This window comes from Salvia splendens, chromosome 19 (assembly GCF_004379255.2).
Source record: "Salvia splendens isolate huo1 chromosome 19, SspV2, whole genome shotgun sequence".
In the NCBI taxonomy this organism is placed as follows: domain Eukaryota; kingdom Viridiplantae; phylum Streptophyta; class Magnoliopsida; order Lamiales; family Lamiaceae; genus Salvia; species Salvia splendens.
In genome coordinates, this window is record NC_056050.1 from 5484375 (window position 1) to 5556463 (window position 72089).

Below are 72089 nucleotides of genomic sequence, written 5' to 3' on the forward strand. Positions count from 1 at the left end.
ATTTATAAAATGTAAAATATTTAATTATGATAAATTTGAGATATATGCTTAAATTCAAACATAAAAATGATCAAATACTAATATTTGAGATTTATGCAAAATAAAACATAAACATCAACAAATTTTAAAGCATGTTTAGAAATTTAAATATATATTTTTAGTGAATTTGAAGTTTCTAATTCATTTATCTATTATTATATTAATAAAAGCTTAATATATAATTTATATATTTAATATATAAAATGGAAAGTTATTTTTTCAGAAATCTATATTATAAAATAATCAATGAAGTGTCGAATTAGAGTAAAAAATAGAACAATAGAAATTTTATCGGGTTTCCGGGCCAGCCCATCGGATTTTCGTGTCTGACCCTAACGGGTTGCGGGTTAATCGGGTGCGGACTAATCGGGCTGTAATTTTATCGGGCTGAAAATTTTCAGCCCTAACCCTATAAATTTGGCGGGCTATTAGGGCTAGCCCACCGGGTTGCGGGCTAAATTGACATGCCTACTTAAAATGCTTCTCTTGTTTGATTTCTGCATAATGGGATGGTGCAAAAAAGAAAACTCTCTTCCAATTTCAGTGTGTAACATGGAAATTGGAGAAAGCATTGGATAATTTGCCTTCTGATGATTTAAATTTTATAGTGACAATTAAATAGATTTTTTGCACTCCTATTCTTAAAATTGAAGTTTAGTGAATCATAAATTTGATTTCTAAAAAATAGCGTTTTACACATGGCTAGTATTTGAAAAATGAAAATATCATTTTAGGTATTTCCATTTTTTACCTCTATTCCGCTCTATTTATACTTAAATACAAGAGGTAAAACACATCTATTTGGAAGAGTATAACTTGGTTTGTGAGAGTAAGAGAAAGAGAGGCTAATATGTCATGATGGAGAAAATAGAAAGTCAATTATGCCCTTTAGATTCAGGGACAAAAAAGAAAAAACATGGCGTTTTGCCATTTTTCAAAGACCTTTGATAATAAACTTCATAAATTCAAGATATTAATATACACAAACTAGGGCTGACAATTTTTGATCCGACATGATAATTCGACAATTACCTGAACACACACGTTCAGGATTCGGGTCCTTATAAGATCAACCCAATAAGAACCCAAAGATAACGGGTTGGGTTGGGTTGGGTTGGGTTGGGTTGGGTCGGGTTTGGGTTATCTGTTAAGAATTATTTTAATTATTTTAATTAATTAAAAAATTATTAAACTTTAATTTTGTTATTTTTATTAATTAAAAAATATTATATTTAATTCTATCAATTAAAAAAATAGTACTAGTAATTAATTTTTTATAAATTAAAAAAATATGATACATTATTTTTATAAAAAAATTTATTTTAATTATTTAATTTTGTTTAGATTTAATATTACTGTACTTCAATATTATACTTTAATTTTATTATTTTGATTTAAGAAAATAATTAATTTATTTTTGTAATATCTCATTCTATCGTGTAATATCATGTTTTAGCCGTTATTGTGTCGTGTCAAGATATATTGTATAGTAACTTACTATCATTAATAGAGAGTTGACTTTTTTTTAGATACACGATCATCCGCACGAATCCGAAACGAGCCCGTTGGATTAGGACTCGATAAGAACACGATGATTTCGGGCAACCCTACGCAAAACTTATTTTCTAGGAACTAAATTTATAATTAACTCATTTAAGTAAATACACGTATAATTGTACTGTAGAGAAATATAACTTATAAAGTAATTACTTAAATTATCGAAAGTTAAAAGCAATTCCCGCACGTTGGATATTATTTCGGGCTAATAAGTGCTCAATGTGTAATTTAATTGATTAATTACATTTCATATTATATAAAATATAAATTACTTGCCTATATGGTTAGACCATGAAAATATTACTCCCTTCGTCCCACAAGAATATGCACTCTTTCCCTTTTAATCCGTCCGACAAGAATATGCATTTTCTAATTTGGAAACTCTTCTCTCTAATGAAGTGGGACCCATTCTTCATTATTAATATTTTATTTACTTTTTCTCTCTATTATTCTATTACTTTGCCAATTTTGTATTAAAACTCATGCCGAACTCAAAGTGCGTATTCCTTTGGGACGGAGGAAGTATTAAGAATAATACTCTAAGGCCAGGTTTGGTTGCTGGGAAAGTAAAGTCGGCATGTAAAATGATTTCTAGGTTAATGAATCCATAAAATAAAATTCCTAACAGTTTTACTTTCTTGTGTTTGGAAAAATATCATATTTGATTTAATAATAATAAAATAATAATAATTCATATAATATATTATTAAGATTTTCTTAATAAATTATTAATTAAAAACAAAATAATATATTATTTTATTATTTATTATAATGATAATTTAAATAATTGGATTAAGATTTTCTTAATTTATTGGTTCATATTATTATAATAATAAATAAATGTATTTAATATTATAATTATTTATTGATATTATAATTGTATAAAATTTATAATTACAAAATTTAGTTAAGGTTGTGTTGATTAATTATTAATTTTAAAAATAGTAATAATATTTTAATATTAATAATAATATTATTTATTATATGATACATGATTTAAATAGTTATATTATAATTATTTAATAAGATAATAATTACAATAAAAATTATAAATATTATATTAATATAATTGTTATAATTATAATTATTTATTATAATGAAATTAAGTAGAGTATGATTCTTAATTTTAAATTCATTTTAAAAAATATGTATTCAATAATAATAATAATATAATAATAATAATAGTTTTATAAAATTATACACCACTATATTAAATTTCTAAATATATAACTATCCTAAAAATGAGAATCAGACTACCTAATAAAAGCTATGATTTAAAATCCTTGAAAGTGGTACTATTTTCCATGTTTTCAGGATTTTGATCGCTTTCCTGGTTTGGTTAAAGCTCAGAACAAACACAGGAATTTAAAAATTAAGCAATTAGATTACTTTTGCAAATATAATCCTAGCAGCTAAACATGGTCTAACCAGAATTGTATTAATGTAATTCGTGCAGTTAATTCCTGATTGTGAGGTGTTTGGTAACTAATTAATTACTACATTAATGAGCCCATTATGGGCTTCGGAAAATAAACTAGCTTGTTCCATTTGTTGGGACCATTTTAGTGTTCATGCTACATCAGAATTGTATCACAACTGTAGCAACCATTGGTACGGTAAATTCGTGTAGTTAATTCCTAATTGTCAAGTGAGGACCGGCAAACTCAGGATCCCCAGTATTACCCAAGCCAAGCTTGTCCTGATCAGAATTAATATCAATCTCATCCTCAGCGGGATTTTGGATCACCCTTAAATGTGAATCAAATTGCAAATTCTATAGAGGAGAAGATTGAGGGGTTGATTGCTTCACAACAGAATATGATGAGCTATGTTAGGTCAAATGATGAACTGGTGATGGGGATGCAGATGTCTCACGATGAGCATAAGTCCAGCATAGCCGAAATGATCAAGCAAGCGTCCCTATCAGCTGACACCATGAAGAAAATACAAGAGGACAAGGCAAAATCTTGTGCGAATGAGGATAGATTGGATGAGGAGAGTGAGAATGGACCTGAGGCCGAAGAATCATCGAGCCCCGAACAAGAGTTGGAAATGCCACCGGAAGAGCAGGAAGAGGTGAGAACTGTTGAGGTGGAACCAGCAGAGGAAGAGTTCCAAGCTGAAGTATAGTCGATCGCCACGAATCTTAATGATGAAATATTCCGTAAAGGTCCAGAGGGGATAAATGATGAACCTCAAGAGAAAGAAGAAGAGGTCATTGACAGTTGTGCGGGACTCGATGCTACATTATTTTATCTCCAAGCAAGCAAAGTGCGAGTACTGGATGAGAAAGTGGAGGTACTTACGTCTGAAGTGGAAAGAGAGAATGCACCAGCAGAGAGACCACCTCCAGTGATTGACAATCCTGAAGGGTGCTGCGGAAGAGAAGGACCGAAGCTGGATGATGAGAGGCCAAAGAGACGAGCTGCGAGATTAATCTACTGGGTACAACTAGAACCATGGCTTGAACGGCTTAAGGTCAAAGACCCTCCTGACCCTGGATTACGCCCCAAAGAAAAGAAGAAAGTTTAGGGGACTTACAAGAATCATAAGAAAAAGCGGGCGACGATGATACACTCGGATTTTGCACGGTTTTAAGGCCATTATTTGGTCCATTTTGAATGTCAAAGTTGCATTACATGTCCATTATTTGCATATTTTATACATATTGGTATTTTGACATGTTTTGTGAGAAATGTGCATATTTGAGCTTAAAAAGGGAGTCAAAATGCGAAGTAAAAAATCTGGAGTTTCAGGTAGCGTCCAGCGACCGCCGCAACATTGCCGGCGACCGCTGGCGCTCAGCGGCCGCCACTTCTGTAGCGGTCCGTTTCAGGAAATTTGTGTATGGAATGAAGACACGACCATCGACCGCCACCCAAGAGTCAGGAGCCTCGGATCAATACATAGCGACCGCCGGCCAAGGTGCGACGATCCTCCACAAAAGAGAGGCGAGCAGATTTGCCCTAATTTCTCTCCAAGATTTACCATATTTTGCAACCATTTTCCTTATTTGAGAAGGGGCGATTTCTCTCCTATATATAGCCCCTCAAGCTTCATCAAAAAGATCCTCTTTTTGTAACATATTTTCTAGAGATTAAAAGTTAGAGTGCTTCATGGTGCAAGGAGTTGAAGAAGGATTCAAGAACATCAAATCTACAAGGATTCTACCTTTGGGTTTTATTTGCTTTAGTTTTATGTTCCCAATTGTTTCCCTTCAATCTATGTGAAACTCTTCGCTTCGGAATACGTGTGTGCTTTTGTGCTAGGTCAAGCTTCCCAAATCCAGAGAATCCCCTAGATCACAAGGTCTAGGAACTCAAAGGATCCTGAAAGTCTCAGTCGTCGGACACACAAATCCCGCGTTCAAAAACCCTCAACCCGCTATACTATGAATTAGTACAGGGAAGCAGGGATCGATCCCACGAAGATGGACGCGTAGGACGGTATTCAAAAGACTTTGGAAAGGTGATTGGCTTCTGCCACGCAAATTTGGGTTGGGGAAAGCTGTTACTAGACTTAGGAATAAAATCTAACACTAGACCTAGGAAACCGAGAACAACATGCAAACATCGAACACACTTGTAACTTCAATTCCTCAAACAAACTTCCTTGACCTAGTACACGACTACCTAATTTAACTAAACGGAAAGTACGCAAGCAGTGGGGACCATCTTCCAAAAACAACAAAGTACGGATGAAAAGCTGCAAATAACAAACTATGAATTTAACTAACAACAACCTGCATCTCGTTACCTGATTTAAACGCGAACATGGAGAAAACAGAGTAAATAACTAGATTCAAATAGAATATAATAATTCAGACGTCGGAAACTGGCGATTAACCGGAAACAGAACAGATCTACGTACACTAGACGAAGGGAAACGAAAACACAGAAACAAGTCATCAAACTCATGCACAATTAACCAACTCTGCTTCAGATCCACACGCCGGACGCTTAATCTACTCCGGATCCAAGCAATCCGAACCCAACTATGACAAAAAACAACTCCATAAACTCCGATTCAACAAATCTGCTCCGATCAACGACAATCCAACCACGATTCTACTCCAATTCAACAGATCAAGTAAAGCATCCATTCAAGTTAATAACTATAAACTCAGAATCAAACAACATCCATACTCAAAATCAACATCATCATAGCGGAAAATAGAAATTGCATAGATAAGATCAACAATAATTCGACAGTCAATAAAGCCGAACTTCGAACAACGAAGCTCGGTGAAATTCGCAGCAACAAACGAAATGAAAGCATTAAATTATTTCTTCGCCCTACGTGAGGACGATGTTACGCAACAACCAACTGAAAGTAAACCCAGAACCCCTCGCCAATTTCCAGAAACCCCAAATGTGTAGAAGTGTGTGTGAGTGAGCTAAGAGCCAAAAAGCTAAAGGTCAAAAAGTCCCATTTTCGAATTGCATGCTCTCTCCCTTATATAGATGCGGATGTGATCTTCTAGAAGCCTTCGCATGAAATCTCTGTTCTGCCCTTCAGCTTTAGCGATCTCCTCCGTCTGGCTATTTCCCTTCATAACGCTCACTTTATCTTCAAATTTCCTTCGCCAAGCATTTGTCTTCCTTTCTTCCTAGGCCTGGCGATATCTTCTACACACCTGGCTTAAAAAATACGTTAGATCCCGTAAATGCATGAATTTAACCCCTTAACCAATGCACGAAATTAGCCTTATCACTATGTCTTTAGATTATTCTATCATGTGTAACTAAATTCATAGGATTCTAGGGATGTGTTAGTAACGACTTTGATTATACAATTCCGTTCCTATTTAATATCCGTTTTGTTCTTACTTTGTTTCTTCCTTAAGTTGGTAGATAATGTTCCACGTTTGAGTGACACATTCTGTGATGAATTAATATAACTTGCTACATAATCGTGAGAGGAGGTTGGCGAGTTAGATCCACTTAATAGACACTACAATTAGCTTCCTTTAAAACGACACTGTTAATTGAGAGTGAAGACTTTTCAAGGGTCTTAGGAGATTCTAGGAGTTACGTATTTAGGATTGACAACCCTAATGTTTGTAACCAACATTTGCATCGCATGAGCATAAACTGGGTGACCCGTTCTATCAAAGTAAGAACTATGCTAGGGTATTGTAGTTGGAACTTGTATAACCATAACTATGAACGCACATCCCTAGAATTCTCTTATCTCTATACTTTTATCTCTGTGATTTATTTGCAATCAGTTCTTTATTGCTTTCAAAAGTTCTTTTGTTTTAAAAAATTCTCAAAATCTTTCGGTTCTCCAAATAGTAATTGAGTTTTAGTAGAGGATAGCCAGTTTGTGTATGTTTTCCCCGTGATCGATATCCGGTACTAACCTTTAGCTATACTATTCCTACTATGTATACTTGTAGGTATTTATAGTGCTAATAAAAAGTGCATCAAGTTTTTGGCGTCGTTGCCGCGATTTAAACTGATATTGTAGAAAGGTTAATAATACTAATTTAGAGTGTAATATTATTTAATTTAATTTTAATTTTTTTTTATTTTCCGAGGTACTTGAGGAAAGCAAGGAGCACAACAATGACTTTGTCCTGTTTTAGTAGAATTCTGATGTGGGCAAGGACATGAGAATATGAGAGCCTTGAAGACTTGATGAGTGGGCTCTTAGAAAGAAGCAAGAGACATACAGAGGAGGTGTCTGAAAGCAAACATAAATTGGACACTGCTATGGAAGCTTTGACAACATCAATGGAACAGTGGGAGAAGAAGGAACACGATATAATACTCGAACTAAGTTCTCATATACTCGAAAAATTGGTGAATTCTTTCAAACCTTTTCTTTCTTTAATTTTAATTCCTTGTATTGGTGACGAAACTAATTGTGATGAAGATCTACAATTAAGTCATTCATGGGGGGAAAGTAGAAGCAAAGCTCAAAAACCCAAATTGAGAAATCAGTACAATTTGTGTGGGTTCAATCTTATGTGTCCTTTGTTAAATTCTGTGTTTGCACAATCTTCTGCTGCAACACTTGATAAGCTCCGCAGAGCGTGGGTGAGATATAAAGTTCTAAGTTGATTGTTTCCTTGTTTTCTAGTTTAGTTTTATTTTTATTTTTATTTTTTTTCCTTCGTAGAGCTAGTAGTTATGCTTTTTTTAATGTTCTTTTTAAAATTTTTGTTTAATAAATAATCGTTAATTTTTTTGTTGTTTTTCATTTTTCTTGAAAAAAAATCTTACTGGAGCTAGGTCAGCTGTTCGCTGAGTTATTTTTAGGGGCCCGCCGAGAGAAGAAAAGTGAGGATAGACCATCCACAACGGTCCGTTGAACTGCAGTCAGCGATCGCTGAAGCGTGTCAGACGCGAGATTTTCACATAAGGTATGTTTCCTCCTTCCTTCTTTCATTCTTTTTCTTTCTAACCCTGGCATCCACTTTCTCTCTCTCTTTAAATTCTATTTCTCCACATTATTCACACACCCACACTTTAAATTCACATCACACTATTAAATTCTTTGGATTCAACCATGTTCTTGTGCTCAACTGTCGATCAACACATGGTACGTTCTTCATGTAATTTCTGATCTTTGATCTTGAATTCTTTCATTGGATAACTTTGATGTTGGTATATATTTTGGTAGTTTAGTTTGGAGTTTGATGGAGGATGATATACTTTTGATAATTTGTTGGTGAATTTGTGAGTTGGATTTATTGGAATTAATTATTGTTGGGTGTGCTTGAATTAGCTTCTTGTTGTGGATGAAATTTGAATACCCCTTTGACTTGATTATTGATGCGCATAGTTCATGTTCATAGCAGTGTGAGGCTATTTTATCTTGCATGACTTGTGTATATTTTTAAGCTTATATTATTTTGCATGGTCATGATCTATTGTTGAAAATTCTTGCAAATTATTGGGGGATAAAGATCATGATGGGGGATGATTTTTGAATCAAGGTTTATTAATTGGTCTTGCATACGATTATTTTTACACCTTGATGTGGTTCGAGTTTGGGGGATTGCCATATATTATGTGTTGTATCCTACTACAATTTTCTTCATTGCGAAATTGTAGGTACAAAGGCATCCCAACGGAATTCCCACGATGGGGGATAAGTCATGAACTTCAAAGAACGTCAAGCTAAAGAAGAAAAATAAGCGTTTGTTGGGAGGCAACCCAACCATTTATTTCCAGTTTTTTTAAAGTAATTTTTAGTTTAATTTTTGTTTTTGTGTTGATTGGATTTTTCGCAGGTTCTTGACTCTCCCCAGCGACCGCTGTAGCTCGCACAGCGGCCCACTGGGCATTCACTCGAAACGATCTGACTCGCCGTAGCGACCGCTGGAGGGCCGCCAGCGACCGCCGCCAAATTGCAGTTTCCAGCGCGACTTTTTGAATTTCTTGAATTTTCGCCCTGTCCAACCTCTACGTGAAATTTTTCAAGGTATGTTTTCTTTTTAGTAGTTTACTCACGTCTATACTGACTCTACAAACTTATTTTACAATTTGTTGTAAATAAGTTTGGGGGGATGCAGTAGTGGACCGTGAGTTTAGGTTTTTGTCTTGTGTTTTTAGTTTAAGTTTTTGTTTTAAAAACCCGAAGGTGAATCCATGTCATGAACTTAACATGAAGAACTTAGAAACACGCATGCTTAGGGACACATTAGACCGAGTTGCCAATGATATGAAGTTCTTTTCATCTTTGATTAGGTATGGGTTGACGTTTTAATATGAAGTTTGGTGAAAATGTGCATAATTAGTGAATTGATTTTTCGCCTTGAATCATGCTTATACATTGTCAGATTTGAGCCTAATTTCTTTCTTGTGTGATTTATCTGCATTCATGTATATGTTTCTAGAACTTCCTCCTAGTCTGCCTAAGTCTACATAGTGTTTAAGTTGATTAAGGAGGATGTTAGGCCATTTTTTAGCTACTTTTATACCTAAAATTTTCAACCCTCTCAAATTGAAATTTTTTCCCCTTTGGAGCCAACTTTTGAGCCTTTAAGCCTATTCTTTGGAAGCCAAAATAAATAGGGACAATTCCTTGGGTTAGTATAGTTTTATTATCTTTTGTAAAGGAATTGGAGAGACAAGGAGGAAAGATTTTTAAAAAAGTAGCGTGCTTAAACATAGAAAAGTGCAAGTTGTGAAATAGTGAAAATTCAAAATGTGTGTTTGATCGAGAAAGGATGCTTATGAAAAAGAAAAAGAAAAAGAAAAGGAAAAAGAAAAGGAGGGTTGTGAAGAAAAATGAAAGGATTGGAAAGTGAGTTGAAGGGAAAAAAGTGTTAAAAGTGTCTTGGGTTATTAGAAAAGTTGAGTTATTTTTACTCTACTTGGGATATTTTTATTTTTAAGTCACTCTTTAGCCAAATATTCCTCACCTACCAAAGAGCCTACATTACAACCAAAAATAAAGAACTTTCGGACTTTTGATGCTTAATCACATCTAGTAGAGGAGTGATTAGACTTTGGGCAAGCCTATGGTAAACTTTGCATGATGCATTATTTGAGTGTTATACACTTTGCCATATACACTTTGAGAGTGAGAGATAAATACACTTCCCATCTTTGGAAGTTTTCCACATGTGAGTGCATGAATTCAAGGTATTCCACGAGTTAGTAATGAAAGTGCACTAATAAGCCTTGCTTGATTTAATTGCGTTAATTCATACTTAATCTATTCTTCCATCTTTTGAGGCAATTACGACGTCTAGTCCTTGTGCATTCCGTGCGTCTATTCTTGTGTCTTTATTGTTTTATTCGAGGACAAACAAAAATGTAAGTTTGGGGAGTTGATACGCTCGGATTTTGTATGGTTTTAAGGCCATTATTTGGTCCGTTTTGAATGTCAAAGTTGCATTACATGTCCATTATTTGCATATTTTATACATTTTGGTACTTTGACATGTTTTGTGAGAAATGTGCATATTTGAGATTAAAAAGGGAGTCAAAATGTGAGGTAACGTCCAGCGACCGCCGCAACATTGTCGGCGACCGCCGGTGCTCAGCGGTTGCCACTTCTGTAGTGGTCCATTTGGGAAATCTGTGCATGGAATGAAGACACCCGACGATCGCTGGGTAAGGCGTGGCAACCACCACCCAAGAGTCAGAAGCCTCGGATCAATACATAGCGACCGCCGTCCAAGGTGCGGCGGTCCACCACAAAAGAGCGGCGAGCAGATTTGCCCTAATTTCTCTCCAACATTTACCATATTTTGCAACCCTTTTCCTTAGTGGACTAAACTCCTTCTTTCAATCTTAGTATGTAAGAGGTTCCGCTTCAGTTGAGGAACGAGCCAGTCGAGCCTCTTCGATGGCACTAGCCTACGGGTCAGAGATTCCCGGATGCTCAGGAATTCGATGGTTCCTATTCGACAAAGGTAGAATGCCTGTTGGCCACTCTGCTATGTTGATGTTAGCCGCCTTCGCACAATCTACGAAACTCTTTTCCGGTGAAACTCTTTCATTTCATAGAAGTGTTCCTCTCCGTAAAAGGGTTTTACTTTTTCCGTCAATAGCCAAGTCGTACTGATCGTGACGTGCTATCTTCCCATTCCTCTAGCTCTCATTTTGCGCCTAGGCGCTCCCGCGGTTCGCGAGAAGGAAAAAGGACCCTCCCGTAAGGGCGTTGAGAATTGTTTTTGCTAGTCTTTACTCAGTTTTTGTACTCCTCCGACCGGATCAGAGTAAACAACAATGTCGAATTAGGCCGTACGAAATTCTGATTGTTCAGAGAATTAGATCGGTCCCTTACGGGAATCAGTGTGGAGCCAACGTCACAGTGGGAAGGTTGGATTCGGTCTATCCGAACAGGCCTGTAAAAGAAAGTAAGCAGCGAAAAACAAATAGAATTTGCTATAAAAGCCGGCTACCGGGGGAAAAAATGCGAAATACAGTGCCTGAAGACTCCTTTTCTTTTCTTTTTCTTTTTTGCCACTTCAGAATTGCTTGCGTGAAACATATAGTTAGATCCAGCCGTGAAAGGTAACTGATGCATCGAATGCCTTTGTTTGAGACGCTTTGAGAAGGGGCTATTTCTCCCATATAAATAGCCGCTCAAGCTTCATCAAAAAGATCCTCTTTTTGCAACATATTTTCTAGAGATTAAAAGTTAGAGTGCTTCATTGTGCAAGGAGTTGAAGAAGGATTCAAGAACATCAAAGCTACAAGGATTCTACCTTTGGGTTTTATTTGCTTTAATTTTATGTTCCAATTGTTTTCCATTCAATATATGTCTTTAGATTATTCTATCATGTGTAACCAAATTCATAGGATTCTAGGGATGTGTTAGTAACGACTTTGATTATACAATGCATTTTTTATTTAATATCCTTTTTGTTCTTACTTTGTTTCTTCCTTAAGTAACTGTGAACGAACATCCCTGGAACTCTCTTATCTATATACTTTTATCTCCGTGATTTATTTGCAATCAGTTGTTTATTACTTTCAAAAGTTCTTTTGTTTTCAAAAATTCTCAAAACCTTTTTGTTCTCCAAATAGTAATTGAGTTTTAGTAGAGGATAGCCAGTTTGTGTCAGTTTTCCCCGTGATCGGTATCTGGTACTAACCTTTAGCTATACTATTCCTACTCTTTATACTTGCAGGTATTTATAGTGCTAATAAAAAGTGCATCAGACGATGATGGTGATGTATCCTTACTAGAATGGGTGGACAGTAAGAACAACTAGAAGAAAAGTTATTTCAAGATTTCCAATTAAAAATCATTCTCATAACGGTCTGCCGACTTCTGAACTGATCAAGTTGAAAGGGAATTCAAGACCACTTGATCCAGTTAATTGCAAAGGTGGCAACGGAGACCGAAGGATGGATGACTATGAGGAGGAAATGAAGCTGCCAACCCATAAGCAAAGAGGTTCAGAGATGATCAACTGGGCAGAAAGTACTACTTCTCAAGTCTCGGTGGGAATCAAAGCGAATCAAGCTCACACAAGCAAGGAGCGACTGGTGACTCAATCGATCCACCACCTCCTGGGAATTGCAAAGTTTCAGGGAAGTATCTTGGTCTATAACTAAAGCGGCACTATACGTGGCGGGATGAACCCAACACCGCACACTTAGCTTGATCAAGTGAATAAATGGTCCTTGGCCAATTCTCGGAGATTCACTTACTCAACTCAATATACATGTATGAGCAAGACACTTGATCAAGTGGATTCTCAGAATTGCCTGCAACTTAGAATAAAATATTTATTTGCTCTATTTTAAGAAAATTTCCAAACAAAATAATTTCAGAAAAATGGCAAAAAAATATTTTTCAAAAATTTTGGATGTATTTGAGAGGGATTTCAATTTCAGCACAATATTTTCAAAATCTTGGAAATCTTCGACAAGTACTCCACAAATTCTTTTATTTTGTTAGTTCTAACTTATTTTAAAGCATGGATTTAGCTAAATAAGTGAAAGAGAAAGTTACTGTGTACTTTTGTCTTTAACCAGGAGAAGTAAAAAAAAAGAGGAAAAAAAGGATTTTCATAAGCTCTCGAAATTTGAAATTTGGCGCAGGAAGGCGAACAGTCGCTGATGTCATGGCAACCGTTTCCCCTTCCCTCTCCACTTTTATCTAAACATACATATCCCACATTTTCATATTCTAGCTGAATCTGACCAGTGAATCTCAAAACCCTCAAATCCATAATCCCTTTCTCTCAACCTTCGGCAACCGATCGCTTCAGCCAAAAATTGACAAACCCTCCACATCCGGTCAGCCACAGAAACCTTTCACCGGACGTCGAGTTTGGATGATTCCCTCAACTCCCAGACCAGAGGGCATAAAACTTTCCCCCTCACGACCTACGGTACTTCAAAAGGTCGGTACATCTCAGCCACCGGAGACGTTCGCGGGCAGTTTGTACTCGAGGATCATCAAAGAGGCGATGGCCAAGCTCAACCATGTCGGAATCGAGGAGGGAGAGACAAACTCTATCGAGAGTTTAAGTGAAGCCGCAACCCTATCAGACACCCAGACTACCTGCCCTACGTCATCTTCCTAACTCAGACTAAGCACAGACGACGAAAGCAAAGCAGAGGAGGACCAGGGGAAGAAGGGAACCGGTCGGACATTTGAAGAGGTCGCATGTGAGGTGATTCGGGAGTGATACGCTTGGATTTTGCACTGTTTTAAGGTCTTTATTTGGTCCGTTTTTAATGTCAAAACCATAATTCATGTCCACATTTTGCATATTTTCTCTATTTTGGTATTTTGACGTGTCTCGTGAGATTTGTGCAAATTTGAGCCTAACAGACAGCAAAAAGTCGAAGTTGGAAATCTGGAGCGTTCAAGATGCCCAGCGGTCTGCTGCAACATGCACAGTGACCGCTGGGGCCCAACGACCGCCGAACCTGTAGCGGTCCGCTCCGGAGAAAGTTGTGTTGAAACGAAGAACACGACCAGCGACCGCTCGAAGAGTTTCCAAAGCTACTGGAATATTCATAGCGATCGCTGCAACACAGTGTGGCGACCGCTATCCAAGAGGCAGACGCTACGGATCAGTGTGCAGCGACCACTGACCAAGGTGCAGCGGCCCCCTGCGAAAACGCGGCGCACGAAATTGACCTACTTTCTCTTCAAGATTTACCTAACTTAGCCACTCTTTGCCTTATTTAATGGAGCTTGATTTTCCCTCTATAAATCGCCCCTTAAACCTCTTCATTAGCATGTTCTTTTTGCCTTGTAATTCCAGAGCATAAAATTGAGAGAGTTCTTCAATTCTATGTTTTTAGCTTATTCAATTATGTGTAACTAAATTTATAGGATTCTAGGGATGTGTTAGTAACGACTTAGGTTATACAATTCCATTTTGCTATTAAATATCCATTTTGTTTTACTTCGTTTCTTCCCTAAGTCATTCTATAATACTTCATGTTTGAGCGACACATTCGATGATGATTTAATATAACTTGCTACATAATCGTGAGAGGAGGTTGGCGAGTTAGGACCACTTAGTGGACACTACAATTAGTTTCCCTTAAAACGGCACTGTTAATTGAGAGTGAGGACTTTATAAGAGTCTTAGAAGCTTTTAGGAGTTATGGATCTAGGATTGAACACCCTAGTGTTAGTAATCTACTCTTGTACCGCATGGGCAAAACTTATGTGACTCGTTCTATCGAAGTATAAACTGTGCTAGGGTATTGTAGTTGAAATTTGTATAACCATAACTGTGAACGCACATCCCTGGAATTCTCTTATCTCTCATACTTTTACCTCTTTACTTATTTGCATTTAGTTGTTTATTGCTTTCAAACTTTTTTTAGTTTTCAAAATCTCTAAAATTCTCGGTTTTCCAAATAGTGAACAAAGCTTAGTAAAAGGTAGCCAGTTTGTGACTTTATTCCACGTGTTCGATATCCGGTACTGACCTTTAGCCATACTATATATACTCTGTATACTTGCAGGTTTATTTAGTGCTAATAAAAAGTAGATCAGGGAGATGCATGAAATCGAGTGGAAGAGGAATAGAAAATCAATAGAAACATGAGCCACTGCAAGCTCCCACAGGAGTGGTCAAATGCAATTTGTCCGCTCTTTCATGTTAAACGGAACCTCTGTCCGCACCCCCTTCATGACCAGCAGGCAAATGCAATTTGTCCGCTCTTTCGACGGCTTCCAAGTTCTGAAGCTGTCTTACCAGCAAGGCAGCGACACGCGTAGATTCTCCATGTACATCTATCTTCCAGATGCCCAAGACGGCCTGCCATCTCTCACCGAGAGAATCTGCTCCGGGCTCGGGTTCATAGACAGCCATCTCCCTTCCAATGCAGTGACTCTTGATGAATTCCGCATACCTAGGTTTAAGATAGGTTTCAAGTTTGAGGCTTCTAGCGTTATGGAGAAATTGGGAGTGGTGGATGTTTTCAAAAGGGGTGGTCTGTCTGAGATGGTGGTGGAGAATGGAGAGGCTCTGGGGGTTAACAGAATACTGCACAAGGCGTTTGTGGAGGTGAACGAGGAGGGCACAGAGGCCGCGGCTGTGACAGTAGGCAAAGCATTGAAGTGTGCGAGGCAGCAGAAGCCTAAGCTGATGTTCGTGGACCATCCTTTCCTCTTCACTATAAGAGAGGATACGAGTGGGCTGCTGCTCTTCGTCGGCCAGATGCTCGACCTGTCATCTTAAGATTAGGCTCACAAGTAATCAAGTCAATCTCATCATATTTACTGTTCTTTTCAACCATATGAGTGTTTTGTTCTATGGGTTGCACGCATTTGAAGATATTGAATAAATTATTTTTATTGATCGTACTCATCCATCATCCAACCTAGCATGGGGTAAATTCTTGAAGTGAACTTGTTTGGTACTCTATGGTAGGAAATGGGCCATTTTTTTTCTATTTCTGCTTTCGGGAGTTACGCATTTAATGCAATAAGTCGCAACCTCAGCCCCAAAAAGCTAGGAATTTGCATATCGGTCTTCCAAATTATGATATGCAGTGAATGTGTATGTACTACTACAAGATTATGAGTACAGATTGTTTGTTCGTGTGTTCTTTTATATTGGGATGGAAGTGTTCTTTTATATTGGGATGGAAGAATATTACAGATGGCTGTCACACCCAACTCTTCTTATTGTATACTCTTGTATAAAAGCAAGCAAGTAATCCACGCGTCAAATACTTACAGCATTCATATCAGATTAGTTTCAAAACTAATATTTATCACTTGCATATTTCAAAACATTCTTAATTTGCAGTGGGGATCTTCTCACCCCTTTACACGTTATACATTTATCTACATGCAAAGTGATGAGGAGGTTGCTAAAATGTCTCAGCTGCCGACCTTGATAATGCATGGAGTTCGTATAATTCACGTCAACCAAAACAGCACTGATATCTTAATCCTGAAAATATTACTCCCCTCGTTCCATGTTAATTCAGTCATTTTTTTTTATTTTGGGAAGTTCCAACATAATTGTGTCATTTCTATTTTTGGCAAAATATAATCCTCTCACTTAATTTATTTTCTCTTCATCTCTCTTTTTTTATTCATCATGTCTTAACACACTATTCTTAAACTCCATACAAAAAAGAAATGCATCTATTAACAAGGAATGGAAAGAGTAATTGTTTATATGAGCCACAACTCGTACTATGTATAAATTGTACCTTTAATTTTACATCACAAATATCAAATATAACATTTAACAAACACAAGATGTGATTAAATACAAATCTAAATATTGTACAAACTCTAAATTATGATCTAGACCGTTAGAAAATCTTAACAGATGAAAAATTAAAAACAACAAAAAATGTAACACAGTGTCGGTTGATCCCTATAGACAACTCCAAATCAAACCCGCCGCCTTCCTCCTCCGCCACCTCGGCCGTCACTGCAATAGGCGGCGGCAGCAGAGACTCCTCTGTGGTGGTGCTGCTGCACTTGGTGTTGTCAGCTGATGAGGAGTTGTTTTCTTTGGCTGCGGGCGGCGGAGTCGAGCTTTGAAAGTCGATGCTAGCGGCCGGTTTTATGGCGTGGTGGGTTTGTGGGTCCGTGCCGCAGCTGAGAAGCTTGCGTTTGATGTGCGTGTTCCAGTAGTTCTTGATTTCGTTGTCCTTTCTTCCAGTCAATCAATGACCATCTGTGACACAGATATTTGAAATTTTAAATGTTAGTTACGAAATAGGTGGGCGCTGCCTCTTGCTCCCTACTCGTTGTCTGATGTTCTCTCAGGTACCCTTGGTTCTTACTTAGCTCCTGTTGTTGTCTTTCTCTTTGTTAGTTCGTGGTGTGCCGTGCTTTGCTGCTTTTTCTTTCTAGCTTTGTTGGTTTGCACTTGTTGTGCTGTTAGCTTTGTCGAGTTTTTTTTCTTCCATTTTTTAATCAGTGTACTTCTAATGGTGTTGTACTCTACCTCGCCAATTTTGGGTGGTTTGAGATTTTTGATTTATCGAAAAAAATTGTATATATTACATGTTGGTCCATTATCATTGTATATACGACCGGTAGGTCCGTTGCTATTGTATATGGTCCATAGGTCCATTGACATTGTATATTATGCAAACATATCAAATGCATCAATACGTATCTCTATCATATTTCACACCCAATATCAACTAACTAATAATCATATCAGGTTCACATCATATAATCCATTTTTTCACTCCATTTTTTCACTTCAATCAAACACATAGCAAAGAATCACACAACAAATGTAAAATTAAAAGTACTCCCTTCGTCCCTTAAATTCTGCCACAATTTTCTATTTCCGTACGTCCCACAAAATTTGTCACATTTCACTTTTTACCATTTTTTGTAGTGGACCCCACATTTTACTAACTCATTCAAACTCACATTTTATTATAAAACTAATATATAAAAGTTAGATCCACTCTCCACTAACTTTTTTAACTCACTTTCCATTACATTTCTTAAAACTCATACCCGATCAAAGTGTGACAAAATTTAAGGAACGAATGAAATATAAATTATACACATCTAATTACGACTATTAATCTGATCTAATCCTTGATTCTTGTCTCCTGGTCTACCACCCTCAATCGTACTCCCTCCGTTCTGCTGTAGTTGAGTCATTTCATTTTCTACACTTGTTTTGAAAAAATCATAATAAATAGTTAAAATGAAGAGAGAGTAAAGTAAGTGACACAATAAGATAGATAAGAGTCGTATCTATCTTATTCTCTTTCTTACTTTACTTTTTTTCCACTTTAACTATTTATTAACATTTTTCTAAAAGGAGTGCAGAAAATGAAATGACTCAACTACCGCGGAACGGAGGGAGTATTTATTAATAATTTGTGCAATGAAATTATTGCATATTTACATCATATTCTATTTTGGATTATCCAAATTAATTATTTGAGTCATATCACTTTATATGGCTAAATATAAAACATCTGTTCAAACTTGCTTTATTTATTTTTCGACTTTATTCTCTCTTAATTCAACTACTTTATTCTTCCTTCTATTTTATTTTAGAGGGAACATCTTTTTAGGTCCACGAACTTTGCCGAAGTATCATTTTAGGTCCGTAAACTTTGAAAATATCATTTTAGGTCCGTCAACTCTAAGTTAATATCATTTGAGGTATTTTGAACTTTTTTCGGAAAATGCCCTTAAAGCCTTCAAAGGGCAATTTGAACAATTCTTTCGCCACTCATCTTTCGCCAAACACCTAGAGTCCAACAATTTTTTTACTACTGTTTAATTCAATTACCATCCAAATTGAATTTAAATATAATTAAAATTTACCGTAAAAAATAATACATTTTTAATTATTAGATGACCAATTATATAGGGATAGTGAATTGAACCTTAAATACTTTATTTTATTTTTTTAATCTAAACTGCATTTTAAGAACTTACTATAGGTGATTTGTGAATTATATTTAGTTTATTTGTTTTGAAATGGGATAGCTATTAATTTGGAATGTCATTTGGAATGTCATTCGGAGTATTATTTATATGAATTTCAGAATGAGATCAATTACCATCCAAATTAAATTTAAATATAAAAATTGTTGGACTATAGATGTTTGACGCAAGATGAGTGGCGAAAGAATTGTTCAAATTGCCCTTTGAAGGCTTTAAGGGCATTTTCGTCAGAAAAAAGTTCAAAATACCTCAAATGATATTAACTTATAGTTGACGGACCTAAAATGATATTTTCAAAGTTCACGGACCTAAAATGATACTTCAGCAAAGTTCGTGGACCTAAGAAGATGTTCCCTCTTTATTTTATTTTCAATTAATCAACTCAACACAATTCTTAAATTAGGGAAAATATAATTCACTAAAAAATTAGGAAATATACGGCAAACCCTAGCTTTGTACACCATCTATATAAATAGAGGCTTATAATAATGTTTCTCTAGGTCAAAAAAATAAGAATATTTGTCGTTCCTTTTTCTTGGAGGCTGCCGACAATGTCTCCTCTCAAGAATTATCCCATGCAAAAAGAAAGCGATAGCTACCTTCGGCTGGCGAAGAACGTGATCGCCGATGACAACCAAGACAAAAACCTCATTCTCTCGCCTCTCTCAATCCATGTGGTGCTATCCATCACCCTCGCTGGCTCAAGCGGCTCCGCACGCGCCCAGCTTCTCACATATCTCAAAACAGAGAGCGTGGAGAACCTCAATTTCTTGTACTCGCAGATTGCCACCACAGTGTTCGCCGACGGCAGCCATGTCGGTGGGCCTCTCTTGTCAACCAAGAACGGCCTCTGGGTCGATCGGAGCCTCACTTTCAAGCCTGTTTTCCGAGATGTTGTCCATAACTCTTATAAAGCAGTCGCCCAACTTGCTGATTTTATAAATCAGGTAGGTTTATTCTTTTTTTATTAACAGAATTTGCTTCCATTATTTTTTATCATCAGAAATTAGGGTTGCTTAAATTCCGATCATATCATAGGGCATTATCTATGCAACAAATTGGTAAATGGTAATAATAAACAAATTTTCTAGATAGATGACTTCTAGGTTTGCTGTCTCTAGGATTAAGTCATGTGATTCAATCTCATAAACCAAACATACTACAAATTTAATCATGGGATATAATCTTGCCAACTGAACGCTCCTATATGTTTTGCTGGAAAGTAATGATTTTGTGAGAGTTGTATGTGGCTACATGTTTGGTAGGATATTTGCAATACTTTGATTTGAGCATATGCAGATATGCTGTTTCTTTGGTTTTTTTGCTTCCATGGATGTCTATGGCTCCAGATTGTTAATTTCACCATCTTTGACAAATATTGACTGATCTTTGCAATTATTTATAGTGAATGTTAATGGCCTAAAAAGTTGAAAATTTGTTATAGTGTCAAGATTTGGGGAAAATGGTTGTTTTGCATCAAGAACTGATAAAAAACGTGTAAGGAGAACATTGAGATCCTCTAGTGTCTTTATATATCTTGTCAATGAATTTTTGCTAAATGTTAAAACTGTGTATTGAAGCCAGAAGAGGCTCGAAAAGAAGTGAATGCATGGTGTGAAAAGGAAACAAAAGGCCTCATCAAAGAAATACTCCCTCCAGATTCAGTCACTGAAGACACTAGACTCATCTTCACAAACACAGTCTACTTCAAAGGAAAATGGAATCAAATATTCAATGCAAATCTAACAAGAGATGTCGACTTCTACCTCTTAAACGGGAGCTCTGTTCGCGCTCCCTTCATGACCAACAGGTATATGCAATGCGTCGAGGCGTTCGATGGCTTCAAAGTTCTGAGGCTATCTTACCAGCAAGGCAGCGACAAGCGCAGATTCTCTCTGTACATCTATCTTCCAGACGCCAGAGACGGCCTGCCATCTTTGACCGAGAGAATGTGCTCTGAGCCCGGGTTCATGGAAAGCCATCTCCCTTGCTCTGCAGTGACTCTTGATGAATTCGGCATACCTAAGTTCAAGATAGGTTTCGAGTTTGAGGCTACCAGTGTTATGAAGAAACTGGGAGTGGTGGATATTTTCAACGTGCGTGGACTGATGGAGATGGTGGAGGATGGAGACTATCTGGCTGTTAACGAAATACGGCACAAGGCGTTTGTGGAGGTGAACGAGGAGGGCACAGTGGCGGTGGCTGTGACGGAAGAAAGCGATGATGATATGGGGTGGGGGTTGGGGGATGAGGAGGAGGAGCCGAAGATGAGGTTCGTGGCCGACCATCCTTTCCTCTTCACTATAAGAGAGGACACGAGTGGGGTACTGCTCTTCGTCGGCCGGCTGCTTGACCCGCTTGCTGATTCATCGTTTCAAGATTAGTCCCACAAATTACTATGGTAGATTCTAATTTCCCACTTTTGCTAAGTGATATTTACTCTCTTTTTGAACCAATATGGTCTTGGATACTCTGTTTTTTTGAACCAATATGGTCTTGGATGCTCTGTTTTTTTGAACCAATATGGTCTTGGATGGTTGGATCTGCTATAAATCAATGAGTTTCTTTTTATCTATGCGTTGCAGGAAAATTTGAAACTTTCATGTGCAATTCAATAGCTTAGAAACCCGAAGATTTAGGGTTAGAGTCGAAAATTTATAACCTGAAAAATTCACAATGCGAATAACTTGCACCCAAATAGCCCGAAAAATCAAGTGGATTGGCCCGAACTTGAGCGGGTAAGTCCATTGACATCCCTAGAAATTAGTCACCTATTTCTATTTTTGTCCGTCCAAAAAAATTGTCACCTTTCATTATTAGCTTTCTTGATAATAGACTCGACATTCCACTAACTCATTCCCGTATAAAAGTAGTATCACATTTCACTAACTTTTTTAACTCATTTTCTATTACATTTCTTATAACTCGTGCCGGATCAAATAATGACAAATTTTTGGATCGGGGTAGAAACTTTCTACTTTAATAAATTTTTTTCATTCAAATGAAACGAGATTCATTCTCCACTAAAGTTTCTATGTTTAAAGGACGAAAGTAGTATCATAGTATTATTCAGTATCCCTCCGTCTCACTCTAACTGGAGTATTTCTAATTTGAAATTTTGAGTTTATATAGTGCTGTTTCACAAGTAACAAAGTAGAGAAATTAAAATAAGAAAAGTAAAAGAATATATAAAATCATGTTTTTATGTTTAATGTATGTCATTTAGAGTAGGATATTAAAAAAAAGCGCAATTAACACAATAGGCCCAGCCATAGGCTAGCCACAAACTCCTCGTGCCACATCATCAACACTAAAAATCCTCCTGCCATATCATAAATAGCCCAGCCATAGCCTAGCTACATCATAAATAGCCCATCCACATCAATAGCCACATCACTCAAAATTATATAAAACAAATAATTAACAATCACATAAAATACGCAATTTAATTTACGAGACATATACGAGAAAATTCAATAATATTATTAAAATTTAAAAAGTACATTAATTAAAAAAAATTACATAATTAACAAAAAAACTACTGCCGTGCAGTCCTCCGCGCCCATAACTCTTCAATTAAATCCTTTTGGAGTCGAATATGAGCCTCCGTTTGGCGCATGTCGGCATGTGCTTGGAGACGGCCGTCTTCATCGTGAGGTACCCCACTCCGTACGATGGGGGCGGCCACGCCGTGGCTTGGACCGGCTTCATTATCATCGTTGGCCCAATCAGTCAGTTGTACACCTTCATCTTCGACAATCATGTTGTGCATGATAATACAGGCGTACATTATATCTGCAATGCAGTCGACATGCCACAAACGCGTTGGCCCCTTAACTGCCGCCCATCGAGACTGGAGCACACCAAATGCGCGCTCCATGTCCTTGCGCGCCGACTCCTGCCGTGCCGCAAAGTAGGCCTTTCTCTCATCTGATGCGCATCGGATCGTCTTCACAAAGACGGGCCACCTAGGGTATATCCCATCCGCCAAGTAGTAGCCCATATCATGCCGGTTGCCGTTGGCGACAAAACTGATGGCCGGACCGACACCCTGACACTGCTCGTTGAAAAGTGGCGACGAGTTGAGGACGTTGAGGTCGTTGTTCGAACCGGCTATCCCAAAATACGCATACCAAATCCACAGCCGGTAATCAGCTACGGCCTCGAGGATCATCGTGGGATTCTTTCACTTGTAGCCGGTCGTGTAGAACCCCTTCCAGGAAGCGGGACAGTTCTTCCACTCCCAATGCATACAATCTATGCTGCCTAACATTCCCGGGAACCCATGCTTCTCCCCGTGCATCTGCATCAGATCCTGGCAGTCTTTGGGGGTAGGGCTTCGAAGGTACTGATCACTGAATACTTCAATCACGCCCTGACAGAAATACTTCATACATTCCAGGGCAGTCGTCTCACCGATGTGGAGGTACTCGTCCCACATGTCTGCCGCGCCTCCGTAGGCCAACTGCCGGATTGCCGCAGTGCACTTTTGAATAGGTGTGTGGCCGGGTCTGCCAGACGCATCGTGCCTGAAGCGGAAATACAGATATCGTTGCTCCAAATCGTTAACAATATGCATAAACAGGGACCTGCTCATCCTAAAACGACGCCTGAAAAGGTTGGCGTTGAACCGCCGCTCCTGTGCGAAGTAGTCTTCGTATAGGCGCTGATGTGCAGCTACGTGATCACGATCAATCACCGCTCGGCGGTGTACCACTGGGCGAGGTCGAGGTACCGCTGGCTGCAAGGCCTTCTGCATCCATTGATCAATCTCACGGTTCGTATAGGCCTCTAGCGCTTCGTTCATTAAACGCTCGTACTCCTCAGCATCCCGACCACTACTACCACCGGCGTTACTCATTTCTAGGTGTTGATCTTGTACAGAAATTAAGATAGAGAGAGTACTTGTTAAAACAAGTGGTGCGAATGAAAATGACGTGCAAAGCGCGTATATATAGTGTTTAAAAAAAAATAAAAAATCGCGCTAGACGGTGCGCTAGGCGATCCGGACGCTGCAATAGCGCCGAGCGGATCGCCCAGCGCACCGCCTAGCGCCACGGAACCAACCGCCGATCGCTAGGCGGTTTTTAAATCCGAAAATGGCTGGGCTGTTGCAATAGACCGCCTAGCGTACCGTCTAGTGTCGGCGCTCGGCTAGGCGGTGCGCTAGGTGCTATTGTAGATGCTCTAAGGAAAATTGGAGCCGGTGATATTATTCAATCACCCAATATAATTATTTCTTATACCACTTTTTAAATCTCATTCCCCAATCATCTATCTCTATCTTCTCTCAAAGTCTCCTTCGCTGAAATTCGATATTCAATTTGGAGACGATGTCGTCATCCGCCGATGAGAACGGAAGCAAGAAGATCACCCTGCGCAGTTCCGACGGCGAGGTGTTTGAGGTGGACGAGTCGGTTGCCCTGGAGTCGCAGACCATCAAGCACATGATCGAGGATGATTGCGCCGACAACGTCATCCCCCTTCCTAACGTCACCGGTAAAATCCTATCCAAGGTAATCGAATACTGCAAGCGTCACGTCGATGCCGCCGCTTCCGCCACCAATGCCGAGGACAAGCTCGCCTCCGCCGTCTCCGATGAGGAGGTTAAGGCCTTTGACGTCGATTTCGTCAAAGTCGATCAAGCCACGCTCTTCGACCTTATTTTGGTATAAATCTCGGTTTTTATTTGATTTTGTGCCCTCGATTTTGTTGTGAGCTGTGCGTTAGGGTTTCCGGATTTTGTTGATTGCTCTGTTTTTAACACCAATAACTGCTGTTTTTAGATCCAGAGAATTGTTTGTCACTACTCTATTTTGCCTTCATCTTTGTCATCTAGTTGTTTCAGCTGGTTTAGAGGTTCTATTTCCATATCTGCGAACTCTGCCCCCTGCCCATAATATTTAGGGTCTATTCAGTTTGAAAGATTATATTTCATGATTGAATGTGTATTATGTTTGGTTTTTAATCTTATATGGATAATCATACGATAATGAGTCATAACGACACTTTAGTTGATTGTTATCTGCCGAATTTACATCATCTACTGGTTTAGGGGCGGTGATTGTAATAATGTGCGTGCGTGGTGTGATGGTTTTATTCGAGTGGTTCTAATAATCACTTTGCAAGCTGATATAAGTTTACCTTCTGTAAAACTGCGATTCATGGAACTCATCATAATATGTTTAAGCCGTTCTTGCTGATATTTTCTGATTCTCAATGATGATAATGATGGTTAATGACTGAACCACGGAATTTGGATACAAGATATGGTTTTTGGAATTGAATCTTGAAGGTTACCTGCAAGTTGAGAATGACTTGTTTTGGATAGCTGCTCTTGCAATGTAAAATTTCTAACCATTGATGAGTGATACGATCCTTGAAATTGAAGCTTGAAGGTTGGCCGATGAGAGTGACTTCTTCTGATCATTGCATTATAAGTCTTGCTTGTATAGTTACCAAGCAAGAGATGAACGTTGGTGTTTTATGTGCATTTCATTGTGATTTACACAACTGTTTTTGTATTTGTTCACATCAGGCTGCTAATTACTTGAATATCAAGACCCTTCTGGACCTGACTTGCCAGACAGTGGCCGACATGATCAAGGGAAAAACTGCAGAGGAGATCAGGAAGACATTCAACATCAAGAATGACTTCACAGCAGAGGAAGAAGAGGAAGTCAGGCGAGAGAACCAGTGGGCTTTTGAATAGAGTAAGAGCAGGTAGAATATCTAAAGCTGCCAATAAAAGCTTGATTGGTGCAAAGAGAAGATGACGCATTTGAGTCATGGTCTGTTAAGTTGCTTCTTGTTTCTCTAACTTTATTTTGTACGGTTATGCATTTTAACTGAACTCGTCCTATCCATATTATATAAGTTTATTTTCCCTCTGTTGATAAACTTTTTGAGAATATTTCTAAGCCTGTCAAAATGCAGCTGGATAGAAAATCTCCAAATGCTCTAAACTAAAAGCAACTATCACTGATTGCCAAAGTGTGGAACTAAAATGACTAATATTTACACCCGTGCTATGCACGGGGCATATAATTTTTAAATAATGAATATAAATTTTAATGAAATATAGAAACTAAGAATTAAAAACAATATAAAGATTTACAAAAACATAAATGTGATTATAAATAAAACATTTATAATAAATGAAGAATTTACTCATCAACTATAAATGAAATATTTCATATTCGGCAATCAATTTTATACAATTTTAATTTATGATATAAGTGGAGTAAAATAAATGACAAATAAGAGATGTATGACTAATGATCAAAGAGTATGAGTTAGTTAGAATAAGATACACAAATAAAGAACCTGTTATTTGAGTAGAGATTAAAGAGAAAAATTAGAACAACAACAAACCAACAAATAGTTCATGAGTTTTGAAAAACTTCTTTGTAAACAACATTAACAGTAGCATCGCTTCTATTATCATCTTCATCTCCACAAACTAAAATCTTGAGACCTCCACGACTCGTAACTCTAGATATAGCAACATACAACAGTCCATGATTGAAGACTGGTTTTTGTAAAAATAATCCAACATGAGACAGAGATTGACCTTGACTTTTGTTAATGGTCATTGCATACGACACGACCAAAGGAAATTGTCGTCGTTGAAATTTGAATGGCAACCTTGGATCGGATGGTATTAAAGAGATTTGGGGAATCAAAACTTTATGACCAACATTATGGCCACCCAATACTTGTCCCTCCAAAACATAATAACCCAAAAGCGTAATTATCAGTCTGGTGCCATTACACAACCCATTCGAGTGATCTATATTTCTTAACAACATCACAAGAGTACCAACTTTCAACAACAATTCATGATTAGGTGTACCTGAACACTTGAACTTATTCAAAAATTCAACAGAATGTATCTCAGCTAATCCATTTGAGGTCAAATCTGAGTTTGAGATACTATCAGAACTCAAATAAACTCGATCTTGAGACTGATCCAACGACATCATGAAATGGTTAACCTCATCAACAACCTCTAAAGTAGGAGCAAGTATGGCACGATCATGCAAACAATTACTCAACTCTTCATGATTCATATAGGACGGATATATCGTTGAAACAATTGTTCTAAGAGGATCCCCATAATTAGACAAAACAATGTCAGAAGGAAGATTAATAGTCACTTCACCATCATTTGGACCACCAACAACTCCATCTCCAATAGAAGCAACACAAGAAGAAAATTCCTTCAATCGTGAAACTTCATCAGAAGATGCAACACTCAAAAGTCGCATTTTTTTGGTCAACCTTAGAATTGTGCAATTCCTCCAAAGATATGAAGAGTTAATAGCGGCATTCATAACATCTTGCATACTACCCTTAGGAATAAGTTGAAAATAGATTTTAACTAAGAAATTTCTTACCATTTCAAGTTTGTTTTGAAATATACCTATTTTTTTTTTATCTATATTAGAATTTTCTAATCAATTTGTTGGGTAAAATTAACATCATCTGTATACATCATTTATAAGTTATAACAATTGACATCCATTGAATTCATCAACGTTCCCCTACACCAAAAAATTGGATTAACATTGCATCACCATAAATTCAATTATCACTACTATGCTAATTTAATATTAAAAATTCATATATGAAACTAAAAACTATAGGACGCGAGATTATCTACAATATATATCGTTTTGCATACGAAAATAAATTCCACCACCACCAACTACTACTACTACATAGCTCGAATATTAAATATAATATATATCTATATAGGGATGTGATCATATCATTTTCCCATCGTTTGTTCTATTTCCTTCTCAATCTCGACCCTCTATTTTCAAGATCTGATGGCCGAAATTTAAGCTTGTTTTCATTATTTATATTATTAAATAAATTCGAAAAGGGCATTTTTGGGAGAGTTTTTTTGCAGCGGTTATTTCAATTCCATAATTCTCTCCATTAAGTTTGGTAAGTATATTTTCTAATTTATTTTCCATATTTAATTCTTCTCTCCTCCATTTTCACGGTGTACATTGCTGCAAATCACAAAACTCAAATTCCATTCGTCTGTCATAATTTTGAGAAGTTACTATTGATTTCCTTCATAAGTTTTGGTGTTTTCAATTAGGGAAGAAGGTATTTTAGTTTGTTTTTATTTCGTATTCCTTCGTAATTTCTCTTTCTTCTCTCACATACTTGACTCGATTTTCTACGTTGAACACGTATGGTGGTGTAGTTTCTCGCCTAAACCCGAATTCTGGAAGTATTCCTCGATTGGTTTCATTTTTTTTAACAATAAGAAAGTAATTTAGTTAATTTCTTCATTGTATTACAGCAAATAATAAACCAAAAGTATATAATAATGTGCAGGAATCATTGAATAATGCACAGATTGAAGAGAATAATGTTGAAAGGAAATTGAATTCATGCCCTTTGGGTTTAGCAATCTATGGGGCTAGGTTGTAGTACTCACTCACAAACGGAACCATCACAAAGGGAAGATAGTTTGAATCAATCCCCTTGGGTTTACCAACCAATGGGGCTAGGTTATAGCACCACCACAAGAATTCAATTTTATTTTTTAATGCGTTTAAGATTTGGTACAACAAATAATGTACCAATAGTATCTAATAATGTGCACGAATCAGTGAATAATGTACAGATTGAAGAGAATAATGTTGAAATGAAATTGAATTCATCATGCCCTTTGGGTTTAGCAATCTATGGGGCTAGGTTGTAATACTCACTCACAAACGGAACCATCACAAAGGGAAGAGAGTTTGAATCATTCCCCTTGGGTTTAGCAACCCATTGGGCTCGGTTATAGCACCACCACAAGAATTCAATTTTATTTTTTAATGCGTTTAAGATTTGGTACAACAAATAATGTACCAATAGTATCTAATAATGCGCACGAAACATTGAATAATGTACAGATTGGAGAGAATAATGTTGAAAGGAAATTGAATTCTTGCCCTTTGGGTTTAACAATCCATGGGGCTAGGTTGTGGTACCCACTCACAAACAGAACCATCACAAAGGACAGAGAGTTTGAATTATTCCCCTTGGGTTTAGCAACCCATGGGCTAGGTTATAGCACCACAACATGAATTAAATTTCATTTTTTAAAACTACTCATACAAATGAGAACAAAAGCGTTTCATACACATATACATTATAGGACACAAATCGTCCATTACTGAGTAAATAAAATCCATTACACTGAAATATTTTCACATTATGTTAATAAGATAAAACTACTCATAAAATCAGAACAAAAACGTCTCTGAAACATATCCATTACAGGACACATATCGTCCATTACTGGGTCAATAAAATACATTACACGGAAATATTTTTACATAATGTCTATTAGTTAAAACTACTCCCTAACGTTGATGATATCTAAACCCTAGAGGTATGACTGGAACTCGTGGACTTTGCCGACGGTTGTGTTACTTACTCCATAGTACACCCTAGCCCACGGGATTGCTAAACCCTTGGGGACTAAATTAAACTTGCTCCATACACCGCTTCGTCAATGTCCACCCTCGGCTGCTTCACTGCTGTCCAAAAATCAATAATGTATTGCATGTATATTATATAATGCACAATATTAACTGTATAATGTTCAAAAGGAAACAAATAATGCACCAATGAATATTACATTATCTCAACCACTGACGTTGTATAAAACCGATGCATATACAAAAAACATAATGTACACCACTCCCTACAACAATGTACATATGGCAGGAAATAATGCACAACTGAAAATTAAACAAAAAAAATATTTGTACACAACTACCTACAATAATCTACTAATGATAGCAAATAATACACAAATGAATAATGCACACTATTCCCTACAATAATGCACATATTCAATCAAATAATGCGCACATGAATATTGCATTCACCCAATCACTCATATACACAAGCAGTCAAATAATGGATAATACATGATAAATAATGTGTAATCATTAATTAATAATGTACCCAAACAATCAAATAATGCACACAAGAATTTTACATTCACCATTCCACCCATTTACAAAATTTGTCGACGAATGCGCCAACGAAGACTACTTGATGTAGATCCTAGCCAATGCCATAAGCGAAGGCTCAATGATACCTCCCCTAAGCCTCAATACCAAATGCAGAGTCGACTCTACAGAATTATTCATCACTCCGCTAATCAGAATACAGAGCGTAACAGCATAACTAAATCTAGAAATGGAGAGAGAGAATTACCTTTCTGTATGTTGTAATCAGCAATTGTTAGGCCATCTTCAAGCTGCTTTTTGGCGAAAATCAATTGCTTCTGATCCGGTGGGATTCCTATACGTAATTTCAAAAGGAAATCACATCAATTTACCATCAACAATTCATCACACCCCATTTTCTTCAAATTAACATCGAACACCATAGAAACCTTTTGCGACCCTACCTTGTCGACGGCTTCAACAATTTGTTCGCGCGCTACCGGAGTGAGAGTTGGAGAGTGAAACCGACGAAAACGATCACTTTCTGGAGATACCCGACGAAAAACAGTGGCGGCTAGGGTTTGAAGAGTGGTGGAAAATGGGAAGACGAATTGCAGAGACGTAGAGAGAGGGATAGACGTTTGGAGTGTGAGAGAGAGTGAGTAGATGGAAGGTTGTATCAAAATCTCGCTGAAAATTCGCTCCTTCCGTTTTGGGCGGTTTTCAATTTGGTTGTTTTGCTAGTTTACCCTTATAATGCACACAATCCACCATATAATGCACAAAATCCACCATATAATGCAACACGGGATTAAAAAATGGGATTTCATCCTGTCCCTCCATCCACCAAATCCAACGACCCACATTAAGAAGGAACTTAAATCTAAGGGAGGAAAAGGAGATTAACACTACCCTATCTATATATATATATATAAATATATAAATTTTAAATAATTTTAATATACTAAATAGAAATATAAAATATTAAATAAATTAATAATATATAAAACTAAAAATATGTTGATTTTTATGATAGATATTAAATAAAATCGAATAAATTAGAAATCAGATTATGACCTTACTTTTAGTAAACCATACATATAAAGCCCAACACCAAATTAAAAAATTATCAATTGTATAAAAGTTTGTACTATTAATTAAATTCTAAATCATAAAATCTCATATTTAAGAAAAATACAATAATAAAAAAGATAAATAACAACAAAATAAAGAAATCAAAGGAGAACCAATATTGAAAGCTAACTGTGTAATTCTTTCTTTATATTTTTAAAATAAAAGGATGATGATTTAACAATATTTGTAAAAGATTATATTGATAAAATAATCACTTTTTGTAAGCACTTTATAACATGTTAGCATTTTTCTTGATTTACATGTAGATTATTCAATTTTAGTACTTCATAAAGTATTAACGCATATTTTTTTAAAATTGCATACAAAATATTAATTTACGATGTATTTTGTTCCTTCCAATAAATGTGTATTAGGTGATATTGTTGGATTGCGTAATATTGGAGGAACGAAGTTAGTTATATCAAGTGTGAATTGTAACCCATCGTCTTCTTTCTTTCTTCTTTATTTTTTTAGTTTATTGTTTTTATAACCCATAATATATATAGTAGTTTATATTAGACGACTCAATTAATCCAACATGCAAGCATATCCACTTGAAACAACCATTATTTAATTTCTTAACTCATAACTAAATATTCTTGTATGCAAAACAAAAATTAGTATTAAAATGGAGTATTATTGTATCATAAGAAATATATTCCAAGAAAACAATCATAATCAAGAAGTGTATATTTTATTAAATAAAAATATATCAAATAGTATAAAATTATACTTTTATAATTTAAACTTTAAACTTTAAACTATAAACTATAAAACCTAATACTGCAATCACAAAATTAGTCCACAAGATGCAGTCCATCTATTTAAAAGTGTTTCAAATCTTTTTCAAGAAGTTTGCATTTGGTTAGACAATTAGCTGCCTTTTTTTATCCAATAGTTGTCATTTATCAAAATACCAAAAGGTAAATAAAATAGCTTTGCAACAATTAAATGGAGCCCAAACATCCAATTCTAATTAATGAGGCCAATCCCAATTAATAACAAAAGCCCAAAATCAAGTGTACTCCCCCCACCCACGTCTGACTCTCTCTCTCTCTCTCTCTCCTCTCTCTTCTTCTTTTCTCTTCTCTCTCGCCGACTGGAATTTCTCCCAATCTCCCGTCGGCTTCTTCCGTTCGCCTCACGACGCCGGACGCCGCTGCTGCTACTGCTCGTCGGGGAGAGGCTGCTGTCGCCGGGAGGAGCTGCTGCTGCCGTCCGCGCCGCTGCGCCGTCGCCGTGAGTTGTCTCCAGCCGCTGCACCCGACGCCGCCGTCGCTGCCGGGAGGTACTGCCTCTGGTCAGCCCCCGATTAACCCCGATTTCAACTGAAGAGATCGGTTCTTATTCAAGGTATGTTTCTTTTCGTTCTTAGTTTGATTTTGATTCTTAAAAGGTTCGATTGGTTTTGATTGTGCGATTTGATCGGTGATGCTTGTGGATTGAATTATGTGGGGAGTGAAGTATAATGATGTGTATGGAGCAGAATGCAATGCTTCACGTTTTAAAAATTTGGATGGGAAATATACCTCTGTGAATTGAATTTTGATTGTGATGTTCACCAGGCTGAAAGGCAGATTCTTGAAGCTGGAGAATTTTGATTACTGCCGATAGCAACAATTTGATGTTAGATTCTGAAGCAGGAGATACTTTAGATGCAACGATAGAACATAGTTTACCTTGAATAGAAGTTGACGAAGACAGATTGACTGCAGATGGGTGAGGGAAGGGAAAAACTGATATAGGATTTAATATAGTGGAAAGGGGGTTAAGGATATGGGAGAGATTTGTGGGATGGGTGGAAACGGTTTCAACGTGGGATTAGGGGCTAATTTTCGAATTCTTCCTCCTTTTTATTAAACGTGATTTGGCTGAAAATTAGATTTGTTTTTGGTATTTTATTTGCATATTACGGAAGAGGAATATCCTTTCACGGAGTAGGAAAATCTGCGCAGAATCTTTAATTAAAATTGGAATCAAAGATGTTTTATTTTAATTAGTTTAGTTTAATTCATAGCCCATTGTATTTTATTTTAAATTGTGCAGTACACAATTTATTTATCACGGACTGGACTTTCATATTATTTATTTAATTTATCGGATCCAACATGGAATTGAGTCCAATAAATATCCCTCACGGAAAGGAAATTATTTAAATTCGCGATGTAATTTATTTCATAATTTCTAGCTCTCATAACAATTAATCGATTATCCAAAAACCTTTAATTTATCCCCGTATTCAATTATTCGAGCAGCCACGTCACATATTCAACACTGTTGACACAGTCAAAATGCCAACTCAAAATTAGGTCACGAAAGGTATTCAACAATTTTACTCGATAATTAATTCGCGGACCTCGCAATATCAAAAGCATTAAATACATGTACTTTAGGGTTCGAAAATTAGGGTTCAAAAAGTGAGGCGTTACACTACTGCTTACCAATTGTTGAGATTTTATTGTGTACTGTTGAAGACCCTTAAACGAGGTAGCATTAAAGTTACAAAGTAAAAAAAATAAATTAGAAAAGAAGGATTAATGTTTTATCACTATTTTTAATTTTATAGTATCAAGTAATCATATAAAGTTACAAGTTCTGAAGTTCCATCCACATTTTCGAAATGCTGACAATGCAGTTTGTTGCAACAACCCCTCATGACTCACAGCGAAAGAAGCAAGCATTGGCGAGCATACATCGACTCACTGCTTCGTTCTAAGCTTCTGATAGCTTTCAAAGTCCAGCAAAGAAGCCTTGGCTTTGAGCCAATCTGCAGGTCTTGGCATCATAATTGCAACATACCCCTCTCTCTCTGGCTACAGTCACAGATGATAGTGTTACTAATCAATGATCATGGATGGACTGAAAAATAAACAGAATTTTGCCAAATACACTTAATGATCATCTTGGAGATCTAAAGAAGCAATGCTCATTATTAAGTTTTTAAGAACCAAGCATGCCTATCTCTTACCATTACCATTTTCCAACCCTAATGCAGCAAGCAACACAGAAACCCGTTATGTTGTTCAAAGTACTTTTTTTTTGCTCAAGTTGTTAAATGTACTTTAGTAATACGCTAACAGTTCAACGAGATAGGAACCAAGAACTTTAAGAGTGATCACAAACACAAGCGTAGCTTGAGAGAATGGATAGCCATTGAAGATGACACAAATTCACCTACCATCATGTTAATCAATTCCGGTTGCTTGATTAGCCTATCATTCACTTCCAATAGAGACCCTTTTACACAACATCTGGAAGAGTAAATGAAATCTGAGTTCTGATTAATCAAGAACAACATGATTTAGAGGTAAGAATAAGACAAATTTAACCTCACTATGTAAGAAACCTCAGCAATCAACACTTTACATAAAGCCGTGTTGGATTCAAAATGCTGTGCATTCTGAAAAAAAGAACATGATTATAAACTCCAATCTATCAGATATATAATGAGACTTGACCTTCAATTGTGAAATAGCTCTTTTCGCTAAGTACTACTACTCATATATTTCTGCAACACATCCAAAAATGCAAACACGAAAGATCTACACTAAAAAGGATCGACTTAAACTTGTAGGAACATCCTCTGTCAACAATAAAAGAATTAATACCTCTGGATCCTTACATGTAGGAGAAATATAAGCTTATTGACACGCGTAACTTAAAGCCTCCTAATTAGCTAGCTTTGTGTATTTACTTCACTAAATACCTACTTCAGATGGACTCTGTGTATTATGTCTAAAACAGAATTTTTTTACCACAAAAAGCAAAAGAGTTTCCACACACTTTTCAATAGGAGAATTTTCTAACAGATGTGTTGCAAAGGTCAGATGAATTACAATTGCATCAGGCACAATTAGCAATTGGTGCCGAGTTAGTTATCAGCGGAAGAAAGATTACCCTCATTGAACATAAAACGTATCGTATTAGTGAAGGTTAACAGAATTTATACTGCCTAGGCTTTCACTCTCGATCTATAGGAGTTAAATAACACTCATATAGCCCTTTTAGGTATCAAACAGACCCCATCTTGAGATATTGATAAGGTGAATACCCGTATATTCAATGCCAGGCATAATGAGTATAAGGCCCTCAAAAAATCTCTTCTCGTCCTATGAACATGAAGGTGTATGAAGTTTCATATTAGAATTTTTAAGCCGAACAATAGAAACTTCATTTAACTTCAAATTCGAGGCCAAAGGCAGACCTACGTCAAAATAACTTCACCTTTGAAACACTTTGGTAGTGTCAGAGCACATGGAGCCGCTGAGCATCAAACTGAAGCAAAATCTAGCACACAATAAGCACAAAATGGATAACTACTTCAAAAACACTTGGCAAACAGAGTTGGCATAAACACATTCACAAAGTTACTATCCCCATTCCACTGTATCTTCATATCCAAATTATAAACATGATAAAATTACAAACAATCTTTGACTAGAAGCTTGGACCGAAATATTTGCACAACTACACCACGAGAAAACGGCAAAGATTCTACCTTTTTGCGCTTTCCAGTGACTTTCATTCCGCTCCCGTCCGATTTCCCAACGTTAAAATCGATGGAAACAATCCCCCCATTCTCCTTCAATGCCACGTGGCGCGGAGCCAAACCAATTATACATAGCCTATCAATCAGAACAAACAAAACATATCTGTAAGTATGTATAATACACATTCTACTATGATATGAATGAGCACAAGGCTAATAGAAAGAACATGCCCATTGGCATGACGATGAACATATTGATCATGTCCAGGCTTCATCAAATCTAGAAAACAAAAAGGATAAATAAGAGAAAACTGATACTACAAAACACCATAACATATCACAGTATAAGGGTTACGGTGAAACTACTTATTATGTATTTACTCCTTTTTGTACAGAAAAACATTGAAATTAGGATTTGAAGCATACCCGGAGCGAAAAAAGTTGTGAAATTGGCTTCAATAGAGGAAGGGGGAACTTGCGGCAATTCGTCCAGATTAGGCAACAAAAGCCGTAGCAATTCTTCATCTTCTTGTTTGGGTTGAATTTGCTCAATCACAGAATTGTCGCTTGTCTGTTTAGAAATTTGGGGATTTAGATGGGAGCTGCGTTGCTCATCGTCTGCTGCTGTCATTGCTTTTTGAATTTTCCGATTTATAAGTCCATCCCCAATAGGAATAGCCCAGCAATAGTCCAGCCATAGCCTATCAATACTAAAAATCTTCCTCCCACATCATCAAAACAAGCAAATAGCTCAGTCATAGCCTAGTCACATCACTAATAACAATTATATAAAAATGAAATAATTAACAATCACACAATATACGGAATTTAATTTACGAGACATATACGAGAAATATTAATAATACTATTAAAAATTTTAAAAAGTACAATAATTTTAAAAAATTACACTAATTAAAAAAAGTACAATAATTCACTCCTCTTCTCCGTCGTCGTCTCCTCCATCGCTGTCGCAACCATCGCCTCCGCCTCCGTCGCCACCATCGCCTCCGCCTCCGTCGCCGCCGTCGCCGCCGCCTCTACTCCCGCCGGTCTCCCTCCGTGCCGCCTCCAAATCCTCCTGCATGCTCAGGAGCAATATTTGAAGCAAACTCTTCTCCACGGGGTCCACCGCCGCCCGCCATTCGGCCATCGTCTTGACCATCTAATTGCGCGTTTGTTGACGCGCGAAGAATTTGAGATCCGTTGTGGATTGGCCAAGGGAGGATGCCGACTGGACCTCCTGTGAACCCCCGGCTGCCCCCCTAGCCTCCCGTTGAGCCCGCTTGTGCCCAACCGGGTGAGTTCGGCGAGCGAACGAACGAGGGGTCGGGACCTCCTGGGCCGTCTCGGGGAGGTCGTGGGAACCACCGCTGCTGCCGCTGAAATCACTGGTATAGTTCAGTCGTTGCTTCTTCGGCCTGCCAGCGTCGACACCTACTAGGAACTTCTCGGAGTCGTTCAGCACAAGATAGTGGTTCCAGCAGGTGAAGTCCTTATACAACCCGGGCTGGGGGAAGGCTTTCTCCGCTATCCTCCTGCAGTCTTCCTCCGTTTGGCCACTGCTCTGCATGCGGAGGGCGTTGGCGTACAAACCAAAAAATCGGGAGACGACAGCCCTGATTCGGTCCCACCCCTTCCGGTAATCCTCCCCGTTGCGTCGCCTCCCCTCCGGGCAAATCTCTGGTAGGCTGCTGCTATCTTGCCCCACAAGTTGACGATCCTCTGGTTGTTAGAAACGAGAGGATCGTCGCAAACACTCACCCACGCCTTGGACAGCGCGACGTTCTCCGCATCCGTCCACCTTCTCCGTACCGAGCTGTCGTCCTCACCCGGCTGCGATGACTCCCCGACCTTCTTCCCCTTGCCCTTCTTCTTTGGGGCGCCACGACCCTTCACTGCTCCCCCGTTTGAACGGGAGTATCCGGAACTCCGAGAATATCAAACCCCAACTCCTCTAAGGAAAAAACATCAAATTGCGTGAACTGCGCATCCGTTGGGGTCGATGTGTGCGAAGAAGCAGTAGAAAAATCAAAACTGGGGCGATAGACGTCCCCCTCCCCCGGCGTCCCCTGCGTCGCCGGTACCCCCCGTCGGGGGCTGCATCGCCGTCCCCTCTCCCCCTCGCGGCATCATCTGCATCCCGGGCACCCCCCGGCATCATCTGCATACCGAGTTGCATCCCCGGTACCCCCTGCCACGCCGACATACTCCCCCCAACAGCCATCCCGGGCATATTCCCCCCGGCTGCCATCCCGGGGATCATCCCCTGCCACGGGTACATGTTGAAGTACCCTGGCATCGGACCCCATCCACCTCCCACGGGTACCGGGGGAGTTTGAGACCCGCTCGTCACTGGAGTACCTTCGTTGGTGTTCTCCATTTCTCGGTGTTGATCTTGTATAGAAATTAAGATAGAGAGAGTACTCGTTAAAACAAGTGGTGCGAATGAAAATGACGTGCAAACCGCGTATATATAGTGTTTCGAAAATAAAAAAAATAAAAAATTCCGCTCGGCGGTGCGCTAGGCGATCCGGGCGCTGCAATAGCGCCGAGCGGATCGCCCAGCGCACCGCCTAGCGCCTCGAAACCGCCGAGCGCTCGGCGGTTTTTATTTCCGAAATCCGCTGGGCGGTTGCAATAGACCGCCTAGCGCCGGCGGTTTTTATTTCCGAAATCCGCTTGGCGGTTGCAATAGACCGCCTAGCGCCGGCGCTCGGCTAGGCAGTGCGCTAGGCGCCAATACAAAATCAAAGTCTTAGATTAGATGACTTTGAAACCTAATCAAATTTTGAACTTAATTGCTGCTGGATTGGAAACCACACTGAAGTCTGCAACTTTTTATTTAACAACTACTATTAACCCTGGTGGGATGCACGAATTAATTTATTTTTATATTTGTATATTTAATATTGTCAATTAATAAAATGAATGAGGAACAATAAGTATTAGATTTAAAATTATAAATATGTATAGAATAATAATTCCTTGTATACCTAAAGTAAAGACATAAAATTAAATAAACTTAAAATGAAATTAAAACAAACCCAATTAATAGGAATGCAATGAAGAGAGTACATTAAGTCTAGGCACTTGTGAAAAATATCTTTGACAAACCTTTACATTTCTATACTACGAACACACAAATAATTTTTTCTAACAATTAGTTAATCCACGACTTATAACATTCAAAATATCAAAATTATTAAAAAAAACATTTTGACGCAGCTATAATTGATTAATAATAATCACCATTGCTATTATCAGTTTCAATTGGGAACACTTTAATGCACTCAAGTTGGAGTACAAAATAGAAAATTATTGGATTTCGCTACAAAAGCCAAAATGACATCTAATGAAAATGAGATTATGGACTTCTTTAACACTTGTACCATAAAAATAATATCACCACATATCAATTCATTGCACTAAAATGGAACATAAAATGGTAGAAGATTTTTGCATTATAATAACGTTAAACGTATATAATTAGACATTATTTATGGAATGAATTAGTTATTCACACTAATTCTAGACGATGAAGAAATGATACATATTGAAATAATGAAAAATGAAATCATGGAATCTAGAAGTTGAGCAAATATTACATGGAAACTCAAAAAAACAATATTGTTGTACATCATAACTAACAATCATAATATAGCTCAAGAATCTACACTAATTCTAGAATTATTTGCAAACAATAAAGGGGAATTAAGGATGCCTGAGAGTCTAGTCTCCACTCCTCTTGAATCTTCCGCTCCTTACTCTTTATCTCAACTCTTGTCAAATCTTCCATCATTGATGCAACTGTACTCGACTGAGGACACATCTCACTCTCCGCACCGTTACCCACTACAACCCATCTGAAATTTTGATTGAAGAAATATGTTGGACGAATAAGTATTTATAGAGAGATCTGTATAAATGTGCTAACATTATTACATTAATTACCGTTCCTTTGAATATTGGTGCATTAATAATTTTTTATTACATTTTAAGTTTTAATTACCCACTACAACCACATAAATTTCACGATTAGCAACGCAGGATCAAAATCTGCCGAAAATTTTCATTTTTGGACGAGTTGGGAAAATTGCACATTATTCATAAGTTTGTGATTTTAAAGACCATTTTAAAGTTCGTGGAAAATACTCGAAACAAGTAACAAGAAGAAGAGCCCACACCTTCAAAATGGTTCATCTCAAGACATAAAACCCTAAGCATGCTCAAATTCCCAATTTCAACTGGAATTTGTTAGGAGATGATTTCTCTTAACAAGATTTCGGCGTCGCGATTGCGATCGTCTGAGGGATAAAAGGTAGTCGCGGGAGCTTTGCCCGTCGATCAAACCAAGAACAATACGGAATTGAAATAAAAGGTAAAATAAGATAATTGTATTTCTTCAATGAATGAGGAGGATACAATGACTCCTATTTATAAGACTAGCCCTAATTTAATGAACAAGAAAATAAAGATACTAAGAATATATGGAAAGATATGCTAAATCAATACTAAACTAAATAATAGATATATGTTGATATTTCTAGTGATATACTCGTATCAACTCCCCCACGGTTAAAATCCACCTTGTCCTCAAGGTGGAAACAACGATGAAACGAACAAAGTTGATAACGGAAACCTTGGCGAGGTATCATCTCTTGGGTCAAACACACACGACATAATTGGGAGTCTCCCTTCATCATCTGTATTCACAACTACACTTTACGGTGCCTTTCCCTTCTCTTTTCGTTTGTCTTCACTTGTCGGGATCAAAGCATTAAGTGCTTCCTGAAAGCTCTCAGTAGGAAACTTATCCTCTTTATCCCCCCCTAAGTAGAGAGAATCACCTCCACAAAAGAAGATGTAATGGTGAAGGGGTGTTGGCTGATAATCGGTGTAAGAAATATGACATGGTTGCTGATGCACCTGTGCAACCCAATCAGCAAACTTCGTTGCATTGAGTACTGTAGCAGAAAGAAACACAAATCGGGAATTCCTCGGTACTTCCTGAAGGAAAGTCGCAGTGTCATCTCGTAGACCATTCTCATCACCATTCTCATTTTCTCTTTGCTGCTTCAGGGTTCCATTAAGTTCGATCAACTTTTCCTCCATCTCATTAATATGTCTCTCACTCTGACAAAGTTCCCATTTACCCTCATGCAGATTTATTTCCCATTCCGTTTTCCTTGAGCTCAGAAGATTAGTTTGGTGGAGACTATTAGAGGCCAACAATGGAGCTGTCACGGGCAGCGGTTGCAAAGGCCGGACAGGTCCCGGTGCGGTGTAGGGCGGCAGCTCAAAGGACAATGATGTACTCGGCTGCTGCGGCGGAGCCGATGAGTCGTAGGGGACTGATAGAGGGAAAAGATGAGACTATGACTCTGTGTGTGTGTGTCAACTGGCCAGGAGGGTACCTAGACCTAGCTGTGTCGTTGGGTCCGTGTCTATCTTCCCTATCAACAAAAAAATACCTCAACCCACTTCTACTGGCTAGTATAGTGGAGTAAGGGTCGAATCCCACAGAGATGGACGTAGGCGAGATACACTTGCGATGACATTCTGGGAGCGGTTGGTTAGCTACCACGCTTTTTTGGGATTGAGTTTTACCTAGTCGGAAAATGAAATGGAACCTATACCCCTCCTGACCAGTAGGTCAGGGTGGGCTCTAAATGCTGCATGCTAAAAGAAATTAAAATGCGTGTGTAAACTAAGGTGCGAGTGTGCATGTGAGAAGCTACTAGACAAAACTTACTAAAAATGGCTAGACAAAAGGTAAAGGGAATCAAAGGACATGCTGGCAGACTGTCTGCTGGGTGTGCAGAAAAGCAGAAAAAGTGCAAGTACAAAAGCATAAAGCAACAAAAGCAACACAAGTGGTCCCATTCTTTGATTGTGACATTTTCTTCTTCACCAAGCTAAACTAACAAGATCTGACAAACTCCATTGATGAATGCTCAAGCTTGAAAATTCGTGAATGCAATATTTAACTTGAAATCAAGAACGAAAGCTAAGAACACTGAGATCTACGCAAACTGGTCAGCGGAACAGGGTGATAGAAACAAGCAGAAACGAATTCCATGCATTTTTTAGGAACTTAACCTGATTAAAACTTGTAAGCACTTGAGGAAAAACTAGATCTAACTAAGCAAAGCAGATTCAAGCACTTAAACAACATAAATCAACGTAAAACTACCAGATCTAGCTACTAGGCAGAAAGAGATAATAAGCAAGCTGAAACAAAAAATAAAACCACAATAAACTTCATTGCATTCAAGATTATCACCCAAAAGATGTTCCAACTAAGTAGCTACTGGAATCCAAGTCAAAGGCAAGCAAAAATGTAGCGGCCCGCTAAGCCGATATTTTTTTATAAACTATATTATTGGCTTGATTAGCTATATAAGTGACTTTTATGCGATTAAATCCGAACTACGTTAGATCGTCGTTGTTGTTGTTTGACGTTAGGTAAATAAATAGAACATGTAGATATATTTCACATATACGAATATAATAAATTTAAATAATTAAATAAATAAGATCACAAAAAAAAATTTAAAATTTAATGTCCAATACATTCAACAAAATTTAATACATCCTACGTTCTAAGAAAATCGAGTACTTCAACGTGGACGGCCACGAACTTGAGCCGATTATACCTACACCAAATAAACAAATAAATAAATAAGTGATAAATATATATATATATATATATATATATATATATATATATATATATATACTATATAGGGAGATGATCAAAATAAGTATGTGTTTAAATCCAGAAATGCAGACCAAATCTTGGCCCTAGGATTAGATGATCTAATGGTCAATAATTAACCAAAAACACGGAAGGTCATAATTAAGCAATTTTAGGTCATAATATAATATTTGGGTTTAATGTCATGCTAAGATCGTTTTAGGTCATGCTTTGTTAGCATGACCTAAAAATTACCTAATTATGACCTAAAAGTGACCTAATTATGATATTGTTCTGCGTTTCTGTATTTAAATCTAGTTTTGCATAGATCAAAACCCTATATATATATATATATATAATATTAATAAACAAAAGAGGAGGAGATCCCAAGAGCTTAATGTGTCACTTCCGACAAATTATAAATGTTGCAACCAAAGAGGCCTAATTATCTTCAGACATCTCATTTAAAGCTGCAACCAAATTTTCTTTTCAAAAGAACAATCATTCTTCCTGTCAGATAAAGAGGATACCTTTTATCACTTGCTGCATCTTTCGTATATTTAGATATACAAGAATTTACCCCCCCCCCCACATCACTATCATACAATCCATTTCCCTACATACACACAACCCACAAAAGATAAAGAGTACGAAGGAGATCTGCACCAACTTTTTCACTACAATCCAACATCTTTCCATATTAAAAAAAAAGGTGAATCTCAAACCAATCTTCTCCTTTACTTTTACGTACTAGTATATGCATATATTTTAGGAAGAATCTGCCCCCCCAACCAAAATTTCAACCATGCTGTATCTTTATCAATTATTCATCCACAAAGCAAACATACACTCTTAATTCACCAAAATCACCAAAATCAGTAGATAGAAACCAATTAGAATCCTACTGCCTTAACAACTAGAAAGAAGGACAAACGCTTATCTTTATGAACTTGTCGGATTCCGGCAGTAAGCTTGACACTCCGTCGCCAACAAGCAACTACCCTTGCTCCGAAAGCCACTGCTTCCATATCTTTAAAAATCGAGAAAGTTGAATGTAATTAATCAAGTTATCAAGAATAATATCTTTTAAAAAAAATAAATATTGAAAAGAGAGGGGTAGAGGAACTAACTCTCTGACCCCGTACCTGTCGAGAAACGACGACGGCGGCTGAGGTGAACCCGCGGCAACGGCGGATCCGCAGAGGCGACGGCGGTGCGGCGAATCGGGGCAGAGAGGGAGAAACCGCTGATGATACTGCTGGACTCCGGGAAGAGGACGGCGAAGCCGCCGCCTGTGCATGCACAGTGGCGGCGGCGGCAAATCCAGAGAGAGGGCGGCGGCGGCGTGAGGCTGCGAGAAGAGGAAGAAAGGGAGGGAAGAGAGAGAAGAGAAGGAGAGAGAGGGGCGCCGCCCGGAGCGGCGGCGCTGACAGGCGGCGGGTCGACGGGGATGAGAGAGGGAGGGGAGGGGGGAGAAAAGCTGTGTATTTTGTGAAATGAGGAAGAGGATGGTGACTTAGTGTGAGGGGGACCCGGGGACTGGCGCGAGTACCACAGAGACATCAGCCTGATCGTTGACTAGATATGGATGTGAGCTTTGTATATATGTGTGTATCCCATAAACGGATCCGTTATGAGACCGTTCTGGATTATTTTTGACTAGCTATAGTATTTTGACATCACGGAAACATTCGTGCGAGTGTTTCGTGGCTTGACATATTTTGACTAAGATCTGTTTAGTAACAGATCTGATATTTTGCTACATCTGGTTGTACGAAAGTCCTCGGTGGAGGCAATTTTTCTCTGTACATAAACTTTTATATGAATATATACATGTTTTACTTTCTGTCTCTAGCAGAATCTGATAATGCTTGTTTAAATAAATTAAAGTTCTCTACTCTCCTAATTGTTAAAATTTTTCCAATAGTAGTAACTTATAAGAAAATATTTTATCAATAGAAAATGGAGCCAAGGATAGCTGGACGACCCCGAGGAAGAGGAAGAGGAAGAGGACGTGGTAGAGGGCCGCACCGCGAGCCCGAGGGACAACGTGTATACCCTCCGCCACCATCACCACCTCGATCACCTTCGCCTCCACCTGCTCCGACAGTGGATAGAACTGTCGTTAATACCTTTCTGAAAAAGGAACCACCAACATTTGACGGAAAAGGCGACCCCGCTGAAGCAGAATCGTGGATACGTGCACTAGAGCGCCTGTTTGACTTACTGCAGTGCACAGATGATGAGCGCTTGATTTGTGCCTCACTCCAATTAACAGGGTCAGCAGATTATTAGTGGGAGGCCCGCAAAAAGACAATGACCCTGTATCAGCTAGAGGGCCTAACTTGGGAACAATTCAAGACAGGAATCTATGACAAGTACATCCCCAAGAGCTATAAGAAGCAAAAAAGAAACAGAGTTCTACAACTTGAAACAGGGACGAATGTCAGTGATGGAATATGATCGCGCCTACTTTGACCTGTCCAGGTACGGAGCTGATCAAGTGGACACGGATGAAAAGATGTCCGAGAAATTTTGTGCTGGCTTGAGGCACGAAATAAGAGTAGTATTGGCTAGCCGTGGCGGACTACCATATTCCAAAGCTCTAAAACTGGCCTTAGATATCGAAGCTGCATTGCCAAAAGAAAGACCGACACCCAACCCTACAAATATGTCATTTCAGACCTCGTCCCAAGCCCCAAGGGACAAAAGGAAGTGGGAAGGGAACCAGAACTAGTGGGGACAAAAGAAGCTATGGCGTGGACCACCCCGCCCACAAAACTTTGTAAGGCAGCCTACCTTTAACCCGACAGGAATCACTCAACCAAGGCCCAATCTTTGTCCCAAATGTAACAAGCCCCACAGTGGAATCTGCAGGGCCAGAGAGATAATTTGTTATACATGTGGAAAGTATGGCCACATCGCCAGGAACTGTCGAAGTGGACCTCAGGGAAGAAGTGCACCAACCAACCAACCAGCACAACGACAACCACTGCAAGCCCTACAGTCAAACACTCAGGACCACCAGGCCTCGCATCCACAACGCTCGAGCCTCTCAACACAAGCCAGGGAATATGCATTGGGACGAAACCAGCAGAGCAATAACCATGGGAACCTGGCAGGTATGGGCACCCTACTAAACGTACCTATTGTCCTATTGTTTGATACTGGTGCTTCCCACTCCTTTATATCAACTTCGTGTGAAAGCACTTTAGAACTCACACCAGAACCAGCCGAACCTAGAGTAACGGTGTCCTCACCAGTAGGGGGAGCTATAGAAATCACGCAAAAATGCTCGAACCTAGAAATCATACTCGGGGAACGTAAGGTTATTGCTAATAACTTGGGGGTCATGAAAATGGAGGATGTCGATATTATACTAGGGATGGAATGGTTGGCCAAGAACCATGCCACAATCAAGTGCAGTGAAAGACAAATTTTCTTCCAAACTCCAGGAGAAGGGCAAGCTGAATTCCATGGAACCACTATGAATAAGTGCAAATCCATAATTTCGGTCCTACAAGCAGCCGTGCTTATAAGAAAAGGGTGTTCCGCCTACCTCGTCTACTTAAGCGAAGAACAGAAGGAAGAAAAGAAGATTGAAGCTGTGGAAATCGTACGTGAATTTCCAGACGTGTTTCCTGATTCGTTGCCCGGGGTACCCCCAGACAGACAACTGGAATTCACCATTGACTTAGAACCAGGAGCCGCGCCAATCTCAAAAGCACCGTACCGAATGGCCCCAAAGGAACTGGGAGAGCTCAAATTACAACTACAAGAACTTTTAGACCTGGGTTTTATCCGACCCAGTGTGTCGCCATGGGGAGCTCCTGTACTTTTCGTCAAGAAGAAGGATGGGACATTGAGGATGTGCATAGACTACCGAGAATTGAACAAGGTGACACTCAAGAATAAATACCCATTGCCAAGGATAGATGATTTGTTTGACCAGCTTAAGGGGGCCAGTGTATTTTCTAAGATCGACTTAAGATCCGGGTACCACCAACTGAAGATCCGGTCTGAAGATATACCCAAGACAGCTTTTCGCACCAGATACGGTCACTACGAGTTTGTAGTAATGCCTTTTGGATTAACCAATGCCCCTGCGGTGTTCATGGATTTGATGAATCGCATATTTCACCCATATCTCGACAATTTCGTCCTAGTCTTCATAGACGACGTCCTCATCTACTCGAAGAATAGACTGGAACACGCTGAGCATCTAAGAACTATCCTCGAAACATTGAGAACCGAGAAACTTTATGCTAAATTCAGCAAGTGCGAATTCTGGCTCAATGAAGTTAATTTTCTTGGACACATAATAACGGCAGAGGGAATTCGGGTAGATCCAGCAAAGGTAGAGGCCGTACAAAACTGTAAGTCACCAACCAGCCCGAACGAAATTCGGAGTTTTCTAGGACTAGCTGGTTACTACAGAAGATTCATCGAAGGATTCTCAAAGATTTCCAGGCCAATGACGCAACAACTCAGAAAGGGTATCAAGTTTGTGTGGACCCCTAAATGCGAAGCTAGCTTCCAACTGCTAAAAGAGAAACTAACTACCGCCCCCGTGTTAGCCGTGCCAGAACCAGGAACAAATTACGTGGTCTACACAGATGCTTCAAAAAATGGACTCGGGTGCGTCCTAATGCAGAACGGGAAGGTGATAGCTTACGCGTCGAGACAACTCCGACTCCACGAATTGAACTACCCCACCCAAGATCTGGAATTAGCAGCCGTAGTGCATGCACTGAAAATTTGGAGGCACCACCTATATGGGGTTAAATGTGAGATTTTCACGGATCACAAGAGTCTAAAGTACTTCTTCGAACAAAAGGACCTGAACATGCGACAGAGGAGGTGGCTCGAACTGGTGAAGGATTACGATTGCAGCATAAACTATCACCCTGGCAAGGCAAATGTGGTAGCTGATGCACTGAGTCGAAAGTCTCAACAATTGGCTGGTCTGGTTACCCGAGAGGAAGCACTGATACATGACTTCGCCAAGATGAGGATAGAAATAGTACAAGCACCAGAAACGGTGGAAGCTAAAATCGCAACTTTGGTGCTACAGCCCGACCTGAGAAAACGAATAGTTGATGCCCAAAGACACGACGAAGCTCTGGAGAAAATACGAATGAAAGTGCGAACCGGTGAGCAAAGCAATTATAGGGAAGAGGCGGACAATGCCCTCACTTTTGAAGGAAGATTGTGTATACCAGCCAACCCGGACCTAAGGAACGAAATACTGATCGAGGCACACGATACCCCATATACCGCTCACCCTGGAAGCACAAAAATGTACCAGGATCTAAAAAGAAAATTTTGGTGGGACAGCATGAAAAGAAGCATCGCAACGTTTGTCGAGAGATGTCTAACTTGCCAACGAGTCAAGGCATTGCACCAATGACCTTACGGGAAGTTACAACCCTTGTAAATTCCCGAGTGGAAATGGGAACACATTGCCATGGATTTCGTGACAGGCCTGCCCAGATCCAAGCGTGGAAATACTGCCATTTGGGTAATCGTTGATCGACTCACGAAAAGTGCTCATTTTATCCCTATTCCCATCACGTATGGATCCGAGAAACTAGCACAATTATACGTACAGGAAATCGTGCGTCTACATGGAGTGCCTGTGTCCATCACGTCAGACCGAGACTCGAAGTTTATATCCAGATTCTGCCAAACTATGCAAAGGGAAATGGGTACGAGATTAAACTTCAGCACCGCATTCCACCCTCAGACCGACGGACAATCCGAGAGGACAATTCAAACCCTAGAAGATATGTTGAGAGCCGTCGTACTTGATAGAGGAGAAAACTGGGAATCCATCTTGCACCTGATAGAATTTGCCTATAATAATAGTTATCAAGCCACCATCGATATGGTGCCTTATGAGGCACTATATGGAAGAAAATGTCGGTCTCCACTTTATTGGGATGAAGTAGGGGAGAGGAAAGTTTTAGGCCCAGAATCAGTGGCGGAGATGATTGAAATCGTGAGACGAATCCGGAGTCGAATCAAGGAAGCGCAAGACCGGCAAAAATCATACGCCGATGAGCGTCGAACGGAATTAAAATTTAACATCGGGGAGAAGGTCTTAAGATATCCCCTTCCAAAGGAATAACCAGATTTGGACTCAAGGGTAAGCTAAAACCACGATACATTGGACCCTATGAAATTCTGGAAGAAGTGGGCCCAGTAGCGTATCACTTAGCTTTACCACCCAACTTTGGGAACATACACAACGTATTCCACATCTCCCAACTTCGAAGGTACGTGTTCGACCCAAAACATGTAATTCATCATGAAGAAATTGCTCTAGAGCCTGACCTGAGTTATGAAGAAAAGCCGGTAGAAATACTAGATCGAAAGGTACAGCAGCTTCGGAATAAGTCGATTACTACAGTGAAGATTTTGTGGAAAAACCACGGACATGAAGAGGCAACATGGGAACCAGAAGAGAAAATGAAGGAGAAGTACCCCGAACTTTTTGTTTAAGTACTTCCTAAATTTCGGGACGAAATTTCTTTTAAGAGGAGTAGTATGTAGCGACCCGCTAAGCCGATATTTTTTTATAAACTATATTATTGGCTTGATTAGCTATATAAGTGACTTTTATGCGATTAAATCCGAACTACGTTAGATCGTCGTTGTTGTTGTTTGACGTTAGGTAAATAAATAGAACATGTAGATATATTTCACATATACGAATATAATAAATTTAAATAATTAAATAAATAAGATCACAAAAAAATTTAAAATTTAATGTCTAATACATCCAACAAAATTTAATACATCCTACGTTCTAAGAAAATCGGGTACTTCAACGTGGACGGCCACGAACTTGAGCCGATTATACCTACACCAAATAAACAAGTAAATAAATAAGTGATAAATATATATATATATATATATATATATATATATATATATTTATATATATATATATATATAGGGTTGTGATCAATTGAGATTTTTTAGCCTAATTGAGAATTGAGATGCATTATTAGCCACTCATTTTTATTAAATGAGTGGTCCAGAATTTACCACATGGAAAATATTTTTACATTAATTAATTGTGAAAGGGCAGAATGGTAATTTCATCATACATTTTATTTAATAAATATTTTTTTATTTTTTTTAAAAAAATTAAATTTTTTTTTTTGATTTTTGATTTTTTTTTATTTTTATTTTTTTGTCAACTACATATACAATTCATGTCAACTACACACATATAATGTCAACTACATATACAATTCATGTCAACTGCACATATATAATGTCAACTACATATACGATTCATATCACCTATACACATATAATGTCAACTATAACCTGTTGACATTTGATGTGCAGGCTATTGACATTTGATGTGCAGGGCTATTGACATTAGATGTGCAGGCTACACATCGTAGTTGACATCGCGTGAAAATTAAAAAAATTAAAAAAAATTTAAAAAATTTTTTAAAAAAATTTAAAAAAATAAAAAAAAAATTAAAAAAAATAAAAAAATAAAATTTTTTTTAGTTGTTGACATTTTAATACGAGTTGTTGACATTTGATATTCTGGCTATTGAAATGAAATGACGATAATACCCTTAGTTGATATAATCTACTTGTAGTTGACATTTCAAAATGAGTGGCTGAAAATGCATCTCAATTCTCAATTAAGCTAAAAAATCTCAACCTAACAAGACCCTATATATATATATATATATATATATATATATATATAGGGAGATGATCAAAATAAGTATGTGTTTAAATCCAGAAATGCAGACCAAATCTTGGCCCTAGGATTAGATGATCTAATGGTCAATAATTAACCAAAAACACGGAAGGTCATAATTAAGCAATTTTAGGTCATATTATAATATTTGGGTTTAATGTCATGCTAAGATCGTTTTAGGTCATGCTTTGTTAGCATGACCTAAAAATTACCTAATTATGACCTAAAAGTGACCTAATTATGATATTGTTCTGCGTTTCTGTATTTAAATCTAGTTTTGCATAGATCAAAACCCTATATATATATATATATATATATATATATATATATATATATATATATGTATATAATATTAATAAACAAAAGAGGAGGAGATCCCAAGAGCTTAATGTGTCACTTCCGACAAATTATAAATGTTGCAACCAAAGAGGCCTAATTATCTTCAGACATATCATTTAAAGCTGCAACCAAATTTTCTTTTCAAAAGAACAATCATTCTTCCTGTCAGATAAAGAGGATATCTTTTGTCACTTGCTGCATCTTTCGTATATTTAGATATACAAGAATTTACCCCCCTCCCCACATCACTATCATACAATCCATTTCCCTACATACACACAACCCACAAAGATAAAGAGTACGAAGGAGATATGCACAACTTTTTCACTACAATCCAACATCTTTCCATATTAAAAAAAAGGTGAATCTCAAACCAATCTTTTCCTTTACTTTTACATACTAGTATATGCATATATTTTAGGAAGAATCTGCCCCCCCACCAAAATTTCAACCATGTTGTATCTTTATCAACTATTCATCCACAAAGCAAACATACACTCTTAATTCACCAAAATCACCAAAATCAGTAGATAGAAACCAATTAGAATCCTACTGCCTTAACAACTAGAAAGAAGGACAAACGCTTATCTTTATGAACTTGTCGGATTCCGGCAGTAAGCTTGACACTCCGTCGCCAACAAGCTACTACCCTTGCTCCGAAAGCCACTGCTTCCATATCTTTAAAAATCGAGAAAGTTGAATGTAATTAATCAAGTTATCAAGAATAATATCTTTAAAAAAAAATAAATATTGAAAAGAGAGGGGTAGAGGAACTAACTCTCTGACCCCGTACCTGTCGAGAAACGACGACGGCGGCTGAGGTGAACCCGCGGCAACGGCGGATCCGCAGAGGCGACGGCGGTGCGGCGAATCAGGGCAGAGAGGGAGAAACCGCTGCTGATACTGCCGGACTCCGGGAAGAGGACGGCGAAGCCGCCGCCTGTGCATGCACAGTGGCGGCGGCGGCAATTCCAGAGAGAGGGCGGCGGTGGCGTGAGGCTGCGAGAAGAGGAAGAAAGGGAGGGAAGAGAGAGAAGAGAAGGGGAGAGAGGGGCGCCGCCCGGAGCGGCGGCGGGTCGACGGCGATGAGAGAGGGAGGGGAGGGGGGAGAAAAGCTGTGTATTTTGTGAAATGAGGAAGAGGATGGTGACTTTAAGATCTTTCTTTCTCATTTAATTATATTAGTTTAAAACTAAATTAGTATTTCCTATTGTGATATTTTCAAAAGGTTACTTTCGCAAGTAACGTTGGAACGAAAGGTTCAAGTTAAAGGAGCTAAACGAACAAGGTGAGCTTTCTTATACTAAAATACAAATCGCAATTTATGAAAACACGAACACATGTTCGTGATCTTTAAAGATGTTGTCTTGCCATAAATATTTTGTGTATGATGCCTATCTGTTTGGCTAAGGCCAAGTGAATTATGAATGATGATATATGTGAATCGATTCGATTGTGAGTCCTGATAGGATGGTGTCCCTACTTGGAACCTCTGACCGTGAACGGCAGAGAAGGTGACCGTCCGAGAACACCATCTCGACGGCACAATGTGATCAGATATGGCTAAGTACTGGAAAAGGGCCCAATGTAAATATTTTAGTAAGCTCGGGCATTTTAAATAAAATCCCCGAGTCTTACTGTGATGATGGCTTGACAATATTTTCAAATGTATATTTGTATTTTTGACAATGTGTTCACTGAGTACTTTTGTATTCAGCTCTGCATATATTTTTAAATGTGCAGGTTGAGTCGTGAAAAGGGGGGAAGGACAAGTGCTGTGGAGAGCAAGCTAGTAACTAACTATGAATAAAAACTCTCGGAGGTTCATGTCTCCATACATGAACCGCGTTCTTTTGTGTCCGCTGTGCCGGTTAAGAGGCAGTGCTTATTTTACTTTTGACTCTGATAATCGGAACTTGTATGAACAGTCACTCGATTATGCATGATCGAGTGTATTTTGTTATAAGCATTTCCCTATTTGAGTTTATTCTGTGCGTCTCGTCCTGCTTGGGCTTTAATTTCCCCTAAACTCTATCCCCGCTTCTTATAATCCCTCATTAGTCACGGATTCCCCGGGTTATGCTATCCTTAGCTAACTGCGGTCGTGACAAAAAACAAGTACTTAAACTAAGAAATCTTAAAAACAAAGCAAGTAAAAGATTGTTTGGCTCATCGGAAACTGAAACTGGAGGAATTTCTGGAACTACGGCGGCTGGAATGAATCAGGTATGATGCTCCTCGCCGGTAGGTGGCCGGAATCTTCAAGTCAGGCTGCTGGATTTAGATAGAACTAAGAGCTAGTGGAGCTATTCTCCTCAAAAGTGATGTAGTAGTGATGATAAGTCCTAAGTGAAGTGGTGTCAAAATTCTTCCTTTTCTTTATGATCAGCTCCTATTTATAGGGTGGCTTGCCCTAACTTCTAGGGCTTTCTCTTCATGTGGAATGACAATTTTGCCCTTCTTTAGATAGGTGATTATTCTAAGCAAGTCCTTCCTTCTCGTGTCCAGTTCTACAGCATCCATCCTGGCCAGTTTGCGTATTTTCTGCTCATACTAACCAGTTTGCACACTTCTCGCAGCTTTTTCACTCGAATTCCTTCTGAACCTTTCCTCCTGATTTAGTACTTCAACCTGCACACTTTAACAACTATTTTGCAGATATTATCCGATAAAGCACCTTATACTGACCAGTAACCAAGGCCGAGAACGAGACTCATCAGGGACTAAACCCGACGGACCCAGCGAAGCCTTGTTATTCCCCAATGGAGGACGGTGCGAAACGAGGTCCACAGACCCGAAAATATCCAGGCTATCTCCCCAGTTCCACTCGTTAAAAGACTCGTTTCTTCCCATTCCGCTATCTACCTCTTTCAATATCAACTCCTTAGATGACATCACTAACGGTTCTTTCATTTCATGGACCTCGATATTCACATCTGACCGACCTAGTTCATCACTGTGGAAGAAAGCTGCTCACTGCAAACTCCCTTTAGTTATCTATTGTTGCTCTTTTTCCCTTCCATGTGGTCGTGGACTTCTCGATATCAGAGCCTCGTTTATCTAACACTTCCAGCTTCCCACTTTCTGGACTAAAATATTTATTTTCTCCCCTGAAGTCAGCCAGACTTCTCTGTTTTCTTTCATTCAAAATCTTATTCTCTGATAGAGAGTGTGAGTTCACCGAACGAGTTGTGGGCGAAGAGAGCCCGTCATCATCCTGTGGGTCGAGGATAGGAACTGCAATCGGACCACAGAAATCATCCCCAGCGTTGCGCGGAGGGATCGACTGAGCGTCGGTATCAAGCGTTGTTGAACAATGACTAACAATTTCAATCGCACCGACACCGACAACTCGGTTATTAACTTTAACATCAACGACATACACTTCCTTAATTTCTTTATGCAACATAATTTCCGAGGTTTCACCTAAACTAGTAGCATAAACATTGAAAAGCCCCATTATAAAAATGACTCTCTCCCAAAGAAGAATTGGATGTGGTGGTTGTGTCAGGTGCGGCCCCTGCGAATACCAACTTGAACTCGGCCCGAGGGATGGTGGTGGCGGGTATTCAGGTGGTGTGTAGCGACCGTCCGAAGGGTGAATGTTCAGATGCAACAGTGGCTGCCAATCCTGGTCTCCCTGTTGGTGATAAGGCATAAGGTGTGAAGAGACAGCTGAATTGTATTGTGGCGCACCATAAGAAAGTCCCGGATCGGGTGGGCGCAACTCCCACGATTGTTGGGTGGGCAGTTGCTGTCACTCCATGTAATCGGGCTGTCTCAACTGTTGAACGGACGAGTCCAAGCTCGCATAGGGCTGCTGTCCATATGCTTAAGTCGGAGGTTGTTGTTCTTCAATTGCGTCAAATTTCTTATTTAATCTGTTGCAGATAGCCGTTATCCGGTCACATAGGGAAATGATATCCTCGTTGGTGTAATGTGAAAGCACCAATTGTTAGGAGTTGATTTCTTTTAACAAGATTTTGGCGTCTCGATTGCGATCGTCGGATGGATAAAAGGTAGTCGTGGGAGCTTTGCCCGTCGATCAAACCAAGAACAATACGGATGGATAAAAGGTAGTCGTGGGAGCTTTGAGTCACTGGCCTGGACCCAGGCGCTGGGGGAGGTAGCCTGTTCATGGCGTTGCCTGGACCCGTGCTTGGGGGAGGTTGGTTATACAGACTCGTTCCTTCCCAACCCGACAACAAAGCACAGCTCGGTGGTAAGACGCTTCCCCTCCTACCGTTAGGCCAGGGGTCCGAGTCACTTCGGGGGGTAGATGGGGAACCATCGTTGATCCTCCTTTAAAAGGAAAAAAAATTATGATTTCATTGATTGAATAATGAGAATAACAATAGTCCTATTTATAATACTCTTATGAATAACCTAACTTGGTGAACAAGATAATAACGATATGGAAAAGATATGATAATATAATAATAGAGATATGAGAGATATTTCCGAAGATATACTTGTATCAACTCCCCCACGGTTGAAATCCACCTTGTCCTCAAGGTGGAAACCATGAAGCAACAATGAGTGGGTCAAACATACACCAAATAGTTGAGCGTCTCCCTGTATCATCTCCATAAAAAATCACAAAGGGATGACCCTTATGGACTTGATAATTTAGTTCTAAAATCTTGTGAATGCGTACATGAATGCTCAAGCATAGAGTGTCATTTTGCGGAGGAATCAACCGGGCATCGGCATCGAGTGATGTTAATCGATGATTCATATTTGCAACATTCTTAACATGTGATGAATCACTTAATAATTTCATTGACGCGTTGTACCTCATGGAATTACCCAAATCAACCTTAGCTTGAAGAACCTTGATTGGAAAAGCATTCAGTTGCATCGAGCACTCAAACTGCCCTTGAACATGTTCCTCCTCGCGCTTGTGATCCTGACTAGGTTTCGTCTCCTTCTCAGCCTTTTCAACCCTACAAAAACCAGCAGAAGAATCAAGAATCTTCTTAGTGGAATACTCAAATCCATCCTCAATGGAGCCATCCTCCTCGTCTATCACCTCAATTGGAGGCAATTCTTCTGTCCGAACCTCTTCCATGATCGGCATATCTACGTCACTGGAACCGGAGATAGGTTTAGCGAAAATCTGAAATTGGGCATGCTGCGGCGGACGCGATAAATGTTGGATTTCAACAAACCCATTGGCAGGGTTTGAGATCGGGACAGCAGCAGTGGACAGCGGCATGGCTGTCGGTGGACACCAGCAGGACGGTGAGTGTTGCGGGGGTGGCTGTGGCAAGCCGAGTGGGGGCTTCCGGTGCAGCGCTGCTGTCCAACGGGCTGGTAGTTTTGGTGGGGTAGGTTTGCGGTGGCGGTTGCTGTCAGCGGTGGCTGTTGATAGGCAATGGGATGGTGGTCGTGGTGCAATTGGTCTATGTTCGGCTTGTATGGAGGCAGCGGTAGATTCTGAGGTCCGACATAAGGACTTCGCAGCAGCGCGTACGAATTCGTGTAGGTGTAGGGCGGCTGCGGGGCTGCGGGAGGGTTGAACTGGTGGCGGTAAAGCTCAAGATCATACGCCGACACGAGACCATAGGTCAGGACTTGCTGGTCGGGACCGGGTTGGACCTAGATCCACGGCTGTCGGTTAGGTGGGTCTGGTGGAGGTCGCGGCTGCACGACATCAGATGCCACATGCCAAGAAGGTTGCTCGTGGTAGGAAATCACCGGAGTTGTTTTCGACGGGAGAAACTCGTCATACTTGTCCAGCTTCTTGTGTATTCTATTGCATGCAACTAATATTTGGTCACATAGGTAAGATAGATATATTTCATGGTTGGAAGTCATGGTGAGATCGCGATGAAAGCACCAGTTGATAAGGGAAATACCCTTATCAAGTGAAAAAGATAAAGAAAGTCGCAGAAAAACCGTGCTCTGTCGACAATCGAAAATTTTAAACGGAAAAACTAAATAAACATAAAAGAAAATAATTATGATTTCATTGATTGAATAATGAGAATAACAATAGTCCTATTTATAATACTCCTATGAATAACCTAACTTGGTGAACAAGATAATAACGATGTGGAAAAGATATGATAATATAATAATAGAGATATGAGAGATATTTCCGAAGATATACTCGTATCAGAATCCCACCACTAAAACTATTAATAGGCAACCGCAAATCTTGAAGCTCTCTGCACTTATATACATTCGCCGGAATCTCCCCACTGAGCTGATTTCCGGTGAGAAACAGAGCTTCCAATTTCCGACCATTACTGCATATATCATCCGGAAGCTTCCCCGACAGCATATTAAACCTCATATTAATCTCAATCAAAGGGGAAGCATTGAATAGAGACGACGGTATCTCCCCCGAGAAGCTGTTGTTGCTCATCCGCACGTATTGCAGATCGGAAAAAGCTCCGAGCCATGACGGTATTTGTCCGATGAAGTTGTTGAACCCTAAATTGATCGTCTTCAAACGACGCAGTTTCGAGAGTTGAGATGGTAAGGGGCCCGTGAAGCAGTTGGAGCTGACGTCCAAAGACCGGAGAAACGTTAGGTTTCCGAGATGCGGAGGGAGGATTCCACGTAGCCCGAAGGAGGAGAGGTTTAGGGACGTGACACGGCGGTGTTTGGCGCCGCACGAGACGCCTCGCCAGCGGCATATGGATGTGTTGGTGGACCAGCTCGTGGCCAAGATGGAATTGGGATGTGATGAAGAGATAGTGTTTTTGAGAGAGAGTAGTGTGTGTTGATCGGTTGTGAGATTGAGGGTTTTTCGGCATGAGGTTTGTGTGAAGGTGATTAGGGTTAAAATGGTAAATATTAGGAAATTAGTCTTCATTATTATGTGTGTGTTTACATGAGATGAAGTCGAGATATTTTTATTTCTAATTGAGATATTTTGAGAGGTTTTGTTTATATGATTGTGTTTTAGTGTCTATTGTGAGTGGGGAAGCTTGACTTGCTAGTTAATGATGATTTGTTATGTTGTGGATTAGGTAAATGGCTGTCAAATTTGAAAATAAGATAAACCACAAAATTTGATCATGCTCCACTACAAATTTATCTATGTCCACATTGGCCGAATAAGATATATTATGTGAAGCACTCAAAAGACATTTCACAGCTTCTTTATAAGGTTCATTTTAAGAAATAAAAGTAAACTCAATTAAAATTTTATCAAATCTTCAACATTAAACTTTTTTATATTAATCTGAAAACACAGTAACAAAAATAAATATATGAATTAGATAGGATGAAAACTCCAGCATAGGACAAATTCATGATTCTCAGACAAATGTGTTGGCTAAATTCAGACAGCGCGGCTTCTTGGGTATGTTTCTTTTTGTCCATTTTAGAGGATGTGTGAATGCTACCTTTGGATTTGATTTCTAGTGAGAGTTATGTTTTTGTTTTGCTTCTCTTTTTAGTGCTTCGGGATCTATAGAAAATGTTCTCAGCTTACTTGGACTTGTAGGGTGTTTTATTTTTCTCTTGTTGATGGTTACTTTGTCAAATCCTTATCGACTATCTTGTCGGACTCATGTTCAACATCTTTGATACTTTATTATTTTTTTTATCTAGAAAATAACGAGAATATTTTTTTCTTTACAACAAAATACAATAAATATAGTACTACTAAGGTTTGATGGACCATTTTCTTTTTTCTCTTTTGCATGTTTTTCTTAGAAGTCTAGAACGAGTCTATAATGTCATTTGTTATGTTTTGGCGTTTGGAGGACATCTTTAGGCAACAAGATATATCAATCCATAAAATCACTATCTAGATCGACCTTGTATTTATCGCTATTTACATTAACCTAAAACATAATTTTGCGCGCATGCTAATAGTAGTGTCGACAATGTACATATTATATTGCACAAGACTAGTAATAGTGTCTTTTGGCTATGTGAGAGATATAAGTGTCTATTTGTGTTATTTGCATTTGCCACTACTTAGTGAAGTTAGCCAATCATATATTTCCACTCTCAAATTGCAAAGGAAAATGCATGCTATCAAAATATTTAAATATTAAGGAACTTTTGAAAATTTTAATTGTTTCCACGAATTTTAAATTTGATATATAATACTCCCTCCGCAAAATGTTGTCCATGTTTGACTCAGCGCGGATTTTAAGAAATGTGAAGAAAAAGAGTGGAAAAAGTTAGTGGAATGTAGGCTCCACATATATGTATTAGTTTTATAATAAAATGTGAGTGTAATGAGTTGGTGGAAACTATGGTCCCTTTACCAAAAATGGAAAGAAAAAAAAAGCAAAGTGGACAATGTTTCACGGACGGACCAAAATAGCAAAACTCGATAACATTCACGGATGGAGGGAGTATCATGAACTTTGATTGGTATATCAATTTCATATCGATGATAAACTTCAGCTTATTAAAAATTAACTATGAATTGGCATTTAATTGATAATAAGGAACATCACTTAATATTTATTTTTAAAAAATGACATGTCATTAATAATTAGGATTTTTCTCTCCCATTATCGTTCATCTTCAGCATAGTTTTCCGTAGTCCGTATCGAATCCCAACTAGCCACGAAAACCCACTTATTAAAAAATATCAAAAGTACTGTAATATTAGGCACTATTAACCTAAGGCCATATTTGGTTGGCGGGAAAGTAAAGTTAGCAAGGAAAATGATTCCTGTGAAAATGAATCCCGAGAATATGATTTCAAATAACTTTACTTTCCCGTGTTTGGAAAATATCAAGATTTGAAAGTATATATTTGATTTAAACACTAAACTAAAAATATACTTATAATTTTTTATTTATAAAAAATAATAATACATATTATTTAATAAATTATTAATTACAAATGATAATAATTATATTATTTTATTTATTATTATGATGGATAGTTTAAATATGGATTATACATTATAATATATAATAATATAATAATAAATAAGATTATTATTATTATTATTATTATTATCATTATATTTACTTGATTTTTAATTGAATAAATTTTATAATTTAAAATTTCACTACAATTTTATTGTTAATTACTAATTTATAAATTAATAATTATTATATTATTATAATTATATTTAATTATTTAATAAATTAGTATTATTATTATTATGATAATAAAAATAAAAATAAATATTAATAATATAGTTATAATTATGATAATTTGAATTATAGTTATTTATTATCCTGAAATTAAGTATGGTTTATACTTTTAAATTATTTTTAAAACATTGTAATAAATAATAACGATGATGATGATGATGATGATGATGATGATGATGATGATGATGATGATGATGATGATGATGATGATGATGATGATGATGATGATGATGATGATGATGATGATGATGATGATGATGATGATGATGATGATGATAATAATAATAATAATAATAATAATAATAATAATAATAATAATAATAATAATAATAATAAACTATACTATATTGCATTAAATATGTAAGAATCCTAAAACTAAGAAAAAGAATACCTAAGAAAAGTTAGGATTCAGAATCCTGAAAAGTTGTACTAACTTTCCTTGTTTCAGGATTTTGATTACTTTTCCAGTTTGATTAAAAACGGAAACAAACACATGAATTTAAAATTTAAGGAATCAGATTACTTTCCCAGACAAAATCCTGGCAACCAAACATGGCCTAAAAGTTAATCACCGTTAATTATAGTTACACAGTAAATTAATGGGCAGTGATAAAATGCAAACTCTAAATATTGTACAAACTCTAAACTATAATCTGGACCGTCAGAAAATGTCAACAGATGATAAAATAATAACAACAAAAAATTCAACATAATGTCAACAGAACATCAACCATGACACTGTGTTGACATTTTTTATTGCTATAATTTTATCATCTGTTAACATCTTTTAACAGTCCAGATTATAGTTTGGAGTTTGTATAATATTTAGAGTTTGTATTTATTATATCCCGTGAATTAATTGTGCCATTATAGAATGAAAGAGTTCTTATATCATCAGCTGTCGGGAAAGGCTTGTTTTGTTTCATAGGAAACAGCGAGTTTATTGTCCGAAAATTATTCGCAACTTGCATTCAATTTTATTTCCATGCAATTTTCAAAACATTTTTATAATTTTTATAATGCTTACATTTTTCTCAAGGTAGTAGTAGCAGCATATATGAATGATGTATCGCTGCGAAAATTGTTCATGTTACATGCTATCATTTGTGTGTAAATTAAATATTTTAATTGTGTTGAGTTTGAAAATATTTTAAAGGTTATGCTGTCTTATAAAATCCGTTCCATAAAATTAGAGATTCTTTCTATTTTGGTCTATTCTATAAAAATAGTTTGTTTTTATATTTGATAGTTTCTTTCTTTTTAATAGGATAAGTCTCATTCCCTACTTACATACTCTAAGGAGTAACTTTTTTCTTTCTATATCTCCTTCTTACTTTAATTATGTATTAAAATCAATGCCTTGAAATGGGGGAGTATATTGTATGTGGCTTCAAAACATGGCATTTGTATCATATATTTCGATACTATTCTCTAATTTTCAGCTCTTTCTATTTACACCCACCTTTAATAATGGATCACATATAAAAATCTAATGCATTATGTATCTTGTTGTAACAGGTCTTCACAATTGGCCATTTTTTATTTTATTTTAACATAGTGTTGGAAAATTATCACCATTAAGTCCGTCAACTTCAACATTTTGGGGATTGACACAAAAGTAAAGAGAGACCATTAATTGTAAGGGAAAGCATAAACGGCAAAATATATTTTCCACTAATTAATTTAATAAAATATTGACTTTATTATCTCTAATCTCGAAAAATTGTTACTCCCATGTTTTACATATTTTTTGCGGTAGTCGACCTTCTTTTCTTGTAAATTAATTATATTTAAATGTTATGTTGAATTTGAAAATAGGTAAAACTGGTCATGTATATGGCTTCAAAACCTTTTAATTCTATGCATATTACGACACTATTTTGACATTTTCATCTTTTTCTATCACACTCACTTTTGATAAACTACTTTTAATAATGTTGATTCAGTATAAGATGGAGCAAGCGTACATGCAAAAAATATTATATGGGTTGAAATATAGTATTAAAATAAGAGGTTACTAGTGGTACTATGTATCTTCTTGGAACATGTCTTCACAGTAGGCCATTTTAACATAGTGGTGGAAAAATATCACCACCAAATCCAATAACTTCAACATTTAGTGGACACAAGTAAATAAAGATAATCCACTCTAGACGAGTCATTATAAAGGAAATTCAAATAATAATCTGCAAAATTTATTTTGTACTATTCGGCGTGTCCACACTAAATGTGACTTCTATTGTTGGACAAATGGAGTTCTTTCTTTTTTCAATGTGAATAAGTAGAAAGTTTGACACAAAGACTTATGTGTATAATTTAATTACATTGAAAAACACTTGAGACATATATCAATACTATATGATTACATGTAATACAAAATTTAGTTATATAATAATTAATTCAAAAATTTCAAGTAATTAGAATTCGGAAGTTATTCAATTTTTTTTGTCATTTAAGATATATCTAAAGGTACAAAACGAGTAAACCTCACACTTACGAAACAGTGAGACAAAGAGGAAGATTATATTGTTATTTAAATCAAAATTTTTTGTTATTTCATAATTATTGAAACTGAAAAAATAGTTTTGCAATTTTTGCAATTAGACCAAAATGATCAAAATCAAAACTAATGTGACAAAATCCAATATGACATGACAACAAACCATGTCATTTCGGATAAATGAACGTTTTTTTCATTAATATATGTAAGAGATTTTAAAGCTTTGATTTAGCCGGAAATCGTTGTCTATAGAAATTAGAGAATTGAAATTTCGTAGATTTTAGTTTAAATTTTGAAAGATATGTAATTAAAGTAAAATCAACCGGACATGCAAGAGTCTTCTCAGCTTTGTTTAGCCGAAAATCTTCGTTGTGAAAATCAGAAATAATTGGCCTAAGTTTGTTGATTTTAGGGGGAATTATCTAATTTTAAAATTGAACACTAAGTTATGACCAAGGGAAATTATAGGTTGGAAATAGCATGTAATTCGTGGAAGGCCAGGCTCGAAGGAAGATGCACATGTCTTGAAATTTCTTTTGTGGCCCAAGTGCTCCTAACACTAAAGGTGGATAAGATAATATGGAAAATTATTATCTTTAAGTAGAATGGAATTCATGAAGACTTGTTAGAGAGAATTTATTTTAGTGCAATAGATATCTTATATACAATGTTAATTTTCACTTTAAAATGATGTGATTATATCTGAATCCATATATTCTCATACAAGATCAATACAATGTTAGGTTCCGTGTTTTCTTCATTTTGACCTGAGAATTGAATTAAAGTTGTGGATTTTCAAGTGTAAACTTGGAAATTTTGAAATTATAATTCAATATTATAGTTCCATATATTTTTGTGATACCACATAGTAGTAGAATTGAATTTTGAGTCCCCAGTGGTCCGAATTCCACGTTTTCAAACGGAGCGAACACAATTCCATGATCTTTATATAATTTTCATTCTATTCCCCCACTTTGTAGTTATTAATTTTTCGTAACGTTAATATTTTATTAATATATTGTGCAAGTTGAAAGATTATATTAGCAAGAAAATGTTGACGGCAAACAAAGATAATTTAATTGGGAAATTTATTAGCACTGTAATTAGCACCCAAATTAACCTCTATAAATAATGAAGTGGCTATAAGGATATAATTAACTTGCACAATTCCATCTTATTTAGAGCTCTCCTTTCTCCATGGCTACTGAATCAAATCACTTCTTCTTTGCATTTCTCATCTTCGGGCTGCTTGTAACTATCTCTCTTGATTTCACAGGTGAACTTGCATCTCATTTCCTTCGTTTCATCTTTAAATGTGTATTCTTATGAATATATATACATACTTATGTACCGAAACAATACGATTAATATAGACTCGATCGGCTACGTATTTATACAGCTATTTTTTCTTGTATTTTAGTTTCTTCTATGTTGATTTAATTTTAAAATTGCTAACAACGATTCATTATATAGTTATACTTTCAACTAATAATACTTCAACCAATATTTCTCCATCCCTCTTATTTTTAATATCAAAGCTCGTATCATTCACAACAAGACTATATTTTATGAACGAAGATAATAATAAATTTTTTGATATTTAATTTTAAATTTATATTCCCTCCGTTTCACCATAGTTGAGTCGTTTTTCCATTATGAAAAGTTCCTTAATAGTGAGTCATTTCCCTATACGAAAATAATTAACTCTCTTTTCCTTTTCTACTACGTTCTCTCTGTTATCACTTTATTCTCTTTACTTTTTATTCTCTCATAATTTTCTTAATCTTCATGCCGTAAAGAAACGCATCAACCATGGCAGAATGAAGGGACTATTATTTAAGATTTGATATTAAGGTTGTGGTGCACTATGGTCAATAAGTGAAATCCTGCCGAATATAAAAGCAAATCTCAGCCCTTTGATCCTTAGATTGGATGGTTGTGATAATAATATCCGAACTACATTATTACACTAAAAGCGTTACATTTTTAGCTGAGCTACATTATTAGACTACAAAATCTATATTATTAGATGACACGTGGCATTAATCTAACGGTTACATCACAAGATCCAATGACCGAGATTTGCTTTGATTTTTAACACAATTTCACTTATTGATTTGATCACATCCCTGTTGGCTTATTCAAACATAATGCAGTTGCGGAGATCGGAGTTTGCTACGGACGAAACGGCAACAACCTCCTCTCGCCGGCGCAAGTGGTGAATCTCTACAAGCGCCACAACATCAAAAAAATGCGTACCTACGACCCGGACAACGCAATCCTCGACGCCCTCCGCGGCTCGGGCATCGAGCTCACCGTCGCAATCACCAACCAATTCATCCAGCGCCTCGCCGTCGATGCCAACAACGCCAACGACTGGGTCCGCGACCACGTCCTCAACTACCCCGACGTCAATCTCAAGTCCATCTCCGTCGGCAACGAGGTCAGCCCCGCCGACGCCACCACGTCACGCTACGCGCGCTTTGTCCTCCCTGCGATGCGCAACGTCTACAGAGCCATCTTCCGCGCCCGACGCGATGGCCAGGTCAAGGTCACCACCACCGTCGGCATGAGCACCCTCGGCAACTCGTTTCCGCCGGAGGACGGCGTGTTCCGTGATGACGTGGCGCCGTACCTGAGACCGATTTTGTCGTTCATGATGAACACCGGCTCGCCTTTCATGGTGAATGCGTATCCTTACTTTGCCTATGTCGCTAGTAAAGGGCAGATCGATCTCGGATACGCACTGCTGGAGCCAGGTCATGGGATTCAGGTAAGAGATGGTCTTAAAATCTCTTAAATCTTGTCACATATGGACTTGGTGAGTTGTCCATTGCTAATATGGTATCACAGTGGATCAAGTCCATAAAAGATCTCTTTCTCTTATCACCTTGTCTACTTTCATCCCATATTGATGATCAGGGGTGGACGCAGAAATAAACATGAGTAGGAGCTAAATTTTCAAAATTTTATATAAAAATAAATTTTCATGTAATTTAAAATATTATTAGGGACTTTTATATACCAATATGTTCAAAATATGAATAAATTTTAAATTTTCATAATAGAAAAAAATTAAAAAATTAGATTCATTAGGAGCTAAAGCCCTCCCCTCTTTACATGTGGGTCCGCCCATGTTGATGATAAATCTCTTATCTCTTGTGTTGTCTATCCCATGTGTGGAAGTACAATGTTCATTTCGGACCCTTTTCGATGATATATCTAATTTCTTATATTCTGTCTCGTTTATACCACGTGTGGAAGTCTGATGTTCATTCTCACACGTGTGGAGGTGTGTTAAAATCTATTAAATTTTTCCTACCTGAGTGGCCCACTTATAATAACATGGTCTTGGCTCAAATATTAGTAAGAATTGTTAATAAGCTAGTACTCCCTTCGTCTAATAGAAATAGGTTGACTTTCCTTTTCGTTCGTCCCATAAAAATAGTTTATATTCATATATGGAAAGAGTTTCTCCTTCTCATTTACTTTATCATTTATGGGTCCAACTATCCACTATATTATTTCAACTACTTTTTCTCATTATATACTCCCTCCGTTCGAAGTTACTTGATGCGTTTCTTTTCGGCACGAGATTTAAGAAAGTTGTATTTAATGAGTTAAATAAAGTAGAAGAGATAATAAAATAAGAGAGATGAGAGAAAGTAAAGTAAACAAAATAATAAAGTAGGTGTGATTAGATGTTTTGTTTTTAGCCAAAAAGTGTATGACTCAAGTAACTTGGGACGGGGGAGTATTACTTTCTCAATTACGCATTAAAACTCATGCCATCTTCAATTAGTCTATTTCTATGGGACGGAGGGAGTATCAAATACCATGGTTGCCCCGACTTGCAAATTATTTATTTGAAGGAAATGTTAAACTATTCGTGTCATAATTTATAAACTTAAATTATTAAATCATAATTTTATCCGCTATCTAAAAATATTCAAAGAATTTTCACCTCGTATGTAACACTAGCTAGAGTATTTGATTGCAAAGTTAGTAAATCATACAGGATCTCAACTAATCCTAATAAAAGAGTTTTTTGTTCAGGTAAACGGAGTCTATTATGCCAATCTTTACTATGCGATGGTCGATGCTGTATATGCGGCGATTGACAGGATGGTCAATCCTTCGCTACATTCAACTGGTGGTATGCATAACCGTACATCCGAAAAGAAGGCGGGGCGTAGGGGCGGCCGGGCAGGGCCGAAAGTAGTGGTGACGGAGAGCGGACATCCCTCAAGCGGTGGCACATCGGCAAACTTGGTTAATGCCAAAACTTTTAATGAGAATTTGCTTGGTGTTGTGGATAATGGGACACCGAGACATCCTGGGCCTATAGAGACGTACATATTTGCTCTGTTTGATGAAAATTTGAAGCCCGGGGCTGAGACAGAGAGGAATTTTGGGCTTTTTTATCCAAACGGCCAGTCCAAATATGACATGAATTTCAACTAGTTTTTGTTTTATGAGGCCCATGTGCATGCCATGGAGCAGTATCCGGCTTGTCCTCCTATCGATGTATTCGATCCAACAAGGATAACTGATGAAACCATAATTTAGATTGTATAATGGAGGTTTAGGAATACATAATCGATCAGTCATAAAATGCAAACCCATCTACTGTACAAACTCTAAACTTTTCAACACGGTGTCAATACAACGTCAACACAGTGTAAAATTTCAAGATTTTGATATCAATACAAAGTCAACACAATATCAATACAATGTCAACACGGTGTCAACCGTTGACACAGTGTTGATATTTTCTGTTGCTATTATTTTATAATCTGTTGACATTTTTTAACGGTTCAGATTATAGTTTGGAGTTTGCATTTAGAATTTGAATTTGATTACATTCCACGAATCACTCTAAAATATCATATTTAGCATCCGCAGCGGTGAGTGGACACCTGTCCGTCCGTCCGTGCCAGCGGCGCGGCACCGCCTGCTCGCCGCTGCGCTCTTGCCGCTTGCAGCGGCGCGGCGCTGCTCGATGCATCGAGCACGTCTGTACCAGCGAGCAGCGGACGTGGCGCGTTCTGATTGGCCAACGGCTTTTCCGTTGGAATTTTTTTTAAATCGAAAATAATACGAAAAATAAAAAAAAAATATTTTCAGATTCCAAAAAATATGGCCGTTTTTTTACCATTTTTCTGGAATTTTTTTGATTTTTTTGATTTTTTTATTCCCAAAATCATCTATAAATACACATATTCATCATCCATTTTTCACATCAAATCATCTCTCATTCATCTCTCATTCATATTTTTTCATACAACTTATCTACATCTTCCTCTCTCACTCAAACCCTCTCAAATGGATTTAACCAATCTCATTGCGGAAGCGGAGCGCGAAGAACAAGAATACTATGAACAATATCGTGCCGCCTATGAAGCCTATGTCACCGCGAATACCCCCGCCCCTCCTCCTCGACCAACTAGATCAACTCGCCGCTACATCCATCGTGACCGGGAGGGAGCCAACGAAAGGCTCGTTGCCGACTATTTTTCCGACCAGCCGCGGTTTCCGGAAGATTACTTTCGACGCCGTTTTTGCATTTCAAAACGCTTATTTATGCGTATTGTCAACACATTATCCGCCCGTGTTGAATACTTTCAAACAAGTACAGACGCAACCGGTCGGCAAAGTCTCCCGGCGTTGCAGAAGTGTACGTGTGCCATCCGACAACTTGCTACTGGACAAACCGCTGACCTCTTCGACGAGTATTTGCATGTCGGTGAGTCAACTGGAATCCTTTGCCTTAAAATTTTTTGCGACGGCGTTCGTTCAACTTTCGATGAGGAATTCCTTCGGGCACCCACCACCAATGATTGTCAACGGTTAGTTCGTCTTCACGAAACAGTCCATGGTTTTCCCGATGTGCTTGACAGCATTGACTGCATGCATCGGAGGTGGAAGAATTGCCCGACTGCTTGGAGGGGGCAACACTTAAGAGGCCACAAAGGCGGTGGCCCAACACTTATCCTTGAAGCGGTCGCCGACTACCGCTATGGATTTGGCATGCATATTTTGGTTTTGCCGGATCCAACAACGACTTGAACGTGCTCTATTCTTCACCACTCTTCAATGATGTTTTGAATGGTGTAGCACCGGCGATCGACTTCACCGTCAATGGAAATGCATACCACATGAGTTACTATCTCACCGATGGCATCTACCCAAGGTGGTCGACTTTCGTGAAGACGCTCAGCATCCCGCAAGACCCGAGACGGGTTCTTTCTGCGTAGCGTCAAGAGTCCGCTCGGAAAGACGTCGAAAGAGCTTTTGGGGTCCTTCAAGCCCAATTCAACATTGTGAAGGCCTCATCTCGGCTGTGGTACGTGAAAAATATCACCGACATCATGTACACGTGTATTATCTTGCACAACATGATTATAGCTAACGAAGGACCGATGTCGGCTAGCTTTTACGACGAAGATGAAGCCGGAAGCTCAACCGCGAGGTCTCCCGCACGCCGAGGTGTGCAGACAACGATGGCGAGAGGATCGAAACAAGGAATAAAATGCGCGATACCCGAGCCCACATTGAGCTACAAGAAGAACTAATCAAACATATTTTGGCGAAATTCGGCCACGAGTAGTGGTTTTTTTTTAATTTTATGAATTTAATTATGTAATTTTTAATTTTTAGGATTTTAATTATGTACTTTTAAATTTTTAGGATTTTAATTATGTAAATTTTAATTATTTTGTAATTTGTAATAGTATTACGGATATTTTTAATGCATTTTAATTTTGTGGAAATGTTTTTATTTAAATTGAATAATAGAATGGTGGGACCCTTGAGCTTGTCCTTGCGGAAGAGTACGGATGTGGGTGTTGTGCTCTTACCTAAGAGCAAGGAGTGAAAGTGGGTCCGGGTCCACATCCGTACTCGTTGGCAAGAGCATGGATGGAGATGCTATTAAGCGAACTAAAATTGGTGATGTCAATATCCTACAATTCCCGCTTTTGCAAGTTCCATATCCGCGTTTTAATTGTTTTTTACTTAATTGATTCTTAGTATAAGAACCTTTCATTGTTTTCAAAATAATGTTTGAAGATCGTGATGCAGTACTTAGTGCGCGTGGATACGATACTCGTACTAACTATTAGCTAGTATTATAATACTAGCATTGTTCACTTTTTCAGTCTATTATTAGTGCTAGTTAAAAGTCCATCAATAGCCATCTAAGCTCAATTTTCACTATGGTCTTATTTTAAGTTGATTATACTAATTAAATTTATTCTATATATCGATATGAACATATGCACGACATAGATAGCCCAAGACTTGTTCTTGTGAAAAACAACAAAAAAAAAACATACAAATAGGGTTTTTGACTCAATAATGTGTAACAAACATAGAATTCAAGGATATATAAGAGATGAAGAGAAAGGTGCATGAATAAATGATCTTCAATGAAATGATAAATGCTTTTTTTATTCTAATTATACTACTTCAACAAATTCAAATTAAAACTTAAGAAAATGAATAAGATATGAAAAATAATTAATGTGAAGGGAAAGTAAAACCTAGGATCCAATGCACGATTCTATATATATACCCATTGCCCTTGGTGTCTCCAGTGTTGTTAGGTCGGTCTTTAATAGATTAAACCCTCTCTCGAGGTGAAGAGATGTTAGTATCGAAGTTTAGGGTTTGGATGTTAGTATCGAAGTCGCCTTATAATGCCTAACATCTAACTCCCAAAGTTCACTATGACCAACGACCTCAGCTATCTCGTATTCTATTGGTCAAGTTGTAGATCATCCTTACTTCCAAGCTATTTATTCTGTCTTCCGGTTACTCTAATTAAACTTAGCAACGCTCAAAAGATAGTTAGACAATTGAATGAGTAAGTACAAGGAATAAGGTAAACAACCAATAGTAAGACAAGAATGAATTAAATGGATAAATAACTCAAAAATAATATTTTCACCAAGAATTCTACAATAATGGTTTAGTTCCTCATATTAATGGTCAAATCAAAGTTCAAGACAAATAAATCAAACACAAACATAAGATCTGAAAACTAGATACTCTTAAGGGAGGAATGATTGGAGTGGAGTCGTCAATCATCTATCCAAAGCCTCATTTTCTCTCTTTTCTTCTCCAATAGTGTTTTTGAGTGTTGGGGATGAGTTTTGGTGGCTGAGAAGTGTTTTTAAAAACTATAACCATTTTCTTTTATTTCTCCTCATTGAAATTTGTGAAATCTGGCATTACGAAAGGATCCGCTTGATTTATCTGGCTGGGTAAACATATAGTCGGAAATGACCTGGAAGGATTGAAATCTCTAGACTCTCGATGCCTTGGGTATTAGACCCGTCTGAAAGGAAATAAGCTAGAATTAGATTAATATGGATTAAGTAATTATATTAATCCATGGGCCCAACCATCATAGAGCCCAAGTGACTTTTAAATTGCATGACTCTTACTTAATTAGGAACGGAGATACCGACGGCCGGGGCTTGGCCGGAATCGGACCCATACCCCCCCCTATTCAGCCGCGCCCCGCCGGATTTTCGCCCCGGGTTCGGATGGCCTGAATTTTTATGTATACTGTGTTTGAGAGTCTTCTGGAAGAGGCGAAGAGGAAGAGAGATCCCCAATTTGAAGAAGACGATACATGATGAAATTGGGCTTCTAAAGTGGGTCATTAATTATATTGGATTGGAGTATTAGACTTGGGCCTTTAATATATAATAATAATAGAAAAACTAAAATAGCCTTATTGAATATTTAAGCCCAAATTTATGCTACAAGTAACGTTTCTTCTTCTCCAACTAAAATCATATTGGAGGTGCACCGCAAATTACAACAGCCGCAAAATCATATCAGGGGTCTCCTACTAAAATCTATGCATAATATACTGTTCAGCCTGTGCTTTTGCAGAAAAATTAAAAGGTTTGATTCTTTGATTGCGATTTTAACTTTTTGTTTTGAATTAATAGCATGAAATTTAAAATTATTTATTTTGAATCAACTGAAAGGTCATGTCTTTAGGAATATAGTGTTGAAAAAGAGAAAAAGGAGTTTCCAAGTTAAATGGTTTGAAAGACATGTATGGTTGGAATATAGTGTTGAAAAAGAACCGGCATTTTATTTTTGGTGTTATCTTTTCAAGCCTATTAATACCAATCATTTTGGAGATGACGTATTCGTGAGTACGGGCTTTAAAAATTGGAAAAAGGCGCTTGCTATTTTTAGAGAACATGATGGTTCAGCAAATAGCACACATGATCAGGCTAGAATACTTTTTGAAGGGTTTAAAAATAAAAAAACAAAGTGTTGATTACAATATGAGGAAATATGATAAGGAAGACGAAGTCAACTACCGCATTCGCTTGACTACTTCTTTAGATGTGATTCGATTCTCGTTAAGACATGGATAGCCATTTCCTGGGAATGATGAATCATTTGAGTCTACAAACAAGGGAAACTTTCTAGAGATACTTAAATGGTATTGTGAGCATAAAGAAGAGGTAGCCGCAGTTATATTGGAGAATGCTCCACGTAATAATAAGATGACTAGTCCTTTGATTCAAAAGGAATTACCAAATTGTTGTACCGTTGAGACTACGAAAGTTATTTTGGAAGATAAGGAAAATTGCAAATTCTCTCTATTGGTTGATGAAGCGCGAGATTCATCGATAAAAGAGCAAATGGCTTTGGTTATTAGATACGTGAACAATAACGGAAAGATTGTAGAAAGTTTCTTAGCCTTGGTACATGTCACTGATACTACAGCAAAGTCATTGAAGGAAGGGATTGACTCAGTGTTTGCTAAGCATACTTTATCTTTATCATGGTTAAGAGGTCAAGGCTATGACAGTGCATCAAATATGCGGGATGAGTACAATGGTCTGAAAACCCTTATACTGAATGAAAATAGATCTTCAAAGTACATCCATTGTTTTGCTCATCAGCTCCAACTAATGGTGGTAAATGTTACAAAACAACATGGTGCTATAAGTGATTTTTCACCATTGTCACTATGATTGTAAACACATGTGGAACATCTTGCAAAAGGAGAGACAAACTACGACAAGTTGAGCATGAGAAAATTGTCAAATATCTAGAAAGTGAAGAGATTAAAAGTGGAAGAGGTTTAAATCAAGAGATGAGTTTAAGGCGGCCGGGTTACACTCGATGGGGATCACACTTCACTACTTTGCTTC

The 72089-nt window shown here is 37.9% G+C and overlaps 6 protein-coding genes and 2 long non-coding RNA genes across 9 annotated transcripts; 5 read left to right on the forward strand and 3 right to left on the reverse strand.

Moving 5' to 3' along the window:
* Window positions 1–15121: 15121 nt before the first annotated feature.
* LOC121778912 (serpin-Z10-like) lies at window positions 15122–15727 on the forward strand. Its single transcript, XM_042176299.1, has one exon. It carries the CDS (start codon window positions 15122–15124, stop codon window positions 15725–15727), a length of 606 nt encoding a protein of 201 aa, XP_042032233.1.
* Window positions 15728–19465: 3738 nt separating this feature from the next.
* Window positions 19466–21513, forward strand: LOC121778822 (serpin-ZX-like). Its single transcript, XM_042176225.1, has 2 exons — window positions 19466–19889; window positions 20523–21513. Exons 1-2 carry the CDS (start codon window positions 19494–19496, stop codon window positions 21324–21326), a joined length of 1200 nt encoding a protein of 399 aa, XP_042032159.1. The 5' UTR covers window positions 19466–19493; the 3' UTR covers window positions 21327–21513.
* A 2691-nt stretch (window positions 21514–24204) lies between these two features.
* On the forward strand, window positions 24205–25842 carry LOC121780248 (SKP1-like protein 1A). The gene is made up of 2 exons (XM_042177789.1): window positions 24205–24611; window positions 25481–25842. The coding sequence occupies exons 1-2, from the start codon at window positions 24276–24278 to the stop codon at window positions 25652–25654; spliced, it is 510 nt and encodes a 169-aa protein (XP_042033723.1). The 5' UTR covers window positions 24205–24275; the 3' UTR covers window positions 25655–25842.
* A 485-nt stretch (window positions 25843–26327) lies between these two features.
* LOC121778913 (ATP-dependent DNA helicase pif1-like) lies at window positions 26328–27212 on the reverse strand. The gene has a single exon (XM_042176300.1). It carries the CDS (start codon window positions 27210–27212, stop codon window positions 26328–26330), a length of 885 nt encoding a protein of 294 aa, XP_042032234.1.
* Window positions 27213–29200: 1988 nt separating this feature from the next.
* Window positions 29201–32861, reverse strand: LOC121779513. The gene is made up of 4 exons (XR_006045832.1): window positions 32729–32861; window positions 30380–32653; window positions 30184–30270; window positions 29201–30100 (listed from the first exon to the last, which is right to left on the reverse strand). It is a non-coding gene; the product is annotated as an uncharacterized LOC121779513 (long non-coding RNA).
* Window positions 32261–32927, forward strand: LOC121779514. The gene is made up of 2 exons (XR_006045833.1): window positions 32261–32402; window positions 32615–32927. It is a non-coding gene; the product is annotated as an uncharacterized LOC121779514 (long non-coding RNA).
* A 621-nt stretch (window positions 32928–33548) lies between these two features.
* LOC121778343 (protein Abitram-like) lies at window positions 33549–36144 on the reverse strand. 2 transcript variants are annotated; one of them, XM_042175671.1, is made up of 5 exons: window positions 35965–36144; window positions 35548–35674; window positions 34379–34449; window positions 34228–34300; window positions 33549–33862 (listed from the first exon to the last, which is right to left on the reverse strand). In XM_042175671.1, exons 2-5 carry the CDS (start codon window positions 35572–35574, stop codon window positions 33749–33751), a joined length of 285 nt encoding a protein of 94 aa, XP_042031605.1. In that variant the 5' UTR covers window positions 35575–35674; window positions 35965–36144; the 3' UTR covers window positions 33549–33748. The 2 variants fall into 2 exon arrangements, 1 of the variants encoding a protein (XP_042031605.1); XR_006045661.1 differs by lacking the exon at window positions 33549–33862 and having other exon boundaries at window positions 34231–35336.
* Window positions 36145–63060: 26916 nt separating this feature from the next.
* LOC121778322 (glucan endo-1,3-beta-glucosidase-like) lies at window positions 63061–66490 on the forward strand. Its single transcript, XM_042175649.1, has 3 exons — window positions 63061–63172; window positions 64053–64669; window positions 65953–66490. The coding sequence occupies exons 1-3, from the start codon at window positions 63094–63096 to the stop codon at window positions 66358–66360; spliced, it is 1104 nt and encodes a 367-aa protein (XP_042031583.1). The 5' UTR covers window positions 63061–63093; the 3' UTR covers window positions 66361–66490.
* Window positions 66491–72089: the final 5599 nt, after the last annotated feature.

What these genes read in the sequence shown, in the direction of transcription:
- LOC121778913 (XM_042176300.1), bottom strand. Translation starts at nt 27,212, where the DNA reads ATGCGACTTTTGAGTGTTGCATCTTCTGATGAAGTTTCACGATTGAAG.
- LOC121778912 (XM_042176299.1), top strand. Translation starts at nt 15,122, where the DNA reads ATGCAATTTGTCCGCTCTTTCATGTTAAACGGAACCTCTGTCCGCACC.
- LOC121780248 (XM_042177789.1), top strand. Translation starts at nt 24,276, where the DNA reads ATGTCGTCATCCGCCGATGAGAACGGAAGCAAGAAGATCACCCTGCGC. An exon ending in CGCTCTTCGACCTTATTTTG is followed by an intron (nt 24,612 to 25,480) that starts GTATAAATCTCG and finishes TGTTCACATCAG; the next exon opens with GCTGCTAATTACTTGAATAT.
- LOC121778322 (XM_042175649.1), top strand. Translation starts at nt 63,094, where the DNA reads ATGGCTACTGAATCAAATCACTTCTTCTTTGCATTTCTCATCTTCGGG. An exon ending in TATCTCTCTTGATTTCACAG is followed by an intron (nt 63,173 to 64,052) that starts GTGAACTTGCAT and finishes AACATAATGCAG; the next exon opens with TTGCGGAGATCGGAGTTTGC. An exon ending in AGCCAGGTCATGGGATTCAG is followed by an intron (nt 64,670 to 65,952) that starts GTAAGAGATGGT and finishes TTTTTTGTTCAG; the next exon opens with GTAAACGGAGTCTATTATGC.
- LOC121778343 (XM_042175671.1), bottom strand. Translation starts at nt 35,574, where the DNA reads ATGAAAGTCACTGGAAAGCGCAAAAAG. An exon ending in TCACTGGAAAGCGCAAAAAG is followed by an intron (nt 34,450 to 35,547) that starts GTAGAATCTTTG and finishes TCTTTTTTTCAG; the next exon opens with AATGCACAGCATTTTGAATC. An exon ending in CGGAATTGATTAACATGATG is followed by an intron (nt 33,863 to 34,227) that starts GTAGGTGAATTT and finishes CTGTGACTGTAG; the next exon opens with CCAGAGAGAGAGGGGTATGT.
- LOC121778822 (XM_042176225.1), top strand. Translation starts at nt 19,494, where the DNA reads ATGTCTCCTCTCAAGAATTATCCCATGCAAAAAGAAAGCGATAGCTAC. An exon ending in TTGCTGATTTTATAAATCAG is followed by an intron (nt 19,890 to 20,522) that starts GTAGGTTTATTC and finishes TGTGTATTGAAG; the next exon opens with CCAGAAGAGGCTCGAAAAGA.